The sequence below is a fragment of the Peromyscus eremicus genome, chromosome 3, assembly GCF_949786415.1.
Source record: "Peromyscus eremicus chromosome 3, PerEre_H2_v1, whole genome shotgun sequence".
Classification (NCBI taxonomy): Eukaryota; Metazoa; Chordata; class Mammalia; order Rodentia; family Cricetidae; genus Peromyscus; species Peromyscus eremicus.
Genome location: NC_081418.1, coordinates 39,689,907 through 39,761,995, shown reverse-complemented (window position 1 = coordinate 39,761,995; position 72,089 = coordinate 39,689,907). Strand labels below are relative to the sequence as shown.

At 38.3% G+C, this 72,089-nt stretch overlaps 1 protein-coding gene across 3 annotated transcripts; it reads left to right on the top strand.

The window, feature by feature from the left end:
* Positions 1–33,263: 33,263 nt before the first annotated feature.
* Positions 33,264–56,701, top strand: Znf800 (zinc finger protein 800). Of its 3 annotated transcripts, XM_059257449.1 has the most exons (6): positions 33,266–33,471; positions 34,396–34,514; positions 39,092–39,187; positions 49,080–49,223; positions 51,995–53,687; positions 54,960–56,701. In XM_059257449.1, coding segments are annotated over exons 2-6 (1,995 nt in total). In that variant the 5' UTR covers positions 33,266–33,471; positions 34,396–34,453; the 3' UTR covers positions 54,961–56,701. The 3 variants fall into 3 exon arrangements, with proteins under 3 accessions (XP_059113430.1, XP_059113432.1, XP_059113431.1); XM_059257447.1 differs by lacking the exon at positions 54,960–56,701 and having other exon boundaries at positions 33,264–33,471; positions 51,995–53,691; XM_059257448.1 differs by lacking the exons at positions 33,266–33,471; positions 54,960–56,701 and adding an exon at positions 34,089–34,186 and having other exon boundaries at positions 51,995–53,691.
* The last annotated feature ends 15,388 nt before the right edge of the window (positions 56,702–72,089 follow it).

Here is a 72,089-nt window from a genome sequence, read left to right as displayed (position 1 = left end):
CGCGCGCGCGTGCGCGCGCGCGCGCGCGTGTGCACATTCCTTACTACACACTCTGCTGCTACTATTTGGATCTTTGTTAGGTCTCAAACCTGGGACAAGTGGCTAACTGTGGTGCCTGTTCAACATATCAAAGTGGACCTGGCTTCCAGGTTCTCCCAGCATCCCTCAGTCCCTGTCTGTTACAGGGTACCGCTGGCATACTCCACTCCCTACACTAAACTTCTCCCACCCAGATGCTTCCACCTCACTCCCCCTAGCCTGGTCCCTATACAGTCCAGGCATTTTGGCTAAGCCAGTCTCTCGGCCTCTTGGCCTGGCCGGCCTCTTGGTCTGTGGTGTCTCTCTTGTTCTCCCCAGCCCCCACATGGTCCAGTTTAGTCTGCTGACCATGTTCAGCCTGGACTCTTCCCTCTGCCTGCTTTCTCCCTTATCTCTACAATAAAAGTCTTCTCCATACTTCAGGAGCACCCATGTCCTCCTCCTTTCATTTCATTTTTTAAATCCAATCTTAAGATTAAGGTTCTCTTTACGTGGCCTCAGGGGGCTTCCAGCCTCATGTCACATGTGAACCCTGTGCAGCAGTCACACCGACCCTCACTCTTACATGAAGACCTTTGCACCTGCCAGAACTTCCTGGGACCTTCTGCCTCACTTTTAGTGTGCTTCCTTGTTACTTCCTTAAAGAAGCCTCCCCTATCTTCCCTGTCAAGGTCAATTCTCTATAACTTTAACTTTCATAGGCTCCATCTCTTATCAGACCACTTAACATATTATGCACATTAAATTTGCATTTTAATGGCATTGTTTGAATTAATCTCTCCAATTAGACTATAAACTCCTTGAAGGCTAGTATTATAGTGGTTTTGATGATCCTTAGATACATTACAGTATCTAACATCTAGTACTTAGTTGATCTGTAGTAATTTGTATCTGTTAAATGAGTTAAGGAAAGAAATGGATCCTCTTTTGTCCTTGTAAGGTCAGTTTAGTTCATTCTTGACAATGCCTATTCATTTGTTCACCAAAAATGTCCACTGACTGTTTTCTATGTACCAAGCAGTGAATAGTTGCTTGTGAAATGATAATCAGGAAAAAGAGTGAAAGAATCATATTTACCTCAGGAGGATTCGGAATGGGTCCCAGGAAGAATAAATACAGGAATGCTTACCTAAGATCATTCTCCCTCCCTGCTCTGCCCATCACCACCATCTCTTTCTGCTGGGGATTGAATCCAGAACCTTGCACATACTAGGCCAGCACTCTTCCACTGATCAACATCCTAGTCCCCTTTGGACTCCTTAGTACATTAGTTTTGATAGTGTCAGGTAACCAATAACATAACATAATCTCGAAGCTTTTTTTTTTTTTATAGGCCTTTACCTAAATCCTACTGCTAAAATTCCAACTCAACTGCATAACAACTCAATTATTTTGCAGCAAATCAAGCTATTGGTATATGTAAGAAGGAGACATAATGCCCAGAAATGTTGCTATTCCTAGTCTAGACATTCTCTGCCCATCTGAAGTTGCCAAAAGGCAGCAATTCAGCTTTCATAATGACGTTTAGTCCTTTAACCAATTGTACTCTTTTAATGAATGAAGTCAATGCAAATTAATGTTGATTTATATTAAATATAGAAAAGAATGACATACATATTCTTTTAACTCCAGAAGTGTAAGTAGTAATATATTTTTGTTCTAAATAAATATGATTTCTCAAATTCTGTGAATTGGATTCCTCTAAGCTGATAACTATCATTGTTCGGCTGAATGTCTCATGGAAGAATATTGCTTCATCCTTTTATAAAAAAATTAGTTTGGTGCTTTTAATCAGAAAGTAGCTTAACAAAAACATGACAACAGCAACCTCGATATAATCTATGGAGAGAAAGCAAGAATCATAGCCTATAAGTTCTGGGAGGTGGAGCCTCCATCCCTTTTTGGAGTGTGTAGTCCTATGACTGGCATATAGCAGACGTTTAATAAATAAGTTACCCAAATGAATGGCCATGCTTACATGGCATATTTGATACCCACAGAGGATATAATCACAATGCCTGATCCCAGTGCTGTATACATCAACAGGCGAAATTATTGGTTTGTGTCTCAGTTTACAGAAGAAACCAGCAAGTAAAAAACAAAACAAAACAAAAAACCAAATGTAAATCACTCCTTACTGCACAGTTTGTGTGAGACAAGCTTGTTCAGAATTACTGTATTTCTGCTTTTGAATTTAGAATCTTGGAAATTTGGATTAAGATTTGATATCAATCTACCCCTTCCATTTTTATATAATTCCGGGGTTAGACAGAACTTCAATGTTATTCCCCCCACAACCTCCCACCTAATCTTTACAATAGTTTGCCAAGGACATAGTCCAAGATTTCAAGTGAAGGGGAACTTACTACCTCCCATGACAGTCAAATCAATTTTATTTCAGTTTAGTTAAGCATTTATTTTATTAAACTTTATCTTTCTAGGCTTCTTACACTACAGCAAGACTATGTACTTAAAACATACCTGTTTCCTTTTCCATCAATCACCCCCATATGTATTTGAAGTTAATACCATCTCCCCATTTTATGTTGTAAGTAGAGAATAGTTTCCAGTCTGCCCTTTTCTGAGCTCCCTTTGGGGGACTGTGTTCCTGTCCATACCCTTTAAAAAGTGTGTGGCACACACATGCTTGCCAGAATTTTAGGTGTGGTTTGTGTGTAGTCATTTTGCATCTGCCATGGGGGTCCAAGATTGTTTTTTCCTGATAGTGTACTGACAATTCCTACTAATCTCCAACTTTGTCTCATAGACGTGTCAGCGTGAGAGCAGTTCAGTTTGGGGAAAATGATTCTTTTCTAGATCTCAGAGCAAACTATGGAAGAGAGTGCATATTTCCTTTTATCACATGCTCAGAGGTCATATGAAGGTTAAAATAAAGCCTGGTAATAGTTTTCCTTTTGCTTATATGTGGATTCTGAATCTAACGTGTCCAGTCTGCTGTCTGGCATAAAAATGACTCATTAAGTCTCAGTCAGTTTTCTTTTCCTCCTGTCCCTCCTTGTATTTCTTGTATTTTTTTTCTGTCTTGTTAGCACGAAGGAAATTCAGGGATGAATTAGCAGGTCATAGATTGTTGGCTTTCCTTTACTTCTCAGAAGACAGGATTTCTTCTTTTTCTTTAAGCAAAATCCTAAGAGCCAGCTAGATAAATACAAAGCAAGATATGCTTCCAATATTTTCAAATGGAGCATTCCAGTTTAACAAACTCTACTCCTTCATCTTACATATTACATACATCCTACATGTGCACGAATGTATCTTCGTTTCTCTGCTGGGTTGTGTGTTTTAAATGAGGAAGAACAAACTTTAAAGGGTTTCAATGATGCCTTTTCTCACCTCAACTACAATGTTGTGTAGTTCTTAGTCTAAAAAGAGATTAAGAAAAGTGAACTAATGCTGTGGGTGATTTTTGAACATCCTACAGTACTTGTTTCACTGCTGAGAAAGAAAGAAAGGAAACAACTTTGTTCCTGTTGTATAGACAAAACCTGGTTACCCAGAGCTCTGGCAGCTCTCCCAAGAATAAGATCATAAAAAAAAAAATCACTGAATGTCAGAGCAATTTGTTCAGGGCAAGGGCATCGACTTTAGAAAACGGAGTAGTACCTCATGTAGGCGTTCCCCAACCAGGTGCCGAGAAGAGTTTTGGAGAAGCATTAAAAATAGTGGTGCCGCCTCCAACCCCCACAGCTGGGTGTCTGGGTGATTTGATGCTGACTGACAATACTAGTTACTTTTGCCTTCAGAAGTTTGACCAAAACACCTGCCAGAAACAACCTAAAGGAGGGAGGGTTGATCTTGGCTGCTGGTTTTATAAGTTTCAGTCTGTCCTGGCAGAGAAGGCATGGAGGAGATTTCAGAGACAGGAAGGATCATGGTGGAGACTCCTTACCTGAGGATGGAACAGGAGGCAGAGTAGTTGGGCCTGGGGCTGTGATGTCAAAGGCCTGCCCCTAGTAACTTGCTTTTCCCAGCCAGGTCTTGCCTCCTAAAGGTTCCTGTTTCCTAAAATATTGCTACACATTGGGATATAAGCATTCAAAACAAGAACCTATGGGGATAATTCAATTCCAAGTAATATTCAGTGCATAAGACTTGCAAGGATCTGGACAATGATTTTAGGGGGCTTCCTCCCACCTGGAAGGCTTCCCTGATCTCCTTCCTCAAAATCCTTCACTGACCTCATCTTTCACTCTGTAGAGGACAATAGCATCACTGACATTGCGTTATGAAAAGGATGTTGACTGTCAATAGCTAATGACTTTCAGGTGGAAGAAATGCTCTACAAACCTCTGACTACATATAAAATATATTTCTATGCTCTTATTCTAGAACTTTCTCAGATGCAATCTTAATTGGAAGAAAGTAGGGAGTTTGAATGAGAAAAAATTTTTAAATTTAAAAGATGAAAATATGATCATTTTGTAAACCAGTGTGCCATTTATAGGAACTTTTAAAAACAGAGAAATGCGATGCCCACAACCATTCATCATCAATGTGAAATGTTCTGTTAGTGGAGAGTTTTGTTGAAAATTGTGATTTTATTATAGTCAATGTGTTCTTCTGGACTTGAGACCTGAGACATGGGTATGGATTTTTAAATCTTGACTTTACAAGACTGTGGAAAGACATCCTTTCCACTTTCTAAGGAAGAGCCATCAAGATGATAGAGAAATTAGAATAACAAGTCCATGCGTGTGAGAGCCAACTACATTGTGTTCCATACCCTTGAACTTCCACTGTGCAAACAGCTCTTCTTGCCCATGAGGAGGAGCAACTAGAGAATGGATGAAAAACTCAAACACCTTTTTTGACATGGGGTCCAAACCTGTGTAGTGATTGCCTATTCGACTTGAATCACAGCATTTCCAAGTTATGTACTGGGATGAACTACCCTCTAATTTATAACAATAGCTAGGATTATTAGGCAGGTAGGTATCTACAAAACACATCTTGCTAACATAATATTTACTTTGAAAGAAATAACACATTGTCTTCATCACTTATTATTATCTCTTTTTTGATTCAAGTGGATTGAAAGGCCAGTTCTGCACATTTCCTTCTCCACCTCTTCTGTCTTCATGACCACCCTCTTAAGTAATTCTGTGTTCCATGGTTTTAATTATCTTTCTTGTTCCTATGCCATGTGATTATCATAAAAACATGCAATTTTTCTCACCTTCATTTTTAGGCTGTGAGTCCCTCAACCATTGTATCAGAATCCCTATGAATAAGAACCTCTTTATCTATGGATATAGTTGTAGGATCTAGTACACAGACACTAAGGGAGTTTTTTTGTTTTTTTTGTTTTTTGAGACAGGGTTTCTCCGTGTAGCTTTGCGCCTTTCCTGGAACTCACTTGGTAGCCCAGACCGGCCTCGAACTCACAGAGATCCGCCTGGCTCTGCCTCCCTAGTGCTGGGATTAAAGGCATTTGCCACCACCGCCTGGTGAAGGGAGTTTTATTTACTGAAGAGACTTCCTTATCCCTTAATATACTCCCAGTCTGGTCATGGCATTTGAAATATGACACTTAGTAAATGTTGAAAAAATGGATTTGCTGATAATGACTTAATCCCCATGGTAAATGTAAACTTTTCTAACGTCATATTATATAAATTAACTGGAAAAAACTCCTGATTTTATGACGTAACACTGATTTCTTATAGTATCACATTTAATTCAGTCACTGTTCATTCTTTTTTAACTTCTTTGACAAGATAATTATTAAAAACTAAGTGGCATCATGACAAGCACTTTAAAAAGAACTTTCTAAAAGCATTGCTCCTCCCAACAAATTACAACAATAATAACAATGAAATAATAATAACAAGAGGAAAAAATAGTAAGTGTGTAGTGTGGAAGAGTGAGCAATCCCTTAGAGCAGTGGTTCTCAATGTGTGGGTCCTGACTGTAGCTGGACTTTTTCATCGGGGCCGTTGGCTCCCAAATAATGACATGGAGACTTATTATTAATTATAAAATCTCAGCCGATAGCTTAGGCTTGCTCCTAACTAGTTCTTATAACTTTAATTAGCCCATATCTTTTAATCTATGTTCTTTTATGTGGCTCAGTTACCTTTACTCTGTACTCTCCATGCTGCTTCCTTTCCATCTGGCTGGTGACTTCACCTTCTTTCCAGTGTTCTCTCTGTCCCCAAAAGCCTGCCTAGCTATTGGCCATTTAGCTTTCTATTAAACCAATTACAGTGACATATCTTCATACGGTGTAAGGGAATATTCCACAACACATGCTCCCTACAAGGGTTGCATATTAGATATCCTGCATATCAGATATTTACATTACTATTCATAACAGCAAAATTAGAGTTATGAAGTAGTAGCAAAATAATTTTATGGTTGGGGATCACCACAATGTGAGGAACATTAGAAAGGTTGAGAACCTTAGAGCCAGTGATCAAGATTAATATCAAATAGATATCATGTTGCTTCTGCATGTGACAATCCGAGAAAGATCTATCTTCTACTTTATTAAAAGTGCATGAACTCAATCTAGTCTTGAAGAACCATGAATCTAAAGTGATTCATCCTATAAAACAATTTGTTTCAATTCTTTTAAATGTCACAAAGACCACGAAAGGCCAAAGAACTGGTATGGATTAAAGGATAGTAGATGTACTAACAGCATGCCCAAATTGGGCCTTACATCAAAAGAAAAACCTGAAACATGGTAAGAGGCATCATCATGATTATGATACTGATGGTAGGTTGAATAACAGCTCTACATCAATGTTAAGTTTTCTAAATTTGTGGACCATGCTGTTACATAAGAGCAAATAACACCCTCCTTTCAGTAAAGACTTATGGAAATGAATGATAGAAGGCAACCTCCTAGACAGGGCTGGGGGAAGAGCTCTTGGGTTTGAATTCTCAGTGGGAGGTGTGTAGTGAGGGGTCCATTGTCACTGTGGTTGACAGATCATAGACCTTGGCTCCAGGGATTTGGGGCCTATGCTGAAGCAGAACACTGTGGCAATGAGGTTACCTCATGGCAGAGAGAAAGGTATACTCCCAATCACTGGCTTTCTCCAGTTAGGCCCAACCTTCTAAAGTTTCTATTTTTCTTCCATTGAAAATAGATTTTTTTTCATAAAATTTATTCTGATTATAGTTTCACCTCCCCCAACTCCCCAGAGATTCTCCCCACCTCCCCTCCCATCCTAATCCTGGAGGGGAGGTGGGGAGAATCTTGGGGGAGTTTCTTTCTCTTGTTAGAAAACAAACAGGTATCTAAGGAATAATAATAAAATAAAATAACATAAAAGAAAAAAACCAGAATATGTCAAAACAAACAAATAAACAACAAACCAAAGAAAAAACACAAGAAACAAATAGACACAGAGACATACACGTTTGTACATACAGGAATCTCAGAAAAATGCAAAACTGGAAATCAAAATATATATGCAAAAGATCTGCAAGGTAAAAACAAAAAATGCCCTGACAAAACGTTATGAGACAAAGTATATCCCAGATGCCATCAAGCTTTTTTTTGTGTTGGTCATCTACAGCTGGGCGTGGGGCCTGGCCTTAAGAGTGGTTTGTATACAGTAAGACACTTTTGGTGAAACCTAATTTTTCATTTGCGAGCAGTTATCAGTTAGAGATATCTCTGGGTTAGGGATGTGGGCTTATGTCCACTTCCCTTCTCAGCACTGGGACCCATCTGGCATAAACCCCTGAAGGCCATATGCATGCTGTCTCAGTCTCTGTGAGTTCATATGTCCATTGGTCCTGCTGTGTTTAGAAGACCTTGCTTCCTCAGTAATCTCCAGCCCCTCTGACTCTTACACTCTTACTGCCTCCTCTTTGGTAGGGTTCCCTGAGACTTGAGGGGAGGGATTTTATGGAGACATCTCATCTGGGACTGAGTGTTCCAAGGTCTCTCACTCTGCTCATTGTCTGGTGGTGAGTCTCTGTATTTGTTCCCATCTCCTGCAGGAGGAAGCTTTGTTGATGATAGCTGATCAAGGCACTGATCTATGAGTATAGTAGAATGTCATCAGTAGTCATTTTATGGCTACATTTCTTTAGGAGAACAGTAGTCTTTGTCCCCCTAGGTCCCTGGCCTCTCTGCTCTCAGATTCTTGGCCACCTGTGCAGTGTTATTGATGGGTCCACCTGAGTGGGCCTTAGATCCAATGGCTAATGGTTACTCTCGGAAGTCTGGTGTGCCTCTTGCAGTAGCACAATCTGAAGGTAGGTCATCATTGTCAATTGAGGCGTTTGTTGCTGGGCTGGTGTTTACCTTTCTCTTTTAATAGCATGCCGAGGACCTTCCAGTAGCATAAACACTAGTTCACAGGGGTGAAGGCTCTAGGTAGGCACCAGCTTGACTTCTCTGTGTTCAGTGAGTTGTGTAGGTGTTGTTTTCAGGCCTTACTGTCAGTTTGTGGAGAGCAACCAATAGCCTTGGCAACAGCCTAGTTGTTTGGGGGTTTCCATGGGACTCCTTTGACCCACAACTTGAGTAGATGTAACACATTCCCAGCACTGGAAACTTCATTTGATGGTGAGAGATTTCCAGTTGGGGCTCTGTCCCATTATTTGGCAATTTCATTTAGATCATCTTCATACATGTATATATTTTAGGAAGGTTCTACTGTATTAGATTTCCATATAAACCCTCCAGTGGCCCTTAGTTTTAGCTGTCTCTTCTTGTATTTCCTCCCTTGCCTCCCTCTCCCCTTCCTTCCAGTTTGATCCTCCTGATCCTACCCCAGTTCATCCATAACTGTCTATTCGATTTCCCCTTCCTAGGGAAATCCATGCCTCCTCCATGTTCCCTTACCCTATACCTAACCTCTGTGACTATATGGAATATAGCTTGCTTATTGAAGTCTTTAACAGCTAGCATATACATATAAACAGATATATACCATATTTGCATATTTTTCCTTTTAGGTCTGGGTTACCTCACTCAGAATAATTTTTTCTAGCTCTATCCATTTACTTGTGAATTTCATTCTTCTTCTTCTTCTTCTTCTTCTTCTTCTTCTTCTTCTTCTTCTTCTTCTTCTTCTTCCTCCTCCTCTCTCTCCCCCTCTTCCTCCTCCTTTTCTTTTGGTTTCTCGACGCAAGCTCTGGCTGTCCTAGAACTTGCTTTGTAGACCAGGATGGCTTTGAACTCATGTAGATCCACCTGCTTCTGCCTCCTGAGTATTGGGACTAAAGGCGTGCACCACCACACCACTTTTTCAACGGCTAATACTCCATTTTGTAAATGTACCACATTTTCTTTATTTTTCTAGGCTATTTCCAATTTTTGCCTATTATGAATAGAACAGTAATGGACATGGTTGAGCAAGTATCTCTGTGGTTGGATGAAGTGTTCTTTGGGTATATGCTCAACAGTGGCTTTAGGTAGATATTTTCCTAACTCCCTGTGGATTTGCCATACTGATTTCAGCAGTGGCTGTACAAGGTTGCATTCCCAACAGCAATGGATGAGTATCCCCTTACCCCACAGCCTCTCAGCATGAGCTGTAATTTGTTTTATTGATCTTGGTCATTCTGACTAGTGAAAGATGAAATCTCAAAGTAGTTTTGATATGCATTTCCCATGACTAAGGATATGAAACATTCCTTGAAGTGCTTCTCACCCATTTGTATTTTCCCCTGTGAGAATTCTGTTTAGATCTGTCCCCCATTTTTAAAAATTAGGTGGTTTCTTGATGTCCAGTTTTTTTTAGTTCTTTACATATTTTGGATTATTAGCTATGCCTCTATCAGATTTGTAGTTAGTAAAAAAATCTTCATTCCATTCTGTGGCCTGCCATTTTGTTTGAATGATGGTGTCCTTTCCACACAGCTTTTCAGTTCCATGAGCTCCCATTTATTAATTGTTTAAATGTGCATGCATTGAAAAAATGTTAGTGGTACAACTTTAACAGAAACAATCACATAACTAATACCTCTATCATATTTCTTCCTCTAAAATTATGCGTCTCATATTCCTTTCCTATCCAGTTTAAACGTTGCTTCAAGTTCTCCAAAGGATAAGAAACCTCGTGCGTTTGGAGGACTGAGCATGTGAACTTGAGGGAGTACAAGGGGCAGCATCATATGGTGTGTACTGTGGTCTAGCTCTGTGGGAGTTTCTTCATTAACTGATTTCTCATGATCCTAAAATTAGCTGAGGCCCCTGAAGCTTAAGAAAAGCTTCACCTGCTTAGAATAAAGAACAAAACCAAAAACCAAAAATAAAACAAAACCTTGGGATGAAGATAGAACTCCCAAGTTTCACTGTCTCCAAAACAATTGCCATTTTAAACTAATGCTTCTTGTCAATATCTACCTTAACTATGTATGCAGTTGGCAGTCAAGAGGGATTTTTTGAAGCCAAGTGTAATTATACTTGGGAGCCCAAGGCAAGAGGATTGTGAGTTGGAGGCCAGCCTGGGATACATTGTGAGATCCTGTCAAAAAAAAAAAATTAGGGCAGTAACATTAGACTCCTTTGGACTATAATTGTGTGTGTTGACTGATGGAATATTAGAGTGATTGGTGGTTACCAGGACCAAAGAGGTGGTTATTTCAGTGGCCTAGAAATGAAATTCGGGTAACAAAAATGATGGTGCATACTTGGACAGGGAATTTTATTTTTATAACCAAGAGCTTTGCAGGTTAGAGGTCAGGGGTTAGTAGGAGAGAGATCTTGTGTCAGTAATTTTCATTGCTTTTACAGCCTTACAATATTCCCTGGAGTCAGAACTTGGCCTTAAGTGGCTGAATGGATAGCAACACTATTATTAAAATATGGAAGGGGAAGAACAGGTTTGGTGAGAAGATAAACTTAGTTTTGGTTGTGCTTATTTTGAGATGCCTGGGGAAGTGCACATAGTCTGTTTCATGGGCAGTTAGAAACACATCTCATTGGCTCCAAGGGCAAGTCTTGAGCTGTAGCTCAAATTTTGGGAACCATCAGATTACAGGTAACTTGAAGCACAACAGACTCTGAATTTGGGATTTAATGCTAGCTCAGACATGGTGTTTCCTTATTTATAAATGGATACTATCTAACTCAGTATCTTTGTGAGGGTTCAGAGAGAAAAATACAAGTATATTGTCTGAATCTGGTGATGAATTTGCCATCATTACGATTAGATTATGATAGAGGTACTTGTGAAAAACTCCATTACAACAATTTTCAATTTTTAATGTTTGTGAATTTCTTACATGCATATAATATATTTTGGTCAAGTGCATTCCCTATTCTCTCCCCTCCATGTCCTCGCTGATAACCTCCAATCACTATTTTCCCTCCCAATTTTATGTATATATTTTTAGAATGCACTAAGTACACTTAATGCTGCCAGTGTGTACATGGGTGTAGGGCCGTCTACTGGAGCATGGGTAGCTTCTCAGGGGTCTCATCCTTGATGAAATGTTTCTCTTCCTTGTCCAGAAGCCATTAACTGCCAATAGTTCTTCAGCCAGGAGGTAGCAATTCATGAGCCCCATCCTCTGTCCATGCTGGGATTTTTGGCTTGCTCAATTTTGTGCAGATTGTCACAATCATTCTAGTTCATATGTGTAACAGCCCTGTTGTGTCCAGAAAACACTGTTCTGCTGTAGCCATCTATTCCTCTGTTTCTTAGAATTTTTGATTCCCCGTTTCTGCAATAACCTCTGAGCCTTGGAGGAGAGGCTCAGAGGTTATTGCAGAAAGGGGAAATGATATCCCATTTATGGCTGTGCATTCCACAGTCTCTTATTCTCTGCATATTGTCCCATCTGGGCCTCTGTGTTAATTGCTCTCCACTGCAAAAAAAAGCTTCTCTCATGAGGTTGAGACATACATGAGTTTATGGATATAATAAATCTTAGAAGTTGGTTTAAGACTGTGTCCATTTAGCAGAATAAAAGTAGCAGGTTCTCCCTCTGGTCATATAACTTACCTAGCCACAGGTTCTTGTCCCCACTGACAGTGCCAGGAATGAGTACTATTTTGTGGAGTGGGCCTTAAATATATCTGAAAATAGCTGGTTATTCCCATAATATTCATGCCACTATTGCATCAGAGGGCCTCTTTTTCCAGGGAAGGTGTTATTGTGGCTTTCAGGGTTGATAGGTAGATAAGAGTGATGATTACTTTTTTCCCCCTGGTGGCACACACAATACTGTCTATCACTGAAAGCTGGCCAGTAGAGATAAAGCTTCTAGGTCAGTACCAGCTTGATTTCTCCACACTGTACGACTCAAGTATGTGGTATCTTCATCAACAGGGTCTTACTGTCAAGTTCTGGAGGGCAACCAAGAGTAATGGCCTGTAATATATGAGTTATAGACCCAACAGACCAACAACTCTAAAGAGGTAACTCATTTCTGGCATTGAACTTTTAATTTGATAGCCTATAGTGTCTATGAGGGGTATTATACTCCTTGTTATAGTGTTACTCCATTTAAATTCTTTTCGTATATGTATATGTTTATATTTTGGGAAGCTTCTACAGTAGTAGGTTTATATATGGCATTTCAAAGGTCTTTGGTGTTAGTTATCCCTCCTCATATTTTCTTTTTTACCCTGTACTGCTATCCCCCACTCCACTTATTTCTTCTTGCTCCATTATTTCCTATTCCCCCTTCATGCCACTTATGTTCTGTCTCCCCTCCCTTCAACCATCCTATTGCTCCCCATTTCCTGAATTCTATGGGTACTCCAATTTAAACACATATATCTAAAGATTCAAAGCTGGTTTACACATATGAGAGAGAACATGATATATTTGTCTTTCTGGTCTAGGGTATTTCACTAAGAATAATTTCTAGCTCTAAATTTACCTGCACCTTTCATTTTTCTTAACAGCTAAGTAACATTCTATTGTGTAAATATACCTACTTTTATTATCCATTCATAAGTTGGTGGACAACGAGGCTGTTTCCATTTCCTGGCTATTGTGAATAGAGCAACAATGAACATGGATGAACAACTATCTGTATAGTAGGAAATAGAGTCCTTTGGATATACATACCAAGAGTGTTATAGTTGAATCATTTGGTAGATTTTCTAGCTTTTTGAGGAACACCCACATTGAGTTCTATAATGGCTGCAACAATTACATTTCTACCAAAAGTGCATAATATTCCCCCTTTTCCATATCAATAGCAGCTTTGTTGCCATTTTGTTCTTTTAATTTTAGACATCCTGACTGGGGTTAGATGACATCTCAAAGTGTATTTATTTACTGTTTTCTTTTATTGCTCTCATGTTCTGAAGAAGGCAGCCTTAAGAGACACTGACTTTTATGTATGCCCTGGAAGTAATCAAACTACCATAGATGTTTCCAAATGTGGTGGCGCGGAAACCTATTATTGTGCCCAATAGGGATGTGAAATGACTAGGATGGGCTCATGGATCAAACATAAGGGGCTCATCATTGTTCAATGGGTCCTGCTCCCCCAACTTGCTACAAATCCCCTATAAGGCTGATGTACTTCATATCTATGTAACCCTGTTAAAGTGACCTTCACAGAGGAGGGAAGGAGGGTTACCAATTGGGAAGTTGGCAGGATGTGGGGGCTCTGGCTATATCAAAAAGGGTATGATCAGGGACTACTCTATTCTATCCAGAGGTCAATTCAGCTGATACAGGGTTCATAGCTGGTGGAGCCCCTACAACCAAGGCTGTCCACAACCACTCACCCTGATCTGTACCTTTGGGTCCTGCATATTAAATAGATTGGTTAGACTCATAAGGACTAAGACTCAGGAAATCCAGCTCATGACTCTCCACACCCATTATGATAAGCTCAGCACCGAAGACTCCCCATATGTTCTAGGTGTACCTTAAAAAAAAGATGCCAAATGGGTGAGCTTCATAAAGAGGTGCCCTGAGCCTGAACCTTAGAATAAGGTGGGCCTGCTTAATAACAAAAAAAGGGGGAGTCTGTGGGGCACATGGGCCACAATGATGGCGCTGAGAAGAAGTTGGACAGGTGGAGCCTAAGTTGTTTACACTGAGATTAGACTGGATACAAAAATGAGGCAAGATGATGTTAACACATAAACAGCTTGTGGACAAAGGAATGAGTATAGGACGACCTTTAAAATGACTGGTTGGTTCCTTCTACCCCCTCCTAGGGTTCTGCGGTTTTCTACTTTAAAAGATGCTCACTGTTTATTAATAAATGAGTTCCTGCTTGACTTGACTTCCTGCAGTGTCTGATTGTCTCTGGGACAAAAGGGAAGCTGGGGAACAGGTGAGCAGTGGTGCACTTACCTTTCCTCGGATCCAGTCCATCCTCATTCAGGTGGGCGAAGACCCTACACCCATCTACTTGTGGAAATTTCACTGGTCATAGCTGCTCAAGGCAGTGATCTATGAGTATAGCAAAATGTCATTTTATGACTATGTCTCTTTAGCAGAACAGTAGTAATTGGTTCCCCCTAGATCCCTGGCCTACCTTATCTCATATTCTTGGTCACCCAAGCAGTGATGGGTATGGGTTCTACCTCATGGAGCGGGTCTTAAATCCAATCAGACGTTGGTTGGTTACTCCCATAAGCTTTGTGAAATCATTGCTCTAGCATATCTTATTGGCAGGACACTATTTTAGATTAAAAGATTTGTGGCTGATTGGTGTTCATGTTTATTTTCTGTAAGTGTGCAGAGTTCCTTCCCGCTAGAATGTAGCATGAAGGCTTCATGTAGGTACCAGATTGACTTCTCCATGTTCAATGAGTTGTGTATAGGTGTCTTCAACAATAAGGCCTGGCAATCAATTTGTGGAGAGTAACCTATAGGCTTGACATCAGCCTGGGTTGTTTGGGGGAATCTCATGGGACCCATTTGGCCAACAATTCAATTAGATGTAACACATTCTCAGTTCTGAAAAACTTCATTTGGGGACAAGAGATGGCCAGTTGGGCCTCTGTCACCTCCACCATTTGGTGATTTCATTTAGATTGCCTTCATACATGTATATATTTTAGGACGGTTCTACTATATTAGGTTACCATACTACCCCAGAAATGGCCCTTAATTTCAGCTGTCTCTCTATACTCTCTCCCTCATCCCCTTCTTCCTTCCCCCTCCTCACTTGATTCTCCCATTCCAATCCCTTCCCCATCTATCTAGAAAAACCTATTCTATTTATCTTCCCTAGGAAGATCTATCTGTCCCCTACTCCCTTACTCTGTACATAACCTCTTTGGTTTTACAGATTGTAACTTGGTTATCACTGACTTAACAGCTGATTTCTACATATAAGTAAATACATAACATATTTTTCTTTCTGTGTCTGAGTTACCTCATTTAGGACGATTTTCTTTTAAGTTCCATTAGTTTACTGCAAATTTCATTTTTTTTTTTTTGGTTTTTTGAGATAGGGTTTCTCTGTGTAGTTTTGGTGCCTGTCCTGGATCTTGCTCTGTAGAACAGGCTGGCCTCAAACTCACAGAGATTCACCTGGCTCTGCCTCCCGAGTGCTGGGATTAAAGGTGTGTGCCACTACCGCCCAGTCAAATTTCATTTTTTAATAACTGAGTAATGTTGCATTGTGTAAATCCACTGCATTTTTTATTCATTCACCTCTTAAGGAACATCTATGTTATTTCCAATTTCTGACTATTAGAGCAGCGATGAACACAGTTGAATAAATGCCTCTGTGGTAGGATGAAGTGTTCTTTGGGTATATACCCAACAGTGGTGTAGCTGAATCTTTAAGGAAGATCTAATTCTAGCTTCTTGTAGAACCACCACACTGATTTTCACAGTGGCTGTACAAGTTTACAGTCCCACCAGCAGTGAATGAATGTTCCCCTTACTCCACATCATTGCCAGAATGAGCTATCATTCACTTTGTTATCTTAGCCATTCTGATAAGTGTAAGAGAAATCTCACAGTAGTTTTGATTTGTATTTCCTTGATGGCTAAGGATTTTTGAACACTTCTTTAAGTGTTTCTCAGTCACATGTCTCTCCTCTTTTGAGAATTCCCTGCTTAGATCTGTGCCCTTTTTAAAATTATTTATTTTCTTGATATCTAGTTTTTTGAGTTCTTTATATATTTTGGATATTAGCTCTCTATCAGATGTACAGTTAGTAAAAAATCTTTCCCCATTCTGCAGGCTGCTGCTTTGTCTGAATGATGATGTACTTTGCCATGCACAAGCTTTTCAGTTTCATGAGGTCTAATTTATTAATTGTTGATCTTAGTGCCCATGCTATTGGTATTCTGTTCAGAAAGTCCTGTCCTTATGCCAATGAGTTCAAAGCTATTCCCCACTTTCTCTTCTATCAGATTCAGTATATTGGGCCTTAAGTTGAGGTCTTTGAACCATTTGAATTGAGTTTTATACAGGGTGATAAGTATGGATCTATTTGCATTCTTCTACATGCAGACTTTCAGTTTGATCAGCACCAATTGTTAAAGATGCTGATTTTTTCCCCCAGTGTATATGCCTGGCTTCTTTATAAAAAAAAAAATAGGTGTTCATAGGTGTGTTGATTTGTGTCTGAGTCTTCAGTTAGATTCCATTGATCAACATGTCTGTTTTTATGCCAATGCCATGCTGTTTTTATTACTTTAACTTTGTAGTACAACTTGAAATTGAGGATGGTTATCTCTAGCAGTTTCTTTATTATTCAGGATTGTTTCAAACACCTGGATTTTTGGTGTTTGCATATGAAGCAGAAAATTATACTTTCACGATCTGTGAAGAACTGTGTTGGAATTTTGATGGTGATTGTTTTGAATATGTAGATTGCTTTTGGCAGGATCACCATTTTTAGTATATTGCTCCTATAGATTACTGAGCATGAGCGATCTTCCCATTTTCTAATGTCTTCTTCTATTTCTTTCTTCAATGTCTTAAAAGTTTTTTTTTTGTTGTTTTAATCATGTAAGTCTTTAACTTGCTTGGTCAAAATATTTTATATTATTTGAGTCTATTGTGAAAGGTGTTTCCTTGATTTCTCAGTTCATCATGTGTATATAGGAGGGCTACTGATTTTTGTGAGTTAATTTTGTATCCAGATACTTTGCTGAAAGTATTTATCAGCTGTAGTAATTTCCTAGTGGAATTTTTACCATCTTATCATCTACAAATAAGGATACTTTGACTTCTTACTTTCCATTCCCTTCTGCTTGATTTCATTTAGTTGTCTTATTGTTCTAGTTAAGATTTCAAGTACTATATTGAATAGGTATGGAGAGAATGGATAACCTTGTCTTGTTCCTGATTTTAGTAGCATTGCTTTGAGTTTCTCTCCATTTAATTTGATGTTGGTATAGGCTTGCTATAAACTGCTTTTACTATATTGAAGTATGTCCCTTGTATCAGTCTCTCTAGGGCTTTTATTATGAAGGGGTGTTGATTTTGCCAAAGGCCTTTTCTGCATCTAATGAGATGACCATGTGTTTTTTTGTCTTTCAGTTTATTTATATGGTGGAATACATTTGTTGATTTATTTATGTTGAACTATCCCTGACTCTCTGGGATAAAGCCTACTTGATAATGGTGAATGATCTTTATGAAGTGTTCTTGCATTTGGTTTGCAAATATTTTATTGAGTATTTTTGCATCTAGTTCATAAAGGAAACTGGCCTGTATTTCTCCTTCCTTGGGTCTCTATATGATTTGGATATTAGGGTAACCTTGGCCTCATAAAACAAATTTGGTAATGTCCTTTCTGTTTCTATTTTGTGGAATAATTTGAGGTATTGGCATTAAACCTTGGCCTCATAAAACAAATTTGGTAATGTCCTTTCTGTTTCTATTTTGTGGAATAATTTGAGGTATTGGCATTAAATCTTCTTTAAAAGTCTGGTAGAATTTTGTGCTAAAACCATTTGGCTCTGGGCTTTTTTTTTTTTTTTTGACTAGAAGACTTTTAATGACTGTTTCTCTTTCACAAAGTGTTACAAGTTTCTTTAATTTGCTTATCTGATCTTTATTTAATTTTGGTAAGTGGTATGTATTGAGAAAATTATCCATTTTTTTTTTTAGCTTTTCCAATTTGGTGGAGTACAGGTTTTTAAAGCATGTACTTAAGAGTCTATGAATTTCCTCAGTGTCTGTTGTTATGTTCCCCTTCTTCATTTCTAATTTTGTAAATTTGGATATTCTCTCTATGCCTTTTAGTTAATTTGGGTAAGGGTTTGTCAATCTTATTGGTTTTTTTAAAAAAGAACCAACTCCTTATTTTCATTGATTCTTATTTTATTTGTTTCTATTTTACTGATTTCAGCCCTCAGTTTGATTATTTCCATTTACTCCATTGGGTGTGATTTCTTTTTATTCTCAAGCTTTCATGTGTGCTGTTAGTGTGAATTCTCTGACTTTTTCATGTAGGTACTTAATCCTATGAACTTGCCTCTTAGAATTACCTTTACTGTGTTCTTTAAGTTTGAGTATGTTGTGCATTAATTTTCACTCAGTTCTAGTCTTTAATTTCTGCCTTGACTTGTTTTTCATTCAGTATAGAGTTTTTCAGTTTCCATGAGTTTGTAAGATTTCTGTTTTTGTTTATATCTAGCTTTTATCCATGGTTGTCAGATAGGATGCAGTGTGTGTGCTATTTCAATTTTCTTTTATGTGTTGAGACTTGGTTTGTATGCAGTTAATTTTGGAGAAAGTTCCAAGAAGTGCTGAGATGATGGTATTTTATTTTGTGTTTTTGTAAAATGTTCTGTAGATATCTTTTAGGTCCATTTGGTTTATAATGTCAGTTACCTCCAGCATTTCTCTGTTTAGTTTTTGTCTGGATGACCTGTCTATTGGTGAGAGTGGGGCATTGAAGTCTTCCACTATCAATGTAGGAGGGTCAATACGTGATTTAAGCTGTAGTATTGTTGTTTTATAAACTTGAGTGCCCTTGTGTTTGTTGCATACATGTTAAGAGTTGCATTTTCATGCTGAACAGTGATGGCACACACCTTTAATCCCAGCACTCAGGAGGCAGAGGGAGGCAGATCTCTGTGAGTTCAAGGCTAGCCTGGTCTACAGAGAGAGTTCCAGGTGAGTCCTTTTCATGAATTTTTTCTTGAATGTGTATGCAATGTTATGATTAGTTTTGGTTTGAAGTCTATTTTATCAGGTATTAAAATGGCTAAATCAGCTTGTTTCTTAGGTCTATCTATTTTCTTGGAATATCTTTTTCAATGAGATGTTGTCTATCTTTCATGTTAGGTGTAGCAGAAGAATGGTTCCTGTTTTCACACCCATTTTGTTAGGCTGTGTCTTTTTATTGAGGTAATTGAGACCATCTCTATTGAGAGATATCGAGTAGTTTGTTAATTCTTGTTAATTTGTTTTGGTGTGTGTGTGTGTGTGTGTGTGTGTGTGTGTGTGTGTGTGTGTTACCTCTTTTGATTTGCTGGTCTGGGGTTATTTATTCCTTGTGTTTTCTTGAGTGTGGGTAAACTTTTTCAGGTCAGCATTTTCCTTCTGGCATCTTCTATAGGACTGGGCTTGTAGATAGGTATTGCTTATATTTGGTTTTATCATGGAATGTCTTTGTGTTTTCCATCTATTGTTATTGAAAGTTTAGCTGGGTATAGTAGTCTAGACTCGCATCTGTGGTCTCTCAGGGTCTTAAAAACATTAGTCTAGGCCTTTCTTGCTTTTAGAGTTTCCATTGAGAAGTCAGGTGTTATTCTAATAGGTCTGCCTTTATATGTTACTTGACCTTTTCCCCTTGCAGCTTTTAATATTCTTTGTTATGTAAGTTTAATGCTTTGGTCACTATGTGTTGAGGACAATTTCTTTTCTGAACCAGTCTGTTTGGTGTTCTGTATGCTCCTTGTACCTTACAGGCACATCCTTCTTTAGGTTGGGGAAAATGTCTTCCATGATTTTTTTTTTTAAAGAATTTTCTGGCCCTTTGCCTTCTGTTTCTTCTCCTTTCTCTATTCCTATTATTTATAGATTTGATCTTTTATAGTGTCCCAGACTTTCTGGATATTTTGTGACAGAATTTTTTACATTTTTGATTTAACATTTTCTTTGACCATGGTATCCATTTCTTCCATTGTGTTTTCAATGCCTGAGATTCTCTCTCCTACCTCTTCTGTTCTGTTGGTGGGGCTTGCCTCTGAGATTCCTGTTTGAGTTCCTAAATTTTTCATTTCCAGATTTCCCTTAATTTGTTTTTTTCTTTATTGATCTTATTTTCACTTTCAGGTCTTGGACTGTTTATTTATTTCCTTACACTGTTTGTGTTTCCACAGATTTCTTTAAGGTGTTTATTCATTTTCTCTTCACAGACCTCTATAGTATTCATAAAGGCTATTTTAAGGTCTTTGTTTTGTCCTTCAGGTATGTTCCAATTCTAGGACATACTGTGGTAGGGTTGCTGGGCTCTAGTGAATACAGAATGTCCTGGCTGTTATTGTGCTTTTAGGCTTGTGTCTAGGTATCTGGGTTTGGGATAATTGTGATTCTAGTTGTGATATCTGGTCTTGTCTTTGTTGGGTGGACATTTTGTTCTTTGGTTTTTGTTGCCCTCTCTGGTTCTTAGGAAAGTGTGGTGGCTGTGTGTTGTCTGGTAGGAATTCTGTGATCCTTCTATTTGTTGCCTCTCTATGTTCTGAGCAACATATATTTTTAGGTATTGGGAGCTGATACTTAGGACTGGGTATGGGCTAGAAGGGAAGGACTGAGGTGGATCCACAGGAGGGAGGAAAGCAGGGTGTTCCACCAGGCCCTGCTTAGTCCCCTGTGATGAGGGCAGAGTTAGGAGAGGCCACAACAGGTAGTCTGCTGCAGAGCTGGGGATAAAACTGGATGACTGGGTTTGGAGGAGAGGTGGTAGAGTGAAGATCTGATGCTTGCCTACCTTCTTCACTGTCCTCCCTGCTTCTCTGGCAGGCCTGGGTGTAAGGTTCCCAGGGAATGTCTGCTGGAGTTAGCAGCTGGGATAATGGGATGAATGGGGAGGGAGCTTTGAGATTAAGATCTGCATGGTCCACTGGAGATGGGGTCACAGAAGAGGGGGAGGCTTCAGCAGGCAATCTGCTACAGAGTTGTGGATGAGACTGGGGAATTGGATTTGGAGGAGAGGAGGAACAGGTGAAGACCTGCAGTTGACCTATCTGCTTTCCTGGCAGGAGTGTCAAAGTGATTTTAATTTGTATTTTCTGATGGCTAAGGATGTTGAATCTTCAAAATAATATTTCTCAGTCATTAATTTTTCTTCTTTTAAGAGTCCTGTTTAGTTCCATGTCCCATTTTTTTTCTTTCTTTTTTCTTTTTTTTTTTTTTTTTTTTTGGTTTTTCAAGACAGGTTTCTCTGTGTAGCATTGGCTGTTCTGGAAGTCACTCTGTAGACCAGGCTGGCTTGAACTCAGTGATCCACTTGCCTCTGCTTCCTGAGTGCTGGGATTAAAGGCATGCTTCACCATTGCCTGTCCATGTCCCATTTCTTATTTGGTTTGTTTTCTTAATATTTAGGATTTTTTTGTTTTTTAGGTTTTTTTCATATTCTAGATACTAACCTTATCTCAATTGTGTAGCTGGTAAAGATTTTCCCCATTCTTTATGTTGTAACTTCACTTAAATGATAGTGCCCTTTGAAATAAGATCTTATTTCATGAAGTTCCATTTGTCTGTTGTTGGTCTCAGTGTATGTGCTACTGGAGTCCTGTTCAGGAAGTCACTTCTGATGCCTGTATATTTAAGTGTATTCCCCACTTTCTCATCAGATTTATGTTACCTATGTCTTAGGTTGCAGTCCTTATCTATTTAGAATTGAGTTCCAGGGTGAGAGGTAAGGATCTAGTTTCATTCTTCTACATGTAGCTATCTTGTTAGACCAAGTCTGTTTGTTGAAGCTCTTTTCTTTTTAATATGTATTTGTGGCCTCTTTGTCAAAAATCAGATGGCTTTAGGTGTGTGGTTTTGTATCTGGGTCCTTAATTCTATTCCATTGATCTTTATGTCTGCTTTTATGCCAGTATTAGATTTTCATTACTATCACTCTGTTGTATAACTTGAAATAAGGTATAGTGATACCTCCAAGAGTGATTTTACTGTTCAGAATTAATTTGACCATACTGAGTCTTTTGGATCTCAATCTGAAATTTCAGAATATTTTTTCAATTTATGTGAAGAATTGCATTGGAATTTTGATGGGGATTATGTTGAATCTGTAGGCTCCACTTTTCACAAAATGAGTCTTATCAATCCATGAGCATGGGAGATCTTTCCATTTTTCTGGTGTCTTCATTTTCTTTCATCAATGCTTTAAAGTTGTATACTTCTTTGGTTAGATTTTTTCCAAGGTATTTCTTTTTTTGGAAGCTATTGTACATGGAATTGTTTTCCTGACTTCTTTCTTGATATATTTATTGTTTGTATATAGAAAGCCTACTGACTTTTGTTTGCTTTTTTTTTTTTTTTTTGAGACAGGGTTTCTCTGTGTCATTTTGGTGTCTGTCCTGGATCTTGCTGTGTAGACCAGGCTGGCCTCGAACTCACAGAGATCTGCCTGGCTCTGCCTCCTGAGTGCTGGGATTAAATTGTGCACCATCGCCACCTGGCTTGTTTGCTAATTTTTATACTGTTACTTTGCTGGATGTGTTTATCAGCTGTAAGAGTTTTCTGGTAGAGTCTTTAATGTATAGAGAAACATCAGTAAATAAAAATGTTGACTTTACTTTCCTATTTGTATCCCCTTTATCTCTCCTTTGATTTGGCTTATTGCTTTAGCTAAAACTTCAAGTGCTATATTGAACTGGAGTGAGATGAGACATCCTTGTCTTGTTCCTGATTTTAGTGGAAATGCTTTTTCTCCATTTAACACGATGTTGGTTGTGGGCTTGTTGTATATTGCCTTTATTATGTTGTGTCCTCTATATCTCTAAATTCTCTAGACTTTTTATCATAAAAGGATGCTGTATTTTGTTCTAGGCCTTTACTGTATCTAATGAGATGGTCATGTGGTTTGTGTCCATTAGTCATGTTATATGATGAATTACATTTGTTGTATTACATATGTTGAACCCTGCATCTCTGTGATGAAGCTGAGTTGTGGTAGATGATCTTTTAAATGTATTTTATTGAGAATTTTTGTTACTGTAATCATCAAAAAGATTTGGCTTATAATTTTTTTTGGGAGGAGTCTTTATCTGGTCTGGCTATCAGGATAGTACTTGTTTTGTGAAGATAATTTGGAATGTTTCTTCCTTTTTTATTGTGTGAAATAATTGGTGGATTATTGGTGTATATTCATCTATGAAAATGGTAACTCTGTGATGACTCCATCTAGCCTTGGTCTTTTTTTCTTAGTTGAGAAATTTTAAAATACTGCTCCATGTTGTTGATTAATATTTTTTACTTATTTACTTAATCTTTATTTAACTTTGGTAGGTCATATACATCTATAACTCTATCCACTTCTTTCAGATTTTCCCATTTAGTAGAATGTAGATTTTTAAGTGTATTCTTATGAGTCTTTGTAATTCCTCAGTGTCTGTTGTAATTTGTCCCTTTCAGGTGAAATTTCCATAGTTCAGGGGTGAGAGTAATGGTTTTGTAATCTCTCCCATTTCTAATTTTATTATCTTGGATCTTTTCTTTTTTTTGGTTAATTTGTCTAAAATTCTGTCAACTTTCTTAAATTTATCAAAGACACAATTTGTTCCATTAATTCTTTGAATTGATTTTTTAAAAAAATTTCAGTCCAATAAATATATCTTCCCATCTACATATTTTCGTGCTTGTTCTTTTTTTTTTTAAAACAAGGTCTTCAAGTGCATCATTATTAATTTGAGATCTCTCAACGTTTTTGATATAGGCAGTTAGCCCTATAGAGTTTTCTCTTAGGAGTACATTATAATCTCACAGATTTGGTATATTGTAATTTCATTTTCATTCAATTTTAGGAACTTTAGAATTTCCTTCTAATAACATATATCTTGTTGAACATAGAGAAGTTAAACTGATGCCTGTCTAGAGGCTTACCTCTCCTGGCTAGTGTTCATGATACTGAAAATTACTTTGCACACCAAAGGAGAAATGTAAACATCAACCAAGGTACAAACCTGGTTATCTACACTAGTTACCTGACTGCAAGACATGCTAGTGCAATAGTGGCACAAATGTTGTAGGAGTAACCAACCACTCTCTTGATTTAGGGTCCACTTCATGAGATGGACCCCATGCCTGATACTGTGTGGCCTAGAACCTGAGACTGGATAGGGCATGGGCCTAGGGGAAAACCAAATACTACTGTTCTGCTAAAGGAACATAGTGACATGACATTCTGCTATATCCATAGATTGGAGCCTCACTCAGGCACTCTTAGAAAAGCTTCCTCTTGAAGTAGATGGAAATATAGAGACCCACAATTGAAAAACGTGCAGAGAGTAGGGACTTTGGAACACTCAGTCCTAAGTGGGAGGTCTTCATCCAACCTCTCCCTTCAGGGCTCAGGGAGCTAAGCCAAAGAGGAGGCAGAAAGATTATAAGAACCAGAGGGGATGGATAACTCCAAGGAACAGGAAAGATGTGCATATGAACTCACAGAGCCTGTAGAAACATGTATAGGGTCTGCACAGGTTCTAACCAGATGAGGTCCCAGCTCTGAGAGGGGGAAGTGGACATGGACTACCATCCATAAACCAAGAAGCGCTCTTCAATTAATATCTGCTTAGAAAGAAAAATTTAGTTTTCTCCAATGAAGTCTCACTGGGTATGTTGACCACACCTAAAGGTTGGCCCATGCTCAGCAGTAGTGGCCAACACAAAATGAATTCATTGAGATTTTTGCAGACTTTCCACCTCATACTCCCTTGTTTGGGCATTTCTTGTCTTACTTGCCTGTTGCTTATATATTATGGTTTCCAATTTTGTGTTTTTATTTTTTGTGTGTTTGTTTCTGTGTGTGCATTTTTTCTCTAGTTCTGTTTTTTTGGGGGGCGGAGGAGGGAAGGAGGAAGAAAGTGAGTGGAGTTAGGTGGGTGGGGAGGTGGGGATGATGTGGGAGGAGTTGGTAGAGGGGAAACCATGATCAAATATATTGTACAAAAATTTTTGATTAAAAAATCCTTGACCCAATATTCATTCAGTAGAATATTGTTTAATTTCCTTAAATTTTGGTGCTTTCTATTGCTGTTGCTATTTAGCTTTATTTCATTGTGATCAGACAGAATGAAAGTTATTTTAACTTTCTTATATTTATTGAGACTTGTTTTATATCATACTTTGTCAACTTAGAGAATGTTCTATGGGCTGCTAAAAAGAATATGTATTCTTTAGCATTTGGGTGGACATCTGTTGATGTCTGTTAGACCTACTTGATTTATGTCATTTAACTTCAATATTTCTTTTAATTTTCTCCCAGATGACCTGTCTATTGGTAAGAGTAGGTTATTGAAATCACTATCACTGGCTTTGGCCATAATATATTTTTAGATCTAATAGTATTAAGTACTTGTGTTTGGCTCATCTGTGGTTTGAATTTTAATTTTTTTTCCTTAAATGAGTATGAAGTGACCTTCCTTATTTCTTCTGACTAGTTTTGGTTTGAAGTCTATCTTGCCAGATATTAAGAGTTCCATTTACTTGGAACACCCTTTACTCCCCTTTATTTTACCTTAAGGTGGTGCCTATTATCAATATGAGATGTGTTTCTTGGGAGCAAAAAGATGACTTCTATATTCCAATCCAATCTGTTAGTCTGTGTTTTTTGTCCCCCCTGAAGATTGAGGCCATTAAGAGTTATTATCGGACAACATGTTAATTCCTATCATTTTGTTGTTTTGTGCATTTTTTTAGACCTCTTTGACTATTATTCCCAATACCATCTTGGGTATATTTATTCTTTAGACTGAACTATTTTTTCCAGTATCCTTTGTAGAGCTGGCTTAGTGGGCAAAAATTCCTTCAATGTTTTAATCATGGAAGGTTTTTATTTCTCCTACTATAATTTTGCTGGGTGTACTAGTCTAGATGGCATCTATGGCCTTTCAGAATGTGTAGAATACCTATCATAGCTCTTCTTGTTTTTAAATTGTATTATATATGCATTGAAAAACAGCTGTTACATTGATGGCTCTCCTTTACATGTGACTTGGTCTTTAGCTCTTGTGGCTTTAAAAGCTCTGTTCTGTATACTTAGTCTTTTGGGTACTTTATATGTGCAGTTTTTATTTGGTGTCCTGTATACCTTTTGAATCTTGACATGCATCTCTTTAGATTTGAGACCATTTCTTCTATGGTTTTGTTGAAAATATTTTGTGCCTTTGACCTAATCTGGGGTTCTTCTCCATGTATATAATTAGTTTATGTGGTCTTTTTTATAGTGTTCTAGAGGTTTTACATTTTCCATTAATTTTTTTAACATTTTCTTTGAATGAATGATCCAATTCCTCTATTATTTCTTCAAGTTCTGATATTCTGTTGACCACTGAGATCACTCTGTTGAATTTCTCCATTGAGTTTTTCATTTGACTTACTGAAGTTTTCAAGTTTCATTTTAGTTTGCACTTCAAAAATTATTAAATTTTATTTTCATATCTTGTTTTGTTGCTTTGTGTCCACCTCAGCATTTATCATATCCTCTATGAGTTCCTTGAATATATTTATAATTGCTATTTTGAAATCATTGTGAGTCATCTAATTTGCTTTGCTTAGGGACATTACCATGAGAGTACTATTTTTTCAAAGCAGACATATTGTCTTAGCTATTCATATTGTGTTTTTGTGATGAGACTTAGGCATCTGAAGTTAGGCCACTGGTAGTGTTTCTTGGTTTATCTATCCTACCTTTGTTGAGTTGATATTTTTCCTGTTATGACAACTTGTCAGGTAATGGACAAGCTGAATGGTGCTTGCTCCAGTCTTGGGGCCACTCAATGCTGATGTGCAAATAGGGTATCAGAAGTAGTCCTAGCTCAGCTAGGGCTGGGTGCAGCTTGTGAGCCCAAGAGAAAACCTTCTGTAGGGGTAGAATTTTGTTGCAGATCATCAGAAGTCTGTAGGAGGCTCACAGTGTCTTATAGATGGTCCTGAGGTGTTAAGGGCTAGGGTCCAAGTAGGATTGAGTAGTATTTATTACCTGAGGGAGGTATGCAGGGGTGGAACTGTAGCAGAGGTGGGGGCTACTTGGGGGTTCTCAGGACCAGTGGTCCTCAAGTGGCAGATCAGGATCATAGTGGTGTGAGAGTCATTACCTGGAGGATGTGCATTCAATCTTCTGTACATTGTTATCATAGAAAACATTGTTTCATGATGGAATTTTCATAAATATGTATTATTAAACTCTACTCTTGTTCATCCCTATTGCCTACCTGCTGTGGGATGGTCTGTATGTCAAGTGTGTTGCTGATTGGTCAATAAATAAATCACTGATTGGCCAGTGGCCAGACAGGAAGTATAGGCGGGACAAGGAGGAGAATAAAGCTGGGAAGTGGAAGGCTGAGTCAGAGACACTGCCAGCTGCCACGATGAGAAACAGCATGTGAAGATGCCGGTAAGCCACGAGCCACATGGCAAGGTATAGATTTATAGAAATGGATTAATTTAAGCTGTAAGAAAAGTTAGCAAGAAGCCTGCCACGGCCATACAGTTTGTAACCAATATAAGTCTCTGTGTTTACTTGGTTGGGTCTGAGCGGCTGTGGGACTGGCGGGTGAGAGAGATTTGTCCTGACTGTGGGCCAGGCAGGAAAACTCAAGCTACACCTACCCCATCCTCTTTCCATCTTCTGCTTGTGTCACACACATTATCCTCTTTCCATAGTCCCCTTCCCTTTAGACTTCTACTTTTCAGTTTCTATCTATCTATCTATCTATCTATCTATCTATCTATCTATCTATCTATCATCTATCATCATCTATCTATCTTCTATATCTATCTATCTATCTATCTATCTATCTATCTATCTATCTATCTATCTACCATCTACCTACCCACCTATCTATATACCTATCCCTGTATGTGTATATATTTAAATCTAGATTCTACACGAGAAAATATGTGCTAGCTGCATAAATCTAGCTTATCTCATGTAATGATCTCCAGTTTCACTCTAGTCTAAAACTGTCATTTCATTCTTTACAGCTAAATAACATTCCATTGTATATATGTACCACATTTTCTTCATCCATTTGGTGATGGATATCTAGGCTGATTCTGTAACTTAGCCATAATGAACAGTATCATGAGAAACTTGATGACCAGATGTCTCTATAATATGCTGACTTATATTCCTTTGTATATATTTCCAGGAGTGGTATAGGTGGATCACAAGATAGTTTTTAGTTTTTGTGGAACTTCCATAGTGATTTCAATAGATGATCCTGGGAAAATTGAATATGCACATATAGAAGAATGAAACTAAATCCTTATTTTTCACTATGTACAAAAATAAATTAAAAAATAAGAAATCTGAAACTATCAAACTACTCTAGGAAAACACTTCAAAATACAGGTATAGACAAGAACTTTTTGAAAAGGGATCCAATCCAGGCAGTGGTGGCGCATGCCTTTAATCCCAGCATGCTACAGAGCGAGATCCAGGATAGGCAGCAAATTACACAGAGAAACCCTGTCTCAAAAAAACAAACAAACAAACAAACAAACAAAAAACCAAACCAAACAAACAAATAAAAAACAAAAAAAGGGACCAATAGCTGAGGCAATGATTACACTAGGATTGCATTAAAAAAAGCTCTGTACAACAAAGAAACAATGAACAGAGTGAAAAGACAGCTGTGGAATTAGAGAAAAATCTTTTTCAGCTTCACATCTGACAGGGGACTAATTTTAGACTATACAAACAAGCACACCCCAAACTCAAATAATCCAGTTAACAAACTGACAAAATATAAGATGGCCAATCCATACATGAAGAAATGCTAAACATCCAGTCACCATGTAAACACAAACTGCTGAGGTTTTGTCTCACCCATTAAAATGAGTATCATTAAAAACAATAGCAAACACTGTTGAGGATGTGGGAAACAGGAACTTTTATACATTGCTTATGGGAATGTAACACAGTATGCTGGACTTTTGACCTGCTTTGACTAAAAGCATGTGGTGGATATGATGTTATAGAACTCCTGAGGTCCTACAGCTCTCACTGGACTGGCTTGGCATGCTGCTACTGCATGAGGAAGTCCAAGCTACTCACCTTGAGGATGAAAGGCTACACTGAGGGATTCCAGTCATACAGCACTAGCTGCCAGCTGTGTGATACATTCAGTCAAGCCTCCAGATGAGCAGCAACTTGGTGACTCAGACAAGGCTAACCCAAATTACTGATCTACAAATTGAGAGCATATACAATAGCTTGATGCTCCAGTGGTGGCTTGGTATGCAATAATTATGTGTGTCAATGTGTCTTAGTCTCTAACACTGAGAATAAGAAAGAGTAACTTTAAACCATATAATAGAATTTGGGTTACTCAATAGGATGTACTTCTAGACTTTTAAGAATACCAGTTTGAGCCAGTGAGATTCTGTCTCAAAAAAAAAAAAAATTAAGGCTGTTATAATTTATCTAGACGTCTCATTTCTGTGAACAATTTATCTGAGATAACTCAAACAGAGGGGGCCTGTGGCTCATGTTTTAAGAGGTCCCACTTCATACTTCTTGGCTTTGTTGGCTCTGGGACCCAAAGTAAGGCAGAACATCACAAGCAAAATCATATGGCAGAACTTTTCATCTCATGGTAGGCAGGAAGAACAGAGACCTGAACCAGATATAACCTTCACTGTTACATCTCCAGTGATATTCCTCCAGACAGAGTCCCAAAGTTTTCACACCTCCCAAAACAGTCTCACCAAATTGGGAAAAAGTGTTCAACATATGGACCCCTGGGATACAGTTCACATTCATACCTGGGATGGTTTGTGAACACTGTCTCTAAAGGTAGAGTGAAAATTCTAGGTAACCAAAATTTCTTTAAGTTCTAGAGCACCATGAAATTTCAGCTAAGTTCTTATGATTTAGCTACTCCATTTTGACTTCATACTTATTGAGAAAGGTTCTCTTGTAGCTCAAGCTGGCATCAAATTGTCATGTAGACAAGAATGGCCTTGAACTCCTTCTTCCTTTGCCTCCTGGGATCACTATGCCCACTGTGTACATAGTATCTTGACATATCACACCTTTCAAGCTGGCGGGATCTATTGGTTCATCCTTCACACACAATGTGATGGATCCCAAACAGCTATGATATAGTGAGAGCAACACAGAAGAGTATTAGTGGCTAAATTCATGAGTTCCCATGTCAAATTGCTTCAGATGTTGGCTCAACCGCCTGTCAGCTGCAAATCTTATTTTTTTAACCTCAGTTTCACTATAGAATGGAAGAGGAAAACATCATTGGATTGCTGATGGCATTAAGAGTAAGTACTTGAAAACATTTTAAGGACTAAATGCATCTTAGATATTAGTACTGTCATTACAGTAGGGAGCTACCCAGGTCTGGACAGCAGTTAGTCTGGTCACTTTGTATTTCTGGGTCTCTGTCTTCTTATAAAGTAAGGTTTACTACATAATTCCCAGGGTTTATTTTCATTTTTAAAATTCTATGACCCAGTGTTTAGGGTCTGTTTTCTCTACATCTCAATTGTCTGTATTTTTCAGATTTTTAAAAAATTTACTTAGCAATTTTAGGACCTTCTAGTGATGACCAGTTATTTGTAACACTGCATTTATAAGTGATAGTTTTTATTAAAAATTTAAACACATTTATATGTGTATGAGTGTTTTGCTTGCATGTACGTAATTTGCACCACATGTACCTGGTGCTTCTGGAGGTCAGAAGGGGTTGGATCCTCTGGAATTGGAGTTATAGTTGTGAGTCACCATGTGGGTGCTGGGAACCAAACCCAGGTCCTCTGCAAGAGCAACAAGTGCTCTTAACCACTGAGCCATCTCTCCGGCCTCCATAAAACAAGTTTTAAAACTAATACCCAGAAAGCAAACATTTAAATTCCCATACATAATACTTTCCTGGCTTAGAAAAATTTAGTATTTATTTTTATGCATGGGATAAATACTTAAGGTATAAAATTAAGGAAAATATCCTTTGAAACAAAAATATTTTACTTCAAATTTTACCACTCAACTATCTCCAACGTTGATAGTCTTGTCTTTCATTTTTTCCATTGCAGTTTTGAGTGGTATGTACACTTTTGTATTTACTTTGTTTTACTATTTTATATAATTTCACATAATTATAGCCATTTAAAAGAGTGGAATTTTAACTATTTACAGAACACTGTAAGATACGTTAACAGCTTTCCTTTCGACTGTTAACTCTTATTAAAATCTTCTATGCTTCAGACAAAAGCATCTATAATTATAGCTCCATTACATTTCAAAAAAATACATCATTTTGGTTCCATACAGCTAATATTGGACAAGATAATTTTTGTGCATATGTGATATACCGGTTGTGTGTAAACAGGATAAAGGTCCATGTTGTATGTCTTCAGTTGCTCTCAGGTCTCTAACTGAACCCAGGCCTCATCCGTTTGGTTATGCCAGCTGGCCAGCAAGCCCCGGGATTCTTCTGTATTGGTCTCCTCAGCACAGGGATTGCAGGTGCACTGCCACTACGGACTTGGTATTTTTTCTTTTTTCCCCATATTTTTTTTTAATGGTTCTTTGTGAATTTCACATTATGTACCCCAATCACACTCATTTCCCAGTCCGTCCATATTTGCCCTCCACCTTTGTGATATTTTTCTTTTGTTTTTTGAGACAGGATTTCTCTGTGTAGCTTTCTTTGGCTGTCCTGCAACTCACCCCATAGCCCAGGCTGGCCTCGAACTTAGAGATCCACTTGCCTCTGCCTCCTGAGTGCTGGGATTAAAGGCGTGTGCCACTGCTGCCGCTCTGTCCCGCGGAATTAACTCAGGTTTTCTTGCTTGCTTGCAAGCACTTTACTGACAATGTCATCTTCCCAAACCCCAAGTAAGATTTTTAGAGGTTGTATAATACCATCACATAGAAGTAGCAATTTATAGCATATTGACCTATAATCTCCATTTGTTTCTTGACAGTGGGACAGATCATAATATATACTACGTAGCTGCAGATCATTTTCCTATCCTATTCTGTTCCAATTGGACAGGACCTATGCAAGCATTCTATTTAACAATCCTACTAATTGTTTACAAACTCCATTTGTTTATAAACTTTGGGATTTCCAAAATGGATTTTGGTGATTTTCTTTACAAACACAGAGCTGAGTGTGGTGGCCAGCCTGTAACCCCAGCTTTGAGAAGGAAAACGCAAACAAAGGCAGGAGAATCCTGAGGTGAAGGTCAACCTGGACTACTCAAGTGAGTTCCGGGCCAGCTGAGTGACTTAGCAAGACCATGTCAAAAATAGAGCCTACTACCTTCCTAAAATTTACTGTTTCGGAAGCTCGCAAACTGGAAGCTTAAGTTAGATAGATAATCGTAGTTTTCGTTAATCTTAATAAGGGCAAAATGGGCGCTCTTAAACTATCCTGACCAGTAGCTGACACACACTTGAAGTTAGCAAGGGCAAGAATTCCATTCTCAGAGTTGGGAAGATAAGGGCAGCAGCTACTCGCCATGAGAAGCAGCTCGAGGTTTTGCAGACTTGACAGAAGACGGTCATCTTCAAACTTCGGGGATTTTCCAAGCAGGATGCTGGGGCCAAAGAAGCAAAGTGCGTGCTAGCCAAGGGATCCAACTTCACTTTCAGGTTTGCACCATCAGGACGCTGCAGGAGTACCAATCTCCTACCAATCGTTCTCCTCCTCCTCGGAGCCTGATGGAGACTCTCCTCTCCCAAGTTCCAGAAGGCACACTTAACACAACTGTTGGCTAGCCAACACCTGACAGCCTTTTCGGAGTCTACTTCGGGCTCACACTCTGCGTCGCCTTCCCAAGCCTGCCTGGTTCGGGTTGGCCGAAGCGCGCAGCGCGGAGCAACAGTTTGGTGCCCGAGCGAGAACAGCGCGTGCCCGGAGGAGGACGCGCCCGCGGCTCTCACACCTCCGGACGCACGCAGCTTCGGGCTTGGGGCCCCGCAGCCGGCGGCGGCGGCGGCGGCGGCGGCGGGAGGACGCACGGGCGCGCGCCGGCGAGGCCCGCCATCCACCCCGCCGCCCTCGGCGCCGCCAGCCCCGCAAGCCTCCCCCGCCCCGAGGCCGGCCCCGCGCGCGCGTCGCCTCCCCACCGGGGCTGCCCGGCGAGCGCATGCGCGCCGCGCTGCCGGGCGTGCCGGCCACACTCCCCCCACCCACTCGGTGAGCTTGTCACTTCCTGCCCTCGCCCCATCTCCGTCCGGGGTCAGTCAGTCGCTCCCTGTCGCAGCCGGAGACTTCTCTGCTTCCCCCTTCCTACCCTCTCCACGGCGGTCGCTCAGGCTGTCCGGGGAGGGGGCGGCCGCGAGAAGAACGGGACTGACTTCAATAAAGTTTCCCGAAGCATCGGCTACCCGCCAGGCCCCAGGTGGGGGACCCGCGCAGCTCCCCGCCCCTCTCCAAAGCCCGGGGGACCGTTGCAGGTGGAGCGGCGCTGAGGGGAGCCCGGCTCGGCGCGGCCGTTGCTCTGGCGAGGGGCGCCTCAGTCCTGCCCGCTCCGGTTCCAGCTCCTTCGGCTGCTGCGCCCGGCGGTTCCTCCTGTCAACTGCCTGCGCCCGCGCGCCGCCGGCGAGCCGGCCCGGAGCGCCGAGGGCCGCCTTGAGCCGCCACCGCGGCCCGGGGACGTGGTGAACTCTAGCGCTTCCGCGTCCGCGCCGCCGGGGGACTCTTTGGGAGCGCGCCGGGCCGCAGGCGGCTCGGCTTCGCGCGGTGCGCCGGGGCTGCGCCAGGTGGGGCCCTCCGCCGCGTCGTGCGCCCGGCCGGTGCCGCGGCCCGCCCGCTCGTCCCGGGAGTTGAGTAAGTTGGGCGCACTTGGCGGCGCGGACCCGACCTGCTCCGGGGAGACCCCGACGCACGTGCGTGGCGGGAGGGCGCGAGCTGGTCCTCGGCCGCGCAGGGGCTCCGGTCGCGCCCCGCTCTCCGCGCGCTCGCCCGCCCGGCCTGGCCCGGCCCGACTCGGCTCGGCTCGGCTCGGCCCGGTCCCGCCCGGCCCGGCCCGGCCGGCGAGGCCGCAGCCGCCTGCGCAGCCCGCCAGGCCTTGGCCGTGCGCTGCGCTCGCTGCGCGCCGGACGCTGCGTTTCCGGGTAGGGCGATGAACCTGTGCGGGGGGACTTGAGGCTTGGAGGCCCGGCGGGCGTCCGTTTCTTTTCCGAGCGGAGGGTGCGGGCCCCGGGGTGGGAGAGCAGAGAGCGCATGGTGGCATGGTCTGTGGAGACTGCAGCCACAGCCACCGCCACCGCCACCCCGCCAAGTTCAGGGTCGGTCGGTGACGGGTTTGTGCTTCTGTCCACAGCCAAGCCGCAATGAAGAGCTTCTCACAGTGAAGAGAAAATAGGTCGTACCCATTAAAAATGCCTTTGAGGGACAAATACTGTCAAACTGACCACCATCATCACGGATGCTGTGAACCAGGTAAGTCCGTTTTCTTGCCCAGTGTCTTTGCTCTCCTCCAGGAGAGCCACTCTGCCTTCAGTGTTGTCTCTTAAGAAGTCTTTCCTAACTAACGCGGGGTCTGTTTCTCCAGCGTAAAACCCGAAGCCTGGACAAATGAGAGATCTCCCTTGCTTGATCCCCTAGAGAAAGTGCTACAAGTGTCACCGTCAATCATTTCCACAAGATCAGTCAGCTGCTTTTCCTTTTTCAAGGCTTTCAGTTAGTGGTTTACTCCACGCTCTGAATGTTTCTAACGGAAGGAAAAGGCAAAGCTAGATAGATGGGTGGTGGAATATTAGCATTCATCGTCATGAAAATTGCTTATCACTGAAATAAGTTTCCCAAGCAGTTTTTTTTTAAACCGTAGGATAATGTTTATGCCCCGTCCCCCCACCCCCCAAACCCTCAAATGTTTAGTTTGGGTCAAGAAGATTGATTGCACTTGAAGGGAAAAAAAACTTTTTTTAATTTAAAAACATCTAAAATGTTTGGGATAGAATCTATTGTATTGCAAATTACTTAGAATACTTAAGTATATTTCAGGGATTTTCAGTTGAAGTGATTCGGTTAAATTTATGATATTAAAACTTTTTGACTCACGAAAAAATATTAGTGAATTCTAATTTGGTAGACATTGTACTTGTAAGCTATTGATGGTTCTTAGAACTTTGGCCTTAACTTAAAAGGGCATCATGGAAAACATACTGTCACTACAGATAAAGGCTGTTTTATTCTAGTTCAAAGACAAGTGTTTATCACTTTTTACTTAGAAGTTACCAGAGTTGGTATGTTTTTTTCTACTTTGGCTTGTTTTTAATTGAAATATTTTAATTACACTCATGTATTTAGGTTTTTACCATAGTTTATTTTAAATAATTCTTTTTGAGAAGGGAAAAATGGTAGTAATAAAGGGGAAGAAACTCCTTTTAAGAAAACATTGCTGAACATGACAATAACCATTTGGCTCCAGCCTTGTGTCTGTTGTATTTTGTTGTATCAGTAATAACCTAATAGAACAATTGCCTCTAGTTTTTCTTCAGCTCCTGGCCCATCTAACGCCAGCGCCCTTCATGCTGACATCTTGTGTATCTGAGGTGAAGATGTATTGCTTACATAGTCTGGAGTTGAATAGCATTTACTACTTGCTCATTCATTTCTTTAACAAGTCATTGAGCATCTCTTAGGTGCCAGGTGTTACCCAAGGCAATGGGGATATAAATGGTGAAGAAGACCGTGCTGTCTTTATAGCTTTTGAGTGGGAAGAGATAGATTTAAACAAATAAATAAGGTAATTTCTGAACATGATTTATGTTAATAAGTATTTAAAAGACTTAATGCCTTTTAAAATGCTTCCTGGAATTTAATTTTTTAATGTGGATTGAATTTTTTCTTTCCCATTAATAAAAAATCAGTAAATACCATTAATTAAAAAAAATTAAAAGTTACTGCTTATTATTTTCTTCCTTAGGTAGAACTAAATACTTAGGAATGTTTATTTCAATGGAAAGCTAGACATTTGCTGACTTTTAGGTTAGTTCATTGTCATTATTTCAGGGAAGGCCTGTGCTGAGTGAGGATATTTCCAGATCTGAGAGAAGTATGGTATAATAGTGATTAAGATGTCCTCAGATGGAGGGATGATGATGTGATGTTTGAGAAATTCTTTAATGGGCTTTCATGAGTGGTCTGTCTTCATTTGCATTACGAACAGAGGGTGAGACCTCAGATGAGAATGTTCCTGAAGAGACCATTATGTTTTGATGGAATAGGTCAATTTATAGTGAGAGGTGGCATTAGAAGTCTGTCAGTATACGCGCGCACGCGCAACCACACACACACACACACACACACACACACACACACACACACACACACATTCTCATTTTAACAATTTTTTTAAACAGAAGTTTTCAGCCGTTAAAAGTACAATGGTACAAGGAATCTGATGTAAGCATCATGCACTTAATCATTTATCAGTACATGGAAAATCTCTTTTCCATCATCTTTTCTTCACCTTTCCCGACAATTCTCTTTTCTGTTCTCCAACTTCTCCCCCAACTTCTGTATTTTGGTAACAAATCCTGGATATCATAATTAGAAAGATCTTTAAGGAGCTTGTTTTAAGGCAGGCAAGAACTACAAAAATAGATAGGTGCTCTTGGAAGAGTGTAAAGTAAAATGTTCTGAGGGTTTGGGTGTTTTTTGTTGGGGGAGATAATTTTTTTTTAAATGTTTATAGCCTCGATGAGTCTGATCATCTGATCTTGGAACAGGCAACAGGTTATGTAAGAGGACATTTTTGAATGTTACATGTATATAGATGTATATACACATGTATACATATAGATGTATACATATACATACATATATTTGCAAAAACATTTCAAATGAAAAAGTATATTTTAACAGTGGGAGCTACACAGATATGTCTACTAAGTGAATGTGTCCATGCAGACAGAGCCAAGACATCAGGCTTATTTAGAATATTGTCTCAGGGTGTGTATGTGCTCTAGTGGAAGTGTTGTGAGGTGGTTGATAAGAAACTTTGCTCTAGTCCTGAAGTTGGATATTGTCACATGGAAGTGGAAGTGGTGTATTACAGAAAGTTTTCTGGAGCACACCCCCAAATGAGGAACTCTGACAAAGTCTCTTTCTCCTCAGAGCTCTCCTTTACCGTCTCTGTTATTTTTCTTTTTTCTGTTCTCTGATTCTCTCCTTCTTGTCCCTTAGAAAGCCAAACCGTGGTTCTCTATAGTTGATAGATTTTCACTCTCTTTGTAGCTAATTACACAAGTACTGAAAAGCGATCCCTCTAACTCAGCACTAACTGACTGCTAATAAACCTCTGCTCTTGTCTCTCTTAAAGGTTGATTTGACTTACATTTTGTGAAAAGATTGTTTTTGGTGCAAGGAAAACAGTTGTACATGATATTGCTGATGTTGCTGGAATGTTTACTGAGCACTTGCTATATTCCAGGCTGTGTTTTGATTAATTTTCATCATATCTTATTTAATAATTACAAAGTTCCCCCTTTTTTTTGGCAATTTGTTAGCTCCATGTTAGAGACAAGGAAAAGAGATCTGAGCATTTAGCTGTCTTAGTTATACTTCAGCAAGGAGCCACACAATTGACATGCAGGAGTGTGCCTCGGAGTCTTAAATTTCTTATTACTGCAGTTACTGTTAGTGTTCTCAGACTGAGTTAGTTGTCTGTGTATATTCTTTTTATGCACCTAAAGTGTTAAAGATTTTATTTGGTGAGATGATACGGTCCTGAGAAGAGGTTCCTCTTACTTGAGTACTTGAAGTGTGAAGGAGAGTCTAGGGCTGCATCTGTATGCCTAGCACCATAGCCTCAGCTTATCTGTGTCGGAAATGGAATTGCTCTCCAGGCCTAAGATGCCAAGCAGCAGTAGCACATCCAGTTGAAGGGAACTTGCTGCCCCAACCCCTACACAGAGAGAATGGTCCCTGGGTTATGATGGCATTAGTTGGGTAGGACATTATGTTCTTAAAAGTAATTAAATGGCCAGTTTTTCTTCCCTACAGCCTGCTATTTGACAAGTGATAGAAACACAGTTGTCCTTTTCAGCTACCTTGTGTCACGTGATCTCATTTTTCTGCTCATCTGAGAATTTGCAAAGGGGAGGGGGCAATAATGCTACTAGATATGAAAGTGAAAATTTTTATTTTTAAAATGGAAAAGTTATTTTTACTTTACTTCTAAAATGCCTAATTTCTGTGCTCTGAAGTAATAGAAATGTGAGGCAGAAAGTGAACATTATCCTTGATAAACCACCCTGACAGAACCTTTGCTAAATTCTGTTGGTACCCTTCCAAGATAACTTTCTCTTATCATCTACACACATACCGATATCAACTAAATTTCTGTATTTCTGTATCTGCATAAATATGTATTAATGTAAATAGGTCATCGTCTATACCCTGTTTTTATTATTTAACGATACTGACATCCTTTGTTGTCAGTACAGTGGAGCTGGCTGGTGCTTTTCAGCTGTTATGTGACTATTTCATAGCTTTTAGTTTGGTCCCTATAAAGAGACTTCGAAATTTGAAGTTTCTCTCAGTTAATACAGTGCTACAGAGTACTTCAATGGAAGTCTTGTATGCTTATAATTCTATACTTGTCTATTTCTTTCTTAGGCAGTTGGGTTTGAGTTTTGTTCTCATGATTGTCCAGGGTGCTTGATCAGGTGTTTTTTTTTTTTTTTTTTTTTTTTTAGGCTTTTGGAAGGGTTTACTGGGTATGGTTAAGCCACCATAGCCTTAAGGGTTTTTGTTAAATATAGTTCTCTAAGGGGAATAAAAGGCAAACAGTATATACTGATGCCAAAGCAGTAAGCATTGGCTGTTAGACCTAATAACTAGCCTTGATTGAGTCTTTAATACTGAGAATGATTGAGGTTTTCCCTCCATTGCTTCATTTGTCTTATAATTCTCATTATTAACATGATTGTGGTAAACTATTGTTTAATAGAAAATGATTTAAATAACCCTTTTTTGTGGGTTGGGGTGTGTGTTTGTCTCCCATGTAGTTTATATCCTGGAACCTGGAGATCCTCCTTTGTTACAGCAACCACTACAGACATCCAAATCTGGTATTCAGCAAATAATTGAGTGCTTTCGATCAGGTATGAACATTTTAGTTATATTGTTCAGATATCACACAGTAATTAAAAACTATCTAGAAAGCCTGTATATTAGTTTCCTTTATAGTATATTTGAGTTGTCATATTTTTAAGACAAATGAATAAATATTGACCTAGTCTGGAAATTTTTATTCAATACTACCTACTAAATAGTAATTAAAATTTTTTTTTAACTATAGTTTAGAGGAATCTAGTATATTTTAAGATAAAATGCTGTTACTTCTTAAGGCAGTCAATTATTCTGGTTCTTTATAAACTTGGGTGTAAATTATATTAAATTATATGAGATATCATTCTAGATTAATTTCTTATCATTTCTGTTTTAAGGGTTTACCTCCTGCCAAACTCTGGAGTTTTCATTATCTTCACTAGAGCACAGGATAGAAAAAAAGACTTGTTCTAGCCCTGATATCTTTAGATACGTTTATTAAGTTTTTATTCCTTTTCTTTAAAATTTTATTTTACACTTATGAATGTTTTGACTACCTGTATGTCTTTGTACCACTTGCATGCCTGGTGCCCACAGAAGCCAGAAGAGGGCATTGGAGCCCTTGGAGTATAGTTATAAACAGTTATGACCTGCCATGTGGGTGCTTGGGAATTGAACCTGGGTTCTCTGGAAGAGCAGTGAGTGCTTTTAACCTCTCAGCCACTTGTCCAAACCCAAGCTTCTGTTTGTTGTAGATTATTATAGGAATTGGCTATGTTATATTTGTGAAGTTACAGTTCAGTGCTTTAGAATAGGTGTTATGCATTACATGTAAATGACTGAGAAGTGAAGACTCCTGTGTTATCAGTGAGATAATAGATTGCTATGATTCTTACAACTCCTTATGTATTTTTCATGGATTTATGTTCGGACATCACCGTTCAGTCAAGCATCAATAAGCAGATAAATACAATGAATTGGCACCTAATTAATGGATAGTAGGATCTCATCATTATTTAAAATAATAATAATAATAAGTTTTTTGAAGTCCTTGTTTTAAAATAGCATAGGAAGGGATAGGAGAGTTGGTTCAGTGGTTAAGAGTGCTTATTATCCTTGCAGAAGACCCACATTCAGTTTTCTGCATTCATGTAACAATTTATAGCTGCCTGTAACTCTTAATTCCAGGGGAACCAACATCCTCTTCTCATGCAGGTGACTTCATACATGTCATATGTATATATGTATGTATACATACATACACACACACTCAGGCACACACAAACAAAATACGTTAATAAATTGTTTTTAAAGAAAAAAAATTGTAGAGAAGTGAAATAAACATTTGCTTTACTTTATGATTCAAAGAAATAGGTTAACTTTTTCTCTGAGCTCCAAGAACCATTTTGTGGACTTAGACATGGCTTTTATGTCTGTTGTCTTTACTACAAGAAGTGTCACAGTGCCTGTCTTATAACTATCTTTATGCTAGGTGTCTACCTGATTTTCAATATTTGTTGTTGTTACTTTTGATACCCATCCTTGATTAACAGAATAATCTAAAGTCAAAGTCACCTATGATGAATAGACAACTTTCATTTGTTAGGAGTGGTTTATATTTCTTGCATAAGAGAATATTAGTTCATTTCTGTTTGTTTTAGCAATTTTAAAACAGAGATAAATATTTTTTTGTTCTTTGTAATGAAAATGAGAATAATAGTTTTTCCCATTTAGTAGTATAACTTGGTTTCTTTTAAAAAATTCGAAATTTAGAGTTAAGGTTACTTTTTACTACCTTAGTTTATTACTGTATTATTTTATGATTACTCCATTTTATCTTATAAAATGCTTTTCAGAAGGTTATGTATACAAAGTTCGTGTGTTTTTTTAATTTTGGAAGGTGTTCTATTGCTGTAAAGAGACACCATGACCATGGCAACTCTTACAAAAGACTTTATCAAGGCTGGCTTACAGTTTCAGAGGGTTAGTTCATTATCATCATGGCAGGGAGAATTGAGGTATGCATGGTACTGGAGCAGGAGCTGAGAGCTACATCCTGGTCCACAGGCAGAGAGGGAGAGAGAGAGATACACTGGGCCTGGGTTGGGCTTTTGAAACCTCAAAGCCCACCCCCAGAGACAGATTTTTTTCAACAAGGTCACACTTCCTAATCCTAATCCTTTCAGATAGTGCCACTCCCTGGTGACCAAGTATATGAGCCTATGGGGGCTGTTGTTGGTTGTTTTTGCTCTTTTGCAGGGCTCGCCACCCAGCTCCCAAATAAATACACAGGGAGACTTACTATTTCTTTGAATGCCCAGGCTTAGCTTGGCTTATTTGCTTGCCAGCTTTCCTCAACTTAAATTATCCCATCTACCTTTTGCCTCTGGGCTTTTTCCTTTTCTTACTTCTGTAAATCTTACTTTCACTCTTACTCTGTGGCTGGCTCCTTTTCTTGCTGCTTCTTTCTTGCTGTTTCTTCTTTTTTCCTTCCAAATTTCTCCTATTTGTTCTCTCTGCCTGCCAGCCCCGTCTATCCTTTCTCCTGCCTGGCTATTGGCCATTCAGATCTTTATTAGACCAATCATGTGTTTTAGACAGGCACAGTAACACAGCTTCACAGAATTAAACAAATGCATCATAAAAGAATGCAGCACAGCTTTACATCATTAAACAAATGTTCCACAGCATAACCGAACACATCTTAAAATAGTATTCCACAACAGGGGCTATTCTCATTCAAACCACTAGAGAAGGAAACCAAAGATGAAATTAGTGTTTTCTTCCTGCACTGCAGTCATTGGTTGTCTGTGTTTGCCAGTTCTTTACTACATAAGCTAAAGATGGGGCAGTGAGATAGGTGATCAGAATCGATGTCATTCCATAGTTGTTTGTTTGTCTTTTGAAATGTGTTTGTTTTAGTTAGAGATTTTACTGCTGTGATAAAACACTATGACCAAAAGCAACTTGGTCAGGAAAAGGGTTTATTTCATCTTATACTTTTACATCACAGTCCTTCATTGAAAGAAGTCAGGGCAGGAACCTGGGAACAGGAGCTGATGCAGAGGCCATGGAGGGCGCTGCCTACTGGCTTGCTTCCCATGGCTTACTCAGCCTTCTTTCTTACAGCACCCAGGCCCACCTGCCCAGGGATGGCACCACCCACAGTAGACTGGGCCCTCCCACATCAGTCATCACTCAGGAAAATGCCCCACAGACAGGCCTAGAGACCAATCTAGTTGGGGGATTTTTTTCAGTTGAGGCTCTCCTCTCAGATGACTCTAACTTGACATACAGTCGATATAAAATTAGTTAAAAGTGCTTTAAAAAAAATTTCCCCAACACATTGAGTTATTTTTTAATATAGAAAAATTCTGAAAATACCTATAATTTAAATTAGAGGTGATTTAGGAATGTGCAGAGTTGTGCAGAGAAATTAATTTTGGATTAAGGGAGAATTAATTCATTATTGTGTCCCATAAATCAGAAATTTTAATTTCCTCAGGACAATAATCTCTCACATATCTAGTCAATCTAAAGTCTACTGAAGCAGCTCTTTGGTAGGACAAAGGTGTTTCAGGCTAAGGTAAACCTTAGGAGAATGACTTACGGGTTTAATGTCCATTCTGACTTGAGATTCAGTTCCTCCCTGACCCAGTCTTCTATAAGCACACCCTCAGTGACTCATCTCTTTCCAGACTCTTTCCACTGTATCTAGGTCACACACTTTGTGTTGAAAAAACTATCCTGGTAGTGCTGTGTATCCGATAGGTACTTGACAGTACAACTGTGAAGTCCATGAGTCTGCTTAGTAAGTGACAGGCTAACTCAGATTGGATAGGAGTGCTGTAGGATCTGCCTTCATCTTCAAGCTCAGATGGTGGTCTTCAACTCCTGTGCCATCTTTGAGTTTCTTACTTTCTTCCTTCCACACTGGGCTGTCCCTGAGCTGATACTAATTCCTACCCAAGCTGGAAACCCGTAAAGGCCTCTGTCTGGAGAAGAAGTTGACTCATCTTCACCAGCTCATGTGTGCTGCATTGACTCCTGGGCAGTTTTAACCCATTCTTACTGCTTTAGATTTCAGTGTTTGTGTTTGCTTTGCACTAGTTTCTTGGCTTTAAATAAAAAATTCTTTCTGACCTCTGCTATCTATTTATTTCTAACTGCTTGATTTGTAAAATTTAAGTAGTTTTTTTTTTGTGGGGGGGGGGAGAAATGATAATGTGGATATAACAGTTTATAGGGCAAAAAGAAAGCTTCCCCTACCCCTTTGCATAAGTGACTACTGGTGCCTAGTTGTGTCCTCTTCCTTTATCCATGCATAAGCATATTCTTGTTTCCTCCCAGTAGAAATGGTAGCAGATGTACATTCTTGTCTAGCTTTGCTTCGTGGGTAGATTTGGTTGTTGAAATTACTGTAGAGTTAAATGTGGCTCTACATTTTCTACTCTGAACCCTGATGGATGACTTGAAACCTGCTGTTTGCTCCAAATACTAGTCTCTGGTATGCTTTCCAGGAGTCTTATCAGGCCCGAGTAATACTTGTAGGATCACACCTGAGATGCGATGTCCTCAGGCTTCCCTCCTTTTTCTTAACATGTTTGGCTGATCTTCCTTTATCTCTCACTCCCTTCAAAACACAGTTTTGAAGAAAAAACACACAACACCTTTAGATATTTACTGAACATCTTTTAGGTATTTATTTACACTGATTTAGTTGAGATTATATTCTGTTAGTCTCTTAGTCATCTTACAGAGGCAAAGAAGCTGTAGAATGCCCCAAAGTTAGAAACAGGGAAATGAGGGAAGGTGTCCAGCATTCAAACAAAACTAGTCTTTAATATGAAATTGACATGTTAAAATTTAAATGTATTATAAAAATAATATATCAAATTATAGAGAAAAGGTTCTGTACATATAGAATATATTATACTACTATATGTAAGGAACTTTATCGTCCCCTCCCCAGGAAAGAATAAATTGTTAATTTGTGGTATGCTGGTGAAAAATAAGTATTTTGTGTAATGGTTCTTGTCGTTGCCTTCCTAGATTTTATCATCTCAAAGTTACTTTTTATCTGATTGAAGTAACTTTAGTTGAAGTTAGTGTAAGCCATGACTGAATTTATGATGCTGTATTTTTAATTCTAGATAAGCTTAGCATGGAAGTAAGGTCTGTGAAAGGTATATAACAGAGAGTGCTCTATTCTTTGATGGGATCTTTCTTTCTTTCTTTGTGTGTGTGTGTGTGTGTGTGTGTGTGTGTGTGTGTGTGTGTGTGTGTACATATCTGTGTACATGAATGCAGTGTCTGAGGAGTCCAGAAGAGGACATCCAATCCCCTGGAACTGGAGTTATAGCGGTTGCGAGCCATCTGACATGGATTCTGGGAACTGAAAGTAGTCATTTGGAAGAGCAGCAGTGCTCTCAACCCTGAAACTATCTCTTCAGCCTCTGAGATATAGACATGTATGTATGTGTATATATATATACACACACATATATATATACACATACATGCATACATACATACATATCTATATAATATCTAAAGCTATATTATCTTAAAAAAAAAAAAAAACCACCGCCCAGCAAGTAGGTATAGTTTTAAAGTAATTTTATCCTACTTATAAATTTATGTGCCAGTATTCCATTATCAAAACTCTTACCCTTTGGCATTTTTTTTTTAAGATCCTGGTTAATGATCTATTAAGCAGTTAGTAGTGACTTCTAATTTAATTTAAGAACCTAAGCAAGAAAGAGAGCTATTTTTTTAAAAAAAGGAATTGTTTAGAGAAAATCAGCATGGCTCTGTTTCTCAGGATTCAGAGTGTAGACAAACTTTATGTTGCTGTCTAGATGACCATGCCTGTTTCTTGGGTGAGGAGGAGTTTTAGTATGACAGAGGCTGTGTCTGCTGTGACAAAGCAATCAGAAAAATGGTAGCTGATTTTGAAGAAATCCATTCTGTTCTGATGTGAAAAATATAACATCTTAAATGGTGGCTGAAACTAGAGGAAATCTTTTAATATCTGTTTATGAAACAAGACACATCTTTCCTTTTCCTTTGTAAAATGTTTTTATGTGGAATTAGAAAACCTTTTTGATTATCAAGTCAACTACACATAGATTGAAAACAGTGATACTCATAAATATATAGAAAGTTATACTGAAAGTCATTCAGGCATTGTCCTGAGGATAGTAGTACAGGTGAATGTCAAAGAGAACTTTTCCCTTAGGTATCTCGGCACAGTAGGTACATAGAACAGTAACTACGTACAGGATAGTGGGGAAAGTTGGGTAGATGTAAGGGGCACTGAGAGTGCAGGTGAGAGCGTCTTATAGGAAGGTCAGAGAAGGCATACTGGCAGAAGTGACCACTTACCTGGATCTGAAGTATCCTAAGTGAGTCAGACTAGGGAAGGAGACGTTACAGTAAGAATAACATGGATGATGGCATACAAAGGACAGAGGAGCAAGAGAACATTTGTTGTATTTCTTATTAAATTTTTAAAATTTATTTTGTATACCAACCACAGTTTCCCCTCCATCCTCTCCTCCCATCCACCTCCCTTCTATCCCCCCCCCCATCCACTCCTCCTCCATCTCCATTCAGAAAGGGTTTATTGTATTTCTGACCCAAAAGAAATTGGTGTGCCCGAGTCAACAGTAACTGGTGTATGTGTGTGTGTGTGTGTGTGTGTGTGTGTGTGTGTGTGTGTATGTGTATGTGTGTGTGTGTGTGTGTGTGTGTGTGTGTGTGTATGTGTATGTGTGTGTGTGTGTGTGTGTGTGTTTGCATTTTGAGGAAAGTGTTTATAACTGATAGGTTAGAGGAGATACTTTTTTTGATGCCTATTGGGAGTAAGTAATATGCTTGCTACTGAATATAAGTATTTAACTAGGATTAATTAAGAAATTGATGTCTTTCTTTTTCTATGATTGAGAGATCCTAGTGAACGAAGTGGTTACTTAATTTAAGGATATAATCTTTTGCACTTCACTATTTTTAAATTAATTATAACCATGTTTATATAAGATGGGTAATGTTTTCAATATGCTGCTATTCACTTATTTAAATTTAAAGTTGAATTAAATCTTAGTTTTTTTAATTATTATGTCTATGTGTGTGTATGTGTGTGTGGGTATACATATGAGTGTAGGTACTTGCATGGGCCAGAGATGTTAGAACCCCTGGGGAACTGGAGTTGTAGGCAGTTGTGAGCTGCCAGATGAGGGCGCTGAGAACCAGACTTGGGTCCTCTGCAAGAGCACATGCTCTTAGTCACTGAGCTGTCTTTCTAACTTCTTTAGTTGCATTTTTTCAGTTAAATAGATTCCTTTGTTTTTCTTCAACCGTTTTTCCTTCAATGTTTTGACTATTTAAAAAAAACATTTTTATTTTATGTGTGCAAGTGTTTTGTTTGCATGCATGTTTGGTACCATGTGCATGCCTGGTACCTACAGAAGCCAAAGAGGTTGTTGGATCCCCTGGAACTGGATTTATGGATGGTTGTGAGCTTCCACATGGGAGGTGGGAACCGAACCCAGGTCTTCTGCAAGGGCAGTAGGTACTTTTTACTGCAGAGCCATCTCTCGAGCCCCAAAGGTGTAGTCCAGATTGTCTTGCTCACGATCCTCTTGCCTCTGCCTCTTCAGTATATCCTGCTGCTGGTGCATTTACCACAGTAGGTTCTGTTGACAATTTTTAAAGGCAAGATTCAATCTTTATTTTGAATATAGTGGATCTTTTAATTTAGAATTAGTATGTAAAATTTTCATTTTTTCCTTCCCACTAGTACTATATTCAGCTACATTTTGTGAAACTAAATGTGCATCTGTTAAAGAGGTTTAACCAAAGTATTTAAATCCCAGGTTTACCACATCTAGTTTGTTAATCATTTTGGGGCTAGTTAGGAACCAAATATAGCTGTCTATCATGAAATTCTTTTATAATGTGAAATGACTAGTTTTGGTTTGTTTCACTCTATGATACAAGGTGGATGAACCAAAAATGCAGATATTATATAGCTCTTGAAGATAATATAACTAGACTGGATCAGATTTGCTATCTTTAAACACTTAGTAATGTTCTAATAACCCTTTAAGCAATATTTTGCAATAGAATTTTGAGAGATGACCCATCTTTAAAATGATGATAAGGGGTTGGGGATTTAGCTCAGTGGTAGAGCACTAAGTAAAAATAGATTGCTAAAGATTGGGTTAGACACATTGAACTTTTATAGCCCCTACAATGTTTTTCTTTTTTCTTTTTATTTATTCTTCTCTTACACAATACATCTTGACAGCAGCCTCCCCTTCCTCTTCTCCTCTCAGTTCCCCCTCCCCCACCCCCTCTCCTCCAGATCCACTGCTCCTTCCTTTCCCTTCAGAAAAGAGCAGGCTTCTCAATGATATCAACCCAACACGGTATAACAAAATGCAGTAAGACTAGGCACAAACCCTCACATCAAGACTGGACGAGGCAACCCAGGAGGAGGAAAAGAGTCCCAGGAAAAGAGTCAGAGACACCCCACTCTCATTGTTAGAAGTTCCACAAACACCCCAAGCTAAACAACCACAGTATGAATGCAGAGGACCTACAGTAGACCCATGCAGGCTCCTGACTGCTGCTTCAGTCTCTGTGAGCTCCTGTGAGCCCTGCACAGTTGATTCTGTGGGCTCTGCTTTCCTGGTGTCCTCCACCCATCTGGTTCCTACAATCGTTCCTCCTCCTCTTCCGAGGGGTTCTACCAGCTCCATCTAATGTTTTGGGTGTGACAGACCTTACAGTCTTAATTTCACTATGTTAAGGTAGTTTATATTTTTCAGGAGTACCAGAGCTTTGTAGACAGTCAAATGCATGTTAAATGATAGGACATTCAGTACTTAAGTGTTCTTAAGGGTATTATGCAGAATACCTTGTCAATGAAAGTAACAAAATTAAGGTATTTATTATTAATTAGTAAGTTACTATAGCAAAGACCTGTAGGAAGTAACAACAAAAAGTCTTATGCTTTATTCCTTGTGGATGCTTTAAAGAGTTGATGATTTTTGCCAATTATTCTATGTCTTTTGATCTTCCACCATAATGCTTAGTTCCTTAGGTCAGTAGCATTTCTCTGTTATTAGAACTGAACACCTTGTGGTTATAAATATAGTAAGCTTGGTGTTGGCTGCTTTAAGGATTTATAATCAATGGATAAGACAGATATTGGACTATAGTAATTATATTGATAAGTAATTGGAATTGGGGTAAGAGTTCTCATGGATAAAGGATTGAGAATATATAAATTGATAACGCTATCAAGAAGCCTGAGCAAAATTCAAAATTCTCTTTCAGTAGGGAAAGAGATTCTCTGCTTTATCACAAAATAATATAACTTTATATTGGCCCAGAGCCTGAAGTAATATAACTGAATTTTAAAAGGATGTTCATAAATAATCCTGTGATAAGAATTTGGACCTTTAATGAATTGGGAAATGTGATAAAAACCAAAACCAAAATCTCTTATTTTTCACTTGCAGATTTAGAAAAGAGCTGGCCGAACTAGCAGAAAATTTTCAAGAGTGATGGGAAACATTTTCTCACCTTATTCCAGACTTACTGACTTAGAATCTCTAGGAAGGGCCATGTATATCTTTAGTCTCACCTCACTTGAATGTTCAGTCAGATGTCAAAACTACTGCCTTGGTATAGCCAGTGAATTGATTGGCTACTGAAGTAGAAAAAGGGCATCGTTTTTGGCTGTGTAAATTGCCAAATCATATAATATTTGCTTAGAACTTACTTTTTCACTTAGTTAATAAATATTCTGTGGTAGAAATTGACATTATTTCTGTATTTTGTTTTCAGAGTAACCGTTTTTGAATTATCAACAGTTAATACCTTATTTAAAAGTGCTGGTCAGAGTTAACTTTCATGTATTTCTTTTTCCTCCAGGAACCAAACAACTTAAACATATTTTGTTAAAAGATGTGGACACTATTTTTGAATGTAAATTATGCCGTAGTCTCTTTAGAGGATTACCAAATTTAATTACCCATAAGAAATTTTACTGCCCACCAAGTCTCCAAATGGATGACAGTAAGTTTTATTTATATGCATTTTAGAGTTAAGTATTTTTTTTTACTGCTTTTATGTATTTTGCATGAAAGTGGTATTCTAGTTATAGGTAATTTAGTGATGGAGAATAAAATGAAACACTTGACATTGTTATATTTAGTTCCTTGGATAGTACTTTTATATCAGTGTTTTCCATTTGGATTTTCCTAATCTATGAATTTATATCTGTGAGTATATTTATTTGTATTGAAATATTGATGATTGTTTTTGAATGTTTATGTGGTTCATATAGTTTAGTTAGTATTTGAAAGTTAACAATATTAAGCTGTCTTTTAGGGAGCAATTTCATGGTATATTTCTTCTAATTTAACAACTTGTTGCTAAATGTGATTGATCACTTAGATTCTCCTTAAGTAAATGAGAATGCCTCCAATAAATAGCAGAGAATGAGTAAATTAGTTGATATTTTAGGAATTGCAGAGAGCATTAAAAATATTTATTAATTTTTCTAGTGTTTTCTGGATCTTAATTTGAAGGTCAGATTTGTTCTTAGTGGAATTTATTTAGATGTTACATAATCAGTGTTAGAATATATCTAGACTAACAGGATTAGTACTTCTTGTGATGAAGGCAAGTGACATGCTAATAGTCTTTGTAGAACCAAATGTCTGAATTAAATGTACTTTTCTTGTATGAATAAATAAGTAATATGTATAGTGTTATTATTTTCTTACTTTAAAGAATTAATTCATTCTTTAAAACATAGTAATACTAAGTAACTTCATTTTTTTCTTGTTCAGGGATTTAAACTTTGTGGACTTAAAAAAAATTAGATACTTACCTTATTAGCCTGATACCATAGATACATTTTGGATCTTTTGCATTTCTCAACTCACCTTTTTTATTTTTAAGTTTTTTGGTAAGGAGATATAATACAAAAACTGAACAGTGTAGTATTTTTTTAATTATTATCAAACTATGTTAAGTGTGCTATAGGGTATAGATTGAATAAATATTTCATATTTGTCTAGAAATTTTTACATGAAGAATATAGTTATATTTTATGGAAACTCATTTATAAGATAATTCTTCATGGTGTTTTATCCATCCTGGGTTATGGAAACTTTGGGTTGGTTTTGCCAGTCTAAAACTTTGAGACTAAAAATAGTAACATTTTTAGTGTTTAAATCTTTCTTTTTTTTTTTTTGTTTTTATTTTTGTTTTTGGTTTTTCAAGACATGGTTACTCTGTGTAGCCCTGGTTGTCTTGGAACTTGCTCTGTAGACCAGACTGGCCTTGAACTCAGAGATCCACCTGCCAAGTGCTGGGATTAAAGGTGTGGGCCACCATTACCTGGCCATTTTTTATTATTTAAGACAATCCGTGTACTTGTATTTGAGCTTACTGAACTTTTTATTATTGAGCTATAAATTAAAAGGTATTCTAGAGGAATCAGTTTAAAAATTTAACATTTTAATTAAAGTAGTATTTTATTTCTTGATGTTTTTCATTATATTTAGGATGTAGAGGTAATTTACATAGTGTAAATTATAAATGGACTTGCCAGATTATTGTGCATTCTTCTTGGCATTTCTACATGTACTTTCTTTTGGCAGTTCTACATATACTTTTATGAAAGTATTACCATGCTGCTTTACTATTTACAAAAACAAAGAATGGCTCTTGTCACACAAGGTTGAGGTCAGAGTTCGTGTCTCCAAAACCCCCATACATACAGGGTGGGCATGGTGGCCTGCCTGTAAGTCCAGCCTCAGAAAGTGGAAACGGGAATCGCTAAAGCAAGCAGACACATTAGGGAGTTGTAGGTTTGATTAAGAGAACCTGCCTCAATGAATAAGGTGATGTTGATGGAGGATGATTCCCAGCATCAACCTTGGGCCTCCATATGCATACACACACACACACATATGCCTACACGCAAGCACCCACATATGTAAACATACTCACACCCAAACACACCCATGAAAAATGAGGAAAAAGGGAAAGAGGATTAGAAGAACTACAATAGATTATGTTTTGATTTCTAAATAGTTACTAGATTTAGTATTATATTTGTAACTAGATTTTAGAGTTGTATGTGGAAACATAAGGGATGCCAGCCAGTCTTGTTGCAGCAGACTGTTTGGTTGCCTATAGAGGGGGTTGCTATTGTACAAGTAAGTAAAACCAGCTCAATTTGTAGACTAATAGTTTCTAACCAGTTGTTTCAGTAAAATTTTGTCATGTTGAGAAAATGGTTTTTATACCTCATGCCATTTATGTTGGCTTGCAGACATTTTTTATTTCTGTGAGATGTTCAACTGTCCCAGTAGAATTAAGTTACATTGTTTATTAGACTTACATTAGCTAGAATACTATTATATTGTATTAAAAAATCATTTATATATGGTAGCATCCTTCCTGATATTTTATCCATCCCAGGTTGTAAGAACTTGAGTTGGCTTTGGTTCTCTAAAATTTTCAGACTATAAATAAGTAATAGTATTTTTATTCTTTAGGACTATCCATGTGCTTATGTATTTTATAATAAGGGAACTTAGAAGTAGAAGTAATGCTTCATATTTTACCTTTCTCATCTGATGATAAATTAAAGCAAAGTTTTAATTTAGTTAATAACTAGATTTTATATTCATAAAATGCTGAAAAGTAGATAATGCTATAAAAAGAAACGTACTACTAAAAGATAAACTTCATTACATATTTTAAAATATTAGAGGGTTAGAATAGGTTAATCATTTCAGGTTAAAAACAATTTTTTTTTTCCTTAACAGACCTTCCTGATGTAAATGATAAGCAAAGCCAAGCCATAAATGATCTCCTAGAAGCCATATATCCAAGAGTGGACAAGAGAGAGTATATTATTAAGCTAGAACCCATAGAAACCAATCAGAATGCAGTGTTTCAATATATTTCAAGGACTGATAACCCTGCTGAAGTCACAGAGTCGAGCAGTACCCCTGAACAAACTGAAGTGCAAGTACAGGAGACAAGCACGGAGCAGCCGAAAGCAGTCCCAGACACAGATCCAGATGTGGTGGAAGCCGTGGAGCCTCCTCCTGTAGAGACTGTTGTAGATGAAGCTGCACCTCCCTCTGAGGAGCAACCTCAGGAATCCCAGGCGGATGTGGAAACGTCTGATAGTTCTGACCTTGGTCACCAGTTGATATGTTGTCTTTGTAGAAAAGAATTCAATTCTAGACGAGGTGTCCGTCGTCACATTCGGAAAGTGCACAAGAAAAAGATGGAGGAACTGAAAAAGTACATTGAAACACGGAAGGCTCCAAACCAGTCTTCGGAAGGGCGCAGTAAGAGTGTTCTAGTTTCATTAAGCAGGAGCTGTCCGGTTTGTTGTAAATCATTTGCTACAAAGGCGAATGTAAGGAGGCATTTTGATGAAGTTCATCGAGGACTGAGGAGGGATTCAATTACTCCTGATATAGCAACAAAGCCTGGGCAGCCTTTGTTCCTGGATTCCGCTTCTCCTAAAAAATCTTTTAAGACTCGGAAACAAAAGTCTTCAAAGGCTGAATACAATTTAACTGCATGCAAATGCCTCCTTTGCAAGAGGAAATATAGTTCACAAATAATGCTTAAGAGACATATGCAAATTGTCCACAAGATAACTCTTTCTGGAGCGAACTCTAAGAGAGAGAAAGGCCCGAATAATACTGCCAGCAGTTCCGAAATAAAAGTTAAAGTTGAACCAGCAGAGTCTGTAGAATCTTCACCCCCTTCTATTACCCATTCTCCACAGAATGAATTAAAGGGAACAAATCATTCAAATGAGAAAAAGAACACACCGGCAACACAGAAAAATAAAGTTAAACAGGACTCTGAAAGCCCTAAATCAGCTAGTCCTTCGGCTGCAGGTGGCCAGCAAAAAGTCAGGAAACCAAAACTTTCAGCTGGCTTTGACTTTAAGCAACTTTACTGTAAACTCTGTAAACGCCAGTTTACTTCCAAGCAGAACTTGACTAAACACATTGAGTTGCACACAGATGGAAATAACATTTATGTTAAATTCTACAAGTGTCCTCTCTGCACTTACGAAACTCGTCGGAAACGTGATGTGATAAGACATATAACTGTGGTTCATAAAAAGTCATCTCGCTACCTTGGGAAAATAACAGCCAGTTTAGAAATCAGAGCTATAAAAAAGCCTATTGATTTTGTTCTAAACAAAGTGGCAAAAAGAGGCCCTTCAAGGGATGAAGCGAAACATAGTGATTCAAAACATGATGGCACTTCCAATTCTCCTAGTAAAAAGTATGAAGTAGCTGACGTCGGTATTGAAGTGAAAGTCACAAAAAACTTTTCTCTTCACAGATGCAATAAATGTGGAAAAGCATTTGCCAAAAAGACTTACCTTGAACATCACAAGAAAACTCATAAGGCAAATGCTACCAGTTCACCTGAAGGAAACAAAACCAAAGGCCGAAGTACAAGGTCTAAGGCTCTTGTCTGGTGAGGAACAGTTACAGAGTTTTGTTCCCCCTCCCCCTCATCGAACTAAAAAAAAAAAAAAAAAAAGTCATTTGGCCATAATTTATAGCTGGTTCCATTTTAACATTTTCTTTGATAAATCATATAGCAGTAGGAACTGCAAGAGGGATGGTTATTGCTTTTATCTCTCAGTGACCTTTATTCCAGTAGCTTGGGAACAAAAGTTAATCTCAGAACTTGCCTTCCAGAGGACAATGCAATGTAGTTGTAGGCAGATGACACAGGGTTAGTGCTTTTGTTTTAATGTTGTAAAGTACATTTATTTTGGTCTATGTTTACATAGAATCTCATGGTGAACTAACTTGCACAGGTTTAATTTGACTCAGTCTACTAATTTTATTTAGTCTACTAATCCTAATTCATTGTAGGAAAGTTAAGTATATCAGAATGAATTTATGAAGGAGATAATTGTAGGAAAAACATTTTAAGGCACTGTAATTATAAAAATTTGTAGGTTAAATAAAGTGTAGCAGTTAGGAAAAAAAAAAAAAAAATCCCCAGATGGAATTTAGAAGAATTAGCACTTGTTATTTACTTTTAGCTTCCAGGGGAAGGGGAAAAGTTAGCAAACAAAAGTTTGAATTTTTTCTTCTCTTTGGGAGTATGTGTTAGTGAGTTTTTAAGTTTTGATCTATAGGGGAAAGATTTTTTTAGGTACATACACTCCTGTTTCCCTTTCTGTTTAATAAACTTATCAGTGATCATTTCAACGTAGTTAGTATTGTTCAGTAGGGGTGTGTGTGTGTGTGTGTAGGAGAGAGAGAGAGAGAGAGAGAGAGAGAGAGAGAGAGAGAGAGAGCGAGCGAGCGCGTGAGAGAGCGAGCGCAAAAGGAAGGCAAAAGCCCCATTTGGAAGAAAGAACAGTTCTACTTTTTAAAGAAAGTTTTGGAACAAATTAAAGATTTTAAAATGCAATATAAAATAAGGAGTAGACTCCCAATACTTGTTTTTCCTAAGTCTAGATATTTTAGGGTTTGCTCGCAGCACCTTTGCCCCTTGCAATGAGACATTTAATGTACTTAGTATTAAACACGCTTGAGATACAGGCTCTAGAGCAAAGGTCTTTTAGTTTGAGTGCCTAGGTGTTAATGTGGTTTGATTGTCACAGTGTTTTACTTGTGTGCAAAACTTGAGATGAAGCCGTCCTTTAGAAGTCATTTACTGTTGTGTAACTTAAGACCAAGGTTTCATTGGTAAACTCAAAAGTGTTCATTTATTCCTATTTCTCCTCAGATAACTTCAAGTGATGTACGAAAAGGTTTGGAGTTCATTTTTGTGGAAAGACTTTAAGTTGTTAGAACCACTAAACGTCTTCACATGGTACTATGAGGAAAAAAAAGAACATTTTCATAAATTTTCAACTGTAACTGCTGATTTCTGACTAAAACAATAACCATCTAACCAGTTTCTAAGGCATTGCCCATTCCAGCACTTTCGAGTAGCTGTGATATTCTATATTGTCTTCATAGACCCTGTATATATGGTCTACAATTTCTACAAAAATGTTGGGAATTTTGCTTTCCAAATAATTTGTTGATTAAAATGATCAACAACATGAAGAAAATAATAGTTTTTAATTGATAGAAACTTTGTATTTTTAGTGGTTTAAGTTTATTTCACTTTACATGCAAAATTTTATCTAGATTGTATAGGTAAATATGATTTTTTTGTAGAAAGTATGTTAAGATCAAAAGATAAATTAGTATCAATATATTATGAATATTTAGTAGCCTACTGAATATTTATAATTATTTTGCATCCATTTATATTTGAGTTTTTCTTTAGCACTTAAATGTTTGAAAGTTTTATTCTAAAATGCATACTTCAAAGAAAGTTCCAGTTCATTTTATGCATAGATCATTATTACATTTATCATTTGTAAACATCAGAAGTTTTTATGAAAATTAAACATTCCCCTATTTTTCTTTAAATTTTATATAAAGCACTTTAATGATAGATGCGATCTTATTTCTCAGTTCCTATTTTTTTAAAGAACACACATTTACTAATGTTTATATGAAGGTAATAAATAGCTTACTAATATTTTATAGGGGCAGACAATCCATATGCAACCACTTCTTGTGTTTCTAGTTTTATTTCTTTAAATGTTGCTGGAAAAGGAAGATAGGGGTGTCCATCCTAATTTTTTTTTCTCCCAAGGAAAAATTTTAAATGACCACTTTAGATAATATTTGATTCCTACTGTAAAATTGAAAATAATGAATTCTTGTCCATCTTTTGTAATCAAGATTTTAGGAAAAAAGAAATACATTTATCTTTATGAAATTTTGGGCAGGTTTTGTGTATCAATATTTTGTACTTTTAGGGAATATTTTATTTTTCAGTAATTTGTGTCAAATTATTTTAAAAGGTACTGCAGAAAATATACCATGTTTTTATGTAGGTTCACAGCTGTACTTAGAATGGACCCTGTCCATCTGTATACTTTTTGTAAAAATTTTTAAATGTTGAAGATCTAGAAGGTCATAATAAAATGCTTCTATAGTTAGAAAAACATTTACCCTTCTCAGTGCTTTGCACTAAAATATACTGTGAAAGGAATTTAGGAAGACTGTAATTGTTGCTGGAAATGTTCTATATTGAATGTACATGTTTTTGTTGGAAAAATGTACTATATGTGATGAAAATAAACCAGACTAAAAGTTATTTCAGCTAAATGTGCTTCAACACAGGTACATTGGTTGAAATTTAAATGTTTTATTATCAAACTTACTCAGTGACTATGAGCAGCTACACTTGAATTATATCCTGATAGTTTTATTTTTAAGAAGTAATGATTTCTCTTTAATTTAAAAACAGATAACTTTTCCACAGATGGAGGATTTGTACTTAGAGGTCTAACTTTAATGACTAATAGCATAATATATTTAGGGACCAAATGTGTAGTAGGTGGCATTTAATTTATAAACCATCTTCATTAGTTGCACATTATTAAACCTGTATTTTTGACATTTGCAAGGTGTTATTTTTTTGTGCATTCCTACACACAATACATACTCTGCTGACCTTTTCCAGTCCGTTTGACTTGTTAATTATGGTAGGAAGGAAAGAAAAATAGCCTGATGTTGGAGGGGGGAGACAACATTGGAAGTTCTTTATTTACTACCCTCACAGGGCTATTTACAGTATGTTTCCCCCTTAAAGTGCGTGCGCCACAGAACAGGACCTTATAAGTAGAAAACATATGTGTCTTCAGAAGATTTTTTTTCTAGGCCATTATGGAAAAAGCATTGCTGTGTCAGAACTTGCCTAAGGTGGGGGTGTTTTGTCATAGTAGACATAACAGGCCAAACTGGGACCAGTGGAGAACAAATAAGGGTATTTGAAAGTATTTGCTTTTCCTGTTCCTTTCTGACCTGTGTATCTGTCTACCTTCTGGGTTTATTGTGCCCAAAGCTTTCTGCACATAGTCTATATGAACAAATGTTCATATGACTTTCTGTTAGTGTACTGTGAAGTGAGTTAGTAGTCATCCAAACTGGTCATTTATATTTAGACCTGTCTCTGGTTATAAAATTATATCCACTTTAGCTGCTATTTGATCAAGAGTTTTTTCCAAGTCAGATATGATGTCACATGTCTATAACCCAGCAATTAGGAAGCAGAGGCAGGGGAATTTTAAACGACTGCTTTAGATAATATTTGATTCCTACTGTAAAATTGAAAATAATGAATTCTTGTCCATCTTTTGTGATCCAGATTTTAGTAAAAAAGAAGTAGGCCCCTCTTTATGAAATTTTAAAGGAATTTTTTTCAAGACTTTATCTTCCTTTCTAAAGACACCTTCTCTTCCTGAGGGTAGTCAAGAACAGAAACAGTGACAGATACAGTTATACTTCACCTTGGTTGGACTGGATAGTGGAGGTGAGAACTGGATGAGGTCTGGGTGAGTAAGCAGGTGTTCATCAGACGGACAGACTAACAGTGAATACACAGGTGGATTTGTTGTTCATCCAGAAGAACCCCCTGGAAAAACATTATTAATTTTTAACATAGTTTTGTTTGTGTGAACTGAGCTCTTGGTTTGCACAGGCTGCTTTACTGCTGAAAAGTACTTTCACAGTTTTAAAGAAATTATTTATTATATTAATTTGTAGGCAATAAATTCTACTCTGCTTTAAAACTGTGGATGCAGCAGTGGAGAGCTGTGTGGTTTGCTATGACTTTATGTTGTGAGAACAGGGGGTTATCCTATAGGTATGTGGCAGATATGTATGGAAACAGGCACAATATCACTCCCTGGTGTGACATTGCAAAAGGTCTTCAAATAGCATGGCTACTGAAAACGACAGAGAAATGGCCTTATAATTTAGAAATTAGGTTCCTGGGTTTCCTGCTGTGGCCACAGGAATGTTTTAGATCCTTATTTTGGAGTTGTAGAAGCTACTTCTCTAATGGAATCCACAGTCTGTGAGGATTACGATTTAGCCATGGTTCTGAGAGCTGATTGAAAGCCAGGCTGTAGGATACATAGTATAATGTTGGCTCTGCTCTTAGATAAAAGTCCTCCTGTGCACTGTTCCTTTCTTTATACTCTGGTTTTATGAGCTAAATATGTTAGGCTAGACAATCTTAGAAGCAGCCAATTGGTTGGTTTCCGAGGCAATAGACACATGGTAAAATGAAGCACAATAACAACATGTTTCCTTAAACTTACTAACCAGTATTTTCCCTTCCTAATTCATTTTCTCCTCTCTAATTTGCATCTTTATTTCTTTCTTCTGAGCTTCTAGCTCCTACCTTGCCTTTTCCCTTCTGTTTGGTTAAAAGAGACCATTAGTCCCAGAGAGCTAAACCATTTGGGGGAGGTAAGGATAACAGCATGCAGTTCATTTTCTTCTGAAGCTTCCATGTTTCACACTGAATTTGGGAGGGAGTTTTCAAGCTTCCTCACCTATTTTTGCTACCACACCTTCAGAAGCAAAGGAAAACTTAGAAACCATAGGTACATCTGGTTAGGAAAAAAGCCCAAAGATAGTTTTTGGTATTTGTGTCTGTTCTGCAATTAGTTGGTTTGATTGCATATTTTTGATGTCAGAGGATTGACTGTAAGTTGCTACAATGCCTAACACATTCTTGGGTTTTGCCTTGTAGCTTGTGCTGGCCTCACATTCACAATCCTTCTACCTTAGCCTCCCCAGTGCTGGGGGGTCCAGGTGTGTGTTACCATGTGTGGTTCTAGGTCTCTTTATTATCCCAGTGTTGGGGAGATTTGCTTTAGGAAATACTACCTCTAAGAAGAGTTTGTGAAAATGAAGATAAGTCCTACGGATAGCTAATAATATTTATGCTGTACTTGTATACCACGCATTCTTTTAACACATCACATACGTAATGTCTCTAAACCCTACCGATAGACCTATGACATAAGACCTGTTTCTTCATTATTCCCATTTTATAGAAAGAAAACTGAAGATTGGAAAAGTTTAATAATATATTTATGCCACATAGCTACTAGGAAACAAAGTGTACACCCTTAGTTGACACAACCTTAACATTTGCACATTTTATCAAATGCAGAGTGATTCACTACATAGTCATCTTACTGGTAGCTTATAACAATGAGCTTGAGCTAGAGTAGTTGGTAAAATTTTGGGTCCACAAATTATATCCCTTGTGACCTTTGCAAATCTACTCTAACATTCTCTACCTTGGTTTTTTCACCTATAAAATAGGACCAGTGTATTTTACTTAATGGGTTTTTCAGAAGAGAAAGACTATATGCAAAATTCTGAGAACAGTGCTTGGCATGTTACCATAAATGTTAGATGTTATTTCTAGAAAAGACTTGAACGACATAGTCAGTTGGGAACTTTATCATTATTACTAAATTAAGTTTAGATGGAAACTTGTGCATTGGAAGAGAACTTTGTTACACACTAAATCTGTTGCTTTTGTACTTAATAATCAGATGTTAGTAGCTTATCTTTCTTACAGTTTTTTTTTTCATTTCTCTTGATAAGATACTGGGGAGTTTTAAAAAGCATGTTCATTGTAAATTTAGCTTTGTTTTTATGGCCCTCCCATAACCATCCATCTGTTTCAAAAATCTCATTGGCATCTGCTCTGTCACACAAATATTTTTGGTCATGTGCAAACTACTGACTGGGAACAAATATTAAATAACATTGTTGAATTTTTAAAAATAAAACAAGCCTTATAGATATGTAGTACTGTTCGAAAAAAGTCATTCACTTATGGAAAGAATAGATTGTTCAGGGGCACACTGTTTATCTGAGTTGGGAATGTCTGATGAATGCGCTATAAAGAGATAAAGAAACAAGCCCATCCAATGGCAGTCTTTAACTGTTTTTGACCTTGGAGCTTTTGTTGGTTCAGTTTGCTTCTCTGAGGGCCTAGGTGAATCTTTGATCTTTAGAGAAATGTGACTGCTTTTGTTGTTTTTGTAGTGGTGCTTGGAATTGAGTTCAGGGCCTATGTTACACAGGCATCTACCACTGAACTGCCTTTTTAGCCCTTTCTATTTTGAGATAGGGTCTCACTATGTACCTTAGGCTGGCCTGACACTTGCTATTTTATTTAGTCCAGGATGGACTTGGGTTCAAGATTATCCCCTTCAGCCTCCTGAGTGCTGAGATTACCTTTCATGATGATTCTGGTACTCAAATGCTTGTGTCTAGTATCTGAGGTATATTTATGGCAAATGAAATAATGTTTAAGTGATAGAATGATATGGTTAAATTAGCCACCTCTTCAAAAACAAAAACCCTGTTTTGGATGCTTGAGCGGTAATAACCAGCTTCTGCCTTTACTGCTCCATATAATCTGGAAACACTTTGAGAGTATCTAATAATATTAGGTTTAGATGAGATATTACTATGTAAGAATGTACTTTAAGTGCATGTAGTTTTCATTATAATTTAGGTTTTGAATATGGAACTTTGCTACCTACTATCTGGGAATATATTGAAAATAAACTAGCTCTGAGAAACAGAACTGTATCATTTAGTCAGACATTCTCAGCTCTGCAAATATTTTTAAGAAGTAACTGAGATTCTTGTTCAGTAGTAAGGTGCCTTAGCAGCCCTGAACTCACAGTATGTGCTAGTTGTGACTGGTAGCTCTGGTTCTGAATGGGAGTAAGAAAGGAAGGAGTACCTCTAAGAGAAAAAGGAATGAAGCCCTAGGCACAGTGTGCACAGGAACTGGATTACAGGGTAGGGTGGGGGTGGCCAGGGAAAGGAGTGTCCTCTAATTTTTACAGAGGTAGTTAGGGAGATAGGAGTTTCTGTAGGAGAGTTATTTTCATAGTTTTTGCTTATTAGATATATTGAGTTCCACGGTGTGCTACCTACTAGGCATCTGTGGGCATCATGTTGAGAATATTTTAGCATTATCCTTGTGTGGACAGGATTCAGTGTATGAGATAGGCCAGCAGGTTTACTTTTCCACAAGATATCTTCATATTTCTTAATTATCATTTCTGTGCTTGACTACCTTGACTAATCAACATTTATTCAATATGATTCTAAGAAAACCAGTTCACTTACCACAAAAATCTTCACACGTGCATTTATGCACACATAGAGCAAGGAGCTTTTAAAGGCTATAGTTTCGTTTCTAGTAATTGCTCTGGAGCTCTTGTTAATATTGAAGTATGGAATTTATAATAAAGAGTTTTTAATTTTGTGTGTGTGTGCACACATGTGCATGCCGGTGTGTGTGTCTGTTTGTGCATGCACATATGCAGGCCAGAGGTTGACATCAGGTGTCTTTCATGATTTCAACCCACTTTTATGTTTTGAGACAGGGTCTCTCACGAATCTGGCTCTTAATGCTTGGATAGACTGAAGCAAGATTAGGGGACTCTCCCTGTTTTCCCAAACTTGCAACCCCTGCACTGGAGTTGCATACACAGGCTGCCATGCCGAACTTTTTATGTCGGTGCTGGGGATCTGAACTTGGTCCTCATGCTTGCACACTAGCCACTTTACCTATTTCCTCAGCCCCAAGTCATTAATTTGTAAGGTTTAGTATCCTTTTTGAGCTCTGAGACTAGGTAACTAAGGCTCAGTAATATAGTATCTAAACCACAGATGCTGCAAAATAGATGTGGGAATCAGAAGGCTTGGCTCGCCAGCCACCACCTGGCTTGTCTAGTGTCTAGAAGCTGGTGTGCGAGTACATGTGCACTCAGTAAAGAAGCTGTCAGGATCTTTCATTCCTTTTTGGTTGCAAGCACATAATTTTGTTTGGCTTGTATCTGGTAAGGTGAGGAGGTTTTTCTGAAAGTTTTATGTGGGTCACATAAGGGAGAAGGAAGTGGCCAGGTCTTGTGGAAATCCAGTTAAATTGGCTTCACTAGATTTCCATTACGTAGGTGATACGAAAATTGGGGGGAAATCTAGTGATTGGGTGTTGCTGTCTTGGCAGCAAGAAGTATTGTTTCTCTTGTAGCCCTTCTAAGACTCCCTTGGTATCTCACTCTATGTCTTCTCAATATTGTTGTAGTTGCCCATTATTTCTGCTTCCCGTCTTTTCTGCACTTTTTAGCTGCTTTCCTTTCTCATGTAGCTTGTCAGGCTCTTAAGGGAAAGTGAGATTGGTTGAATTAGGTATATTTAGCAAATTTCTCTGTCATGGTAGGTTTCTTCGTAGGTTGCTGGCTAGTCTATAGTGTAGTAAGTAGTCTTTGGACAGGTTTTTCTCTGCTGGTCCTGTCATGTGATCATCTTAGGAAAGTCAGTAGCATAAAACATGCTCCTGAGCCCAATAGAAGGAATCTTTCGATGAGAATATTATTTAAGGGATAGTGCTAGAATATAAGGATTCTAATATACATGAAAACCTTAGTTTAAAGGCAGCCCATGTTCTTGAATACATTAATAGTCTTAACCATACTAAGAAAATATGAGATAGTCCTTTGATCAACGTTTGCAGTTCCTTTTGAAGTGTCTGATGCATTTCCATCTTTGGCTTTGTAAAGTCATAAAAATCCTGCTATTTTAATGGAAAATGCCCCTGTGTTTCCTATAGCAGCATTTAGGTTGTTCTGTAACAAGTTGTTACTATTTGCCAGACACTCTGTTACCCTGTATAATTTGAGCTGGCAATTTAGTGAACCCTCCATTTCTCTCTCTCTTGCTTTTCCTTCTTTACTTATTTTACATACCAACCACAGTTTCCCCTCTCTCCTCTCCTCCTGTTTCCTTCCCCACCTCCTTTCTGCCCCCTAATCCATTCTTCAGAAAGGTTAAGGCCTCCCATGGGAGTTAACAAAGCATGGCATATCAAGTTGAGGCAGGACCAAGCTCCTCCCTCCTGTATCAGGGCTGAGCGAGGCATCCCACCTCATTTTAAAGGCATTGTTCTTGCTTTTCTGTTTGTGTTTTTGGAATTTGACTTACTGTGATAGCTGCTTTCCATTCTGTTAGTCATTCTTTTCACAACAGATACTATATAGTGTCTGTGATGTACCTGGCACCATTCTGCTCTTTTAGTGAAAAGAGAATAATGTCATTGTTAAAGCATGGAGTTTGCAAACTAGGGTTCAAGTTCAAGTCTTGGCTCATTTATTTACAGTTTTGTAGTTTGGGCAGGTTATTTATCAACTTGAAATTTCTTGTCTATAAAACAATAATTTTAGAAACTATCATCAACATAGGTTTGGTGTGGGAATTTTATAAATTAATGATACAGTATATACAAAGACTTCACATTGTATTGCATTTAATATACTTGGTCTTCTTTGCTTCATTTAATAGTCAAAAATACTTGTGACTCTTGTAGTGATCCTGAAGTTGCTATTAAGTTACTGCGGAAATACTTTCTAGCACCTAGTTTCTGTGGTTATCTTTCCTGGCCATTTGCTGTTCATTGCCTTTTGAGGAGGCATTACTCTTAACTGTTTAGTGAAAAGTCAGATGTAACATCTATGATAAAGCCAAGACACACAGCAGTTTATTAAGTTAGAGCAAACGTTATTTATGGACTGGAGTGTGGTGGAGCGGGAGTTTGATGCCAGTTTTTGGCAGAACCACTTGATAGTTTGCTTCTTGACTGGTAATATCTTATTCAACAATGTGTCATTCTAAGTCATGAACTCAGGGAAACCTTCCCTCCCTCCCTCCCTCCCTTCCTCCCTCCCTCTGTCCCTCTCTTTCTCCCTTTCTCCATTCACCGTTCCCACTCCTTTTTCTTGGTAAACATTACTGTGGGTGCATGAACGTATTTACAGGCAAGTGTTGCCTTGTCTTTGTGTGGCCAATGCTTTGTGATACACCTGGCACATAACAGCTCTTAAGAGATGGTTGAAGGAAGGGAAGAAAAGAACAGAGCATTATTCATTTCTGGTTTACCAGTAGTCCACAGTCTATCTTGGCTTTCACTTTATCATCTAATTCACATAGCCTCCAACCATGAGGTCTGTTAGTGTGGCTTCCACCTACCACCTTTGTGTGAGTCTCCCTGTTTATGTCATTGCTATTAAGTTATGGTTAAAGTTCAAACTTAGAGAAGTGCTATATTGACTGCTGATCTGTAATTACGTGCACACTGTATGAGTATGCTTTTAATAAGTTTTTGATAATTGATTTACCTTTAATTTATAACTACTGAATTTTATAAAATGCAGCTCACCTTTGCAATAAATCAAACTTATCGTTCTTTCAAACTCATTCCTCTTTTGTGTGTTCCCTGTTGAATAGTTCTCATATCTGCCCTTCTGGTTACCTGGCTAATCAGAATCCTGGAAAGTATTTTGACATTTCCCCCTTACACTCTTGCTGTCATCACTGATCAGTGTATATCTGTCTGACTTCTGAAAGCTTCACATTTGACTCGTGCTCTCTCTCTCTCCCAGTAGTAGTTTAGTGTAGACCTTGTCTCTTACATTCTCTTTTGTAATAGTCTTTTAATCAACCTCTTTTCCCACCTTACATGTGTGTGTTGCCAGAGCTGACTTCCTAAAACAGGTTGTGCTGTATGTCCATTACTTGACTATTTATTCATCCATTATCGGCTTAAATGTTGCTTCTCAATAAAACGTCTCTCCTTGAAGTTCAACATCCTCTTCTTTTCCTAGTGTCCTCTAATAGAGTTTGTAATCATGCTTATATTGTGAATTGATTTGTTTAATGTGTGTCTTTCCACTGAAAAGATTTATGTAAGTTTGATGTACACTTCTACACTTCCATGTTTAGCACAGTAGGTGGGACAAGGTAGTTGTTAAAAACTGTTGAAAAAGTGGGTGGATGAGAACATAAGGTAAGAGTATTACAGGATCCTAAACTCTTTACATTCGCATAGACCTTGGTTGTAGTGCTATCCTTTCTGATATAATTGTGGGCTTCTTCCTTTTGTCTTTTACATTTACTCCCCCCAAAGATGGGAATCAGTAATTACACTGCCCCACACTACATTGCAGTGAAGGAAATGTGGACCCTTTCCTAACCATAGGATCACGATTCAGTGAGGGCAGCTGTAGAGTCACTCTTGTCTCGTTCAGGTAATTTGCATTTCTGAGGAAAATCAGACAGGTAGCTGCTCATTAGATACTCTTCTAGTGCATTTTCTCCAGAAATCTTTTTGGGATAGGTGGCTTTGAAGGTGGGGCTTGGAATAATTGTGTCTGTATAGGAATTCCGTACTTCTTGAGGTCAAAGAACTCACACCGGGCATTCAGTGTGTACCTTTTATTTATTTAGCATCTTAGGAGATAATATATTTAGTTTGTTATAGTGACAGCAGCTTTTCCTCAAGTTCTAAGGCTTGAATCAAAAGGACTGAATGATGACCTTTTTAAAAGGTGCACTTCCTTTACAAGCCTTGTTTGTTCCTCCGGGATCACTACAAGTAGGTGAAACTTGGAACATACAGAATAAGTGAGTGTGAATGAACACATGCATTCACTTCATTGGTTAAATCTATGTGGTCTTTTGTCTGTTTAAAAATTATTTTTTGAGATTTATTTATTCTTATAAAATGTATATATATATATTTTTCTGTAAGTTTGTCTGTGTGCCGTGTACATGCTTGGTATATGCAGAGGCCAGAAGAGGATGCTGGGTCCCTGAAACTGGAGTTACAGATGGTTGTGAGCTGAGAATCAAACCTGCGTCCTCTGGAAGAGCAACAAGTGCTCCTAACCACTGAGCCATCTCTCCAGCTCCTCCGTTATTCTTTTTTTTTTTTGGTTTTTCGAGACAGGGTTTCTCTGTGTAGCTTTGCGCCTTTCCTGGAACTCACTTGGTAGTCCAGGCTGGCCTCGAACTCACAGAGATCCGCCTGGCTCTGCCTCCCGAGTGCTGGGATTAAAGGTGTGCGCCACCACCGCCCGGCCTCCTCCTTTATTCTTTTAAGTATACTTGAGTCACTACTTTGTGCCAAGAGGACTGTACCAAGCATTTTAGAGCTTGAAAAAAATATCATTTTGTTATTTTCAAGAAAAAGTTTAAATGTAGACTTTTTTCATGTCTTTCATTTGAGCTGTGTGTTCTAAAGGATATTTTCATATCATATTTCTTAATCATATAAAGTTTGAATTATCTTCCCTTTAAACTTTATTTCCCTTTATATTCTCTTTTACAATGATACCCTCCTGATTATTCACCTTAGAAATGAGAGTTGCCTGACTTCTCCCTGCAAACCATTTCATTCTTCTCTCTGCCACTCTCCTCCCCTACCATCTCAGTCCTGCCCTTCCTGTTCTGGGCTCTGCCCTTTCTTGATTGGGGTCACCTGTTTCCTACCTGCACTAGCAGCATGACTGAGGTGATAAAACTGTTCTGACTGCTGTTTTGTGCTTACATGGTGGCCACCTCAGCCTGGAGCCAGGTGCTCTCTAAAGTCGGAAGCCCTGGGCCACACTCTTTCTAGAAGACACTGCGGCCTCTTGTTTGGAGCTTACCATCTACTACCTTCCCATCTCCTCTCTGAGGACTTGCCTTCCCTGTCTCCAAGGCAGTAGTAGATGTCTCTTCAGTGTCCCACCTTGTATTTTTTTCCTTTGTAGCAATTACTGCAGTACTTTATAATTACCTGTGTGGTGGGGTCTCCCTCACTGTACTGAAAAGGCTATGTAAGGGGGCTGTATCCTTTTGTCCTGTGTCTTAGATGCCCAGTACAGCATCTGCTACACAATATGTGATCAATAAGTAGGATTTGTGCAGGAAATGAGGTTTGGATGGAAACTGTGAGTTTAGTGAGCTGAAAAACTGCTCCAGAAATATCCCATGACCATTTCTTTATTATTGAGAGAAGCATTGCTAATTTCTGTCTTCATTTATGACTTAATTTAGGTTCTAAACACATTTGCATACTTAGATTGCATGGCTCCAATGACAATCTGTGAAATTGTTTTTTCATTTTTAGTTGAGTAATATGAATACTATTTCACTCAGATAATTCTTACCATGTTGTTAAAAAAAAAATCCCACAAATTTGTGCTAGCAGTACTTTGTGATTTAGAATGTATTTTTTTCTAACAAAGAGTCAATGTGGGTGGATCTCTTTATTTTATGTTTTTGGGTGTTTGGGCTGCATGTATATCTGTGCACCATGTGCATGCTTGGTGCCTATGGAGACCAGAAGAGGGCTCTGGATCTCCTGGAATTGGAATTACAGACAGTTGTGAGCTGCCATGTGAGTGCTGGGAACTGAACCTGAGTCCTCTGGAAGAGCATCAAGTGCTCTTAACCACTGCGCAATCTCTCCAGCTGTGGATGGATCTCTTTAGAGCAGTGGTTCTCAACCTTCCTGACACTGCAACCTTTTAACACAGTTCCTCATGTGTGGTGACCCCCAACCATACAATTATTTCCGTAATAACTACTTCATAACTATAATTTTGCTACTGTTATGAATCGTAATGTAATAACTTTTCCAGTGGTCTTAGGTGACCCCTGTGAAAGGGTCCTTTGACCCACAAAGGGATCATGACCCACAGGTTGAGAACTGCTGCTTTAGAAATAGGCATTCTTAGTTGACCTCAACTTTTCTGTAGAGGGAGGTTATTCATTTTGTGTAAAGGAGTTTATATAAAGACACAAATCACTATTTGCTGTATCTTACACTACAGAATGCCTGCAGTACTGTGAATACATATCTTACTTTCAAAGTGCAAGAGGAGTTTGGTATTTAAAGGAATTCTCTAAAGCCAGTTTCTTGGGTTATGTTAGTGGGTGGTTGTTTAACCAGGATATGAACTTGAATTTCCTATGGAAAACAAACTGGAAACAACAGATACCTGGGCTTTCTCCTTGTCTATATACTGTCATTTCTGGTGGTGGAGGGTGATGCTGTGTACAAGTTATTGTCTCAAATGTTTGAGACCAGAAGCATCTCAGATTTGGGATGTTTTTGGATTTTAGATGTTTGCATATTAAACAATAGGATACCTTAATAATGGGATCTAACATCAAAAATGAAGTTTGTTTGGGTTTTATCGACACTGTACAGATAGCCTAGAGATATTTACTTAGTATTTTTAATGTGGTTACATTTTTATTGTGATCCATCATATGAGGTCAGGTTTGGAATTTTCTATTTGTGTTGTTATTGGCAATCAAAAAGTTTCTGACTTTGGATTTTTGGATCAATATGCCTGTTGTGTGTTTAAAAACTGTTATAAATTTCCTGTCATTAATCATAGGCCCAGATCCTTTCAGCTTCCTATAATCAGCTCCAGTGAAATTGGGTTCTTTTAAATTCCTTTCTTTTGTTTGCTTGTTTTTTTGTTTTGTTTTTCTAGACAGGACTTCTTTGTGTAGCTGGCTGTCCTGGAACTCACTCTGTAGACCAGGCTGGCCTTGAACTCACAGAGATTCGCCTGCCTTCCCCTCCGACTGAGTGCTGGGATTAAAGGCGTGTGGTACTACTGCCTCGCTGGGTTCTTTTGAATTCTTATCAGCAAAGGTAATTTAGTTATTTAAAGACTGTAAAACTATGTCTACCTCTATACTGAACACATCAAAAAAAATCTGGAAGCAAAAAAGAAAACTAGTTTTGTTTGGGGACTATGATTCATGATAAGAAGTTTACCACTATGACTGCAGTGTATTGGGGGTATAGGGTGGTGAGGGAAGTTGTTTACTTGCTGCTGATGCATAGGTAGTATCCTAGGCATGTAGTCAAACAGGTGTTTGCTAGATCCGATTAACCCAGATTCCTGACTGATGTACACTTTTGTATCACGTTAATAAAAGAGTTTATTACTTGTCAGACAAGTTGTGTCTGAGGTTTGGTATTTATTTCCCTTTTAGAGATTAAAAATTTGTTTAAACTTTAATGAGTAAAAGGTGAAAGAAACTTTAAAGTATCAACAGTGAAGTTAGTATTACAGTAATAAGTGAATTACATTTTCTTTGTTTTGATTTTTAGATAGGATCTTGTTATATAGTCCAGACTGGTGTGGAACATACTGTGTTGCTTAGGCAGGACTTGAACTCAAATCCTCCTGCCTTAGTCTTTCACATGCTGGTTATTATAGGTATGTGCCACCATGTCTTGCTTAACACTCCCCACCCCCAGCAGTTAGTTGTTCAGCTATCAAAAGCCATTCCATGGGATATGTATTATACAGCTTTTGCTGTTTTGTATCATTCATCTGTAGACATTTTGAGCGCAGCTTTCTATGTGGTGGACTCAGGTGCTGTGAGAGAGGAGTAAGTGCACTGTAAGGACACAAGGTGTAATCTTAAGGCACGCTGGGGTTGGGAAAGTCACTTCTAATTCCTAAATTTATCCTTGAGTTTTAAAGGAGGCACAAAAAATTACCAGATTTAGATTAAGAGACTAGAAACTACATTTAGATTAAATGAAGGAATATGAGACTAGACAGTGGCCAAATTGAGATGTTTTAGACCCAGTAAGTACTTTGAATTACATTTTCAAGATTAGGAGTAGCCATTGAAGGATTTTAAATGGGGTCTTCTCATAGCACTGAGGAGACAGATGTGGAGTGGAGTGAAAAGATGTATGTGGTGGGAAAATTAATTATGAACGAGCTTCAGCCCTGTAAACATGTAAATGGCAAAATTTAGGCAATGGCAATGAGACAAAAAGAAGGCTGCCAACACAATTTCAGGAGTGGAATTTTCTGGACAATGGAGATAGAAACAAACCCTGATGATTTCCAGTTTTAGGCATTCTGGTTGGGCAGAATTCTCCAAGGTAGGGAATTCAGGAGGAGGAAAGAGAATGGATTAACTTTTCAATGTGTTGAGTTTGAGGTTCTTCTCCAGAACATTCAGGTTAGTGGTCAAGAGAGACTGTCCAGGGCAGACATTTAGGGTCCATTAGTACTGATGTAGATGTGGAAGCCACAGGTTTTGAAGAATTACTAGTTAGAATAATGGAGTCAATATATCTGCTACCTCTTGTGTTCTTTTGGTTTCCTTGGTGATTAGGGTAACACCTAGCTTCTCTGTTTCTATTTTAATGGTTCATTTGAGAAATGGTGTCTAACAAGAACTGGTTATCTCTGTTATTACCTTAAAAGTGGTACATAAATTGCAGTAGCATGAAATGTGAGTTAATTGATGCATTTTATTCAGAGGGCTTTTGAGGTAAATCTCTGATACTTACTTTAAAAGACCACTCCTTTAAAGAGAAATATTTTATTTTTTAAATAAAACAATATGTTTGTGTTCTTGGAATGAACAATTTGTTGTTGTTGTTGAACCCCATAGTTTTGAACTGTAGGTGTTTTTCATGAACAATCTCTATGCCTCTGACTGGACAGGAATGGCCTGTGTTTCAGCTGAGACAGCATCAAGTAGGGGCAGGGCACAGGGACCTAAATTTGAATTCCAAGCACCCATGTAGAAAAGGCCAGGAGTAGCTGGATGTACCTGTAACCCTGCATTGTGAAGTGGGAATAGCTAGATTGATTCCAGTAGCTGCCAGGCAGCCTAGCAAATTGCAAACTTCTGGTTCAATGAGACACCCTGTCCCAAGGCAATAAGATGGACAGAAGCAGAGGAAGATAGCTGACATCCTCCTGTGGTCATTGCATGTGCGTGCATGGGCACGTACTCCTAAAACTCAGATACAACATACACCATACACATGTACTTAAGTAGGGTATAATCCATATGATTAATTAGTAACCATAGCCAGAGTATAAGGAAAAAATGCTATTAAAGGCTGAACAAGTGACTGAAATATGCTAGTTTTATTTTTCAGAGCTGCATCTTTTGGGCTGATGAATTCTTAGATGTTAGAACGTGGGTCATATATTGTCACATACATTCCTCTGGACTTCACTATTCTTTCCTTGTTCCACCTTTCTGAAGGAAAAAGCTATCAATAAAACTTGCCTTGATCTTGGAGCTGAACAATACAACAGTTCAGATGGATATTTTTGTCCCAAGACATGAAGGAGCTTGCTTACGCTAGGCCAAGGTCCTCAGGAAGGTACAGCAAGTCGCTTTTCAGAAGTCAGCAACTCCGTGTCATGAACTCCATTCATTTAATACAGGAACTGTAAGCCTGCATACCTTTTGAGCTATCCACTTTTGGGGACTGACTTTAAATATTTGATTTTAAAGGGAAGAATTCCCAGGAGACTCTGTGTGTGTGTGTGTGTGTGTGTGTGTGTGTGTGTGTGTGTGTGTGTGTGTGAAGTCCCAGTAGAGTAAGTTTTTTGGATGAGTTTTGACCCTAAAACTTAAGCTCAGCGATAGAATGCTAACAGACATGAATTAGAAAACAGAATAAAGCTACAGGCGCTATAGAAAATTGGGGGTGGGGGCTTATAATTTTCTGTTCTAATGCCTTGAAAATGGTTTCTTTTATGTTTTAACTTTGATTTAATCATTAAATATTAGCATAAAGGCCTGATATCCCCATCACATAACAAGGCAGACTGCTGTACCACTGAACTGTATTTTAACTATAACATTTTACTATAGTTTTAAACATTTAATTTTGTGAACACTGATCCTGTCCCTCCAAGCAGGCTTCCTTATACCAACCCACATTCCAGCAAAGCATTAGGAGATGATTATAAATGTAATAGTACGCTTAGGTGTTTAAAGTATAACAAAAAACCGTAGAGTTTAGAGTATATTTTCTGACTTGAAGACATCACTTGTTTCATGGCATTTTCATACATGCTGTTCTTTCTCACCTATCTGCCAACATTCTAGGGAGAAATTTCTTGCAAGGTTTATCAGTATGTAATCAACAATAGCACACCCACTCTTTGTCTCTCTCACAGTGAGCACCATCAATGTGTATTTGCCCATACTTGTTTATACATTGTTCTTTTCTTTACTTTTTAAGATCAACAGATTACAAAGATAGAAGGGAGTTTTGTTGTTGTTGTTTTACATTAATTTAGATGACTTTCTTTTTCATGTAGTAAAAAAAACAGAGTTT

Bases quoted from the DNA above. Each gene is read 5' to 3' on its own strand.
- Znf800 (XM_059257447.1), top strand. From the start codon at position 34,454: ATGCCTTTGAGGGACAAATACTGTCAAACTGACCACCATCATCACGGA. The intron at 34,515-39,091 runs GTAAGTCCGTTT...TCTCCCATGTAG, and splicing joins TCACGGATGCTGTGAACCAG to TTTATATCCTGGAACCTGGA. The intron at 39,188-49,079 runs GTATGAACATTT...TTTTTCCTCCAG, and splicing joins AATTGAGTGCTTTCGATCAG to GAACCAAACAACTTAAACAT.